We start from the raw sequence: 72,089 nt of genomic DNA, 5'->3' as shown, positions 1-72,089 counted from the left end.
TTTGATTTTATTTATGCCTTCGGTTTCACCTGTGAAAAGTTTCAATGACATATTCGTCTTATGAATGACTCGACCAATTCAGCAATTTTTTTTTTGTATCGTCTTTAAGGCCCACGGAAGGTTTTAATACAAAAAAAAAAAAAAAAATTATTAATACTATTAACTTTTGATAGAACGAACTCTGTTCGGGCAGCTAGTAATAATATGTTTATTCAAATAAGATTAGTTAAGCTAATTCCTAAGTTTGGTTGATTCAGCTTTATTTTACGTACTTACACACACAGGTACACCGGACACGGATGCTTTGGTAATTACCTGCATCAGATCGCAGGTAGGAAGGCCACCCCTGCCGGTCACGCGTGTGGTGAGTCAAGTGATACGGCGCGTCACACTCTCGAGGACTGTGTCGCTTGGGGGCCCCAGCGCTGCGCCCTGGTGGCCGTAATAGGCGAAGATCTGTCACTGCGGAGCGTGGTCCGCAGCATGCTCGGCAGCGAAAGGTGCTGGTCGGGCTGCTAACCTGTTCCACAGGAGACTACCAGGGGGAAGAAGACGCCGTTATGCGCTCCTTCACCCTTCGCAATAGAGTGGGAGAAGGGCATCACTATTCCTCCCACTCGCCGCCGGGGTGATAGAGCACTCACAGTGCCCGTGGACACTCTATGGATGAAGGCGGCCAGCACGTGGCGGGTCAACCGTCGGGGCATCGCAATAGCATACGAAAGCGATCCCGTGGCGCCTCGCTATGGCAATGAGGGCACCGCTGGGTTTTGGTGGGTAGTCTGGGTTGGCCAGGAGTCCCATACTCCCGCCAGCATCGTTGGCGGGGTGCGTAAATGCATTTCCCTGCGAAAAAAAAGCTTTATTTTACGTCTCACTTCGTGTTTATAGTCTTTGTTGCGTTTTTATACACTGCGGTTTAGATTTTAAGTCTATTCTTTAAAGAATTACTATTATTTAAGAAATAGGCCTTTTAAGTTGCGCAGATATTTTGTGATGAGATAAATACATTCTATTATATCGAAGACAATCAAACTCTTTAATATTGGTGTCCAATTTAAACAGTTACGAGTATATGAAAGGAGGTATGCTAATATTGGCCTATCTTTTCTTTTAAATAAAACTAGTCCGGCATACAAGCTTACGGCTTGTCTGATGGTAAGCGATTACCGTAGGTTATAGACGCCTGCAACACCAGAACTATCACAAGCGCGTTGTCAATCCTACTCCCAATTCCCCCAGGAGCTCTGGTTACCTTACTAACTACAGGAACACAACACAGCTTGCATCTTCATCAGCACATCTTCCCCAAGGTCGAGGTACTTGCAGTCGGTCTAATTAAGATTTCGAACAAGAAAATTTCTGCTGTGCCCTATCTCAGCTATATCTAAAAGCTAGTTCTTAAACTGTGTTAATAATATTTTTAATTTAATGCATAGATCATAGTGACATTACAAACACACACTACATTTATTTACATCTTTACATCTATTTCATTTCTATTCTATTTCATTACATCAGCTTACTACTTTCATTCATTTATTCAGATCAATGTCTTCCAACAATGGTAATGTGCCATAGGCTTATTAATTAAAATTAATAATGATTATTAAAACTTTTTGTTCTGTATTAATGATACGTCATACTAATTTTGTTCTAAAGATATAATATAAAAGATGAGAAACGTTGCATTATTCAAGAGGAATTGAGATTGCTACGCCTAATAACTGAAGTTTACCTCAAACTTTGACAGTTTGACAAGCGTCACTTTGACATTATGACACTTGTAAGAACTTTACGCGTTAAAGAAAATCTATTCTTAGATTTGAGATAATTTATAAATTACATTTTCGATATTACTGTGATAATGATATTGAGATAAATGTATAAATATGTTGATGAGTTGCTGGTTCGATCGCAGTTTATATTTAAAAAAAAAAATGTGTAGGCCATAGATACGTTTGTTGATACTGAGTCTGTGAATTTTCGGATTATCGACATTTTTTATTCCGGTTCTTCTTTTGAATTATTTGCTAATCTACAGTAGAATAACACAGTGGAATATCTCCAAGCCATTAAAATAAAGCATTGTACGACACATAGAAAAGATCAGTTGGTTTCAGTTTTGTTCAAATCATTTTATAAGTTCTAAAAATCGATAACGAGAACTAAGTAAATTATATATTCAAGGCGACACATCCTCTTCGATCGAGGTGGATTACTTAAATCGGAAGATTACTTTCCCTCCATTTACACCGTATCCCCACTTATCCGGATCAGCGCTGAGCCTAAATCAAAAATCCCCTTCGAAAGTATGTGCTAAGGTTTTTATTAACTTCAAACGACACTGCTTTTATAATAATGAATGGAATGGTAATTATGGTAATTTGTTGGATTAATTGAATTGTATGCATTTATTTATAAGACGTTTTTTATAAATTGAAATTTTTAGGTCGATCAATTAAGAATAAATAAGCTTAAGATATTTTCTGTAAATTTGACTGATTTGTTTAATTTTTCTCAATATCTGTATCAGGACAAATCTTATTTTTAATGCGAAATATTCTATTGATAGAATTTTTTGCACTTATGTAACCCAGTAATTGATACTACTATTATTTTATTACTACCTTTATTTTATGTTTTATTTGCTTTTTATTATTTATTTGATTTTCATTTTATTTATTATCATTTTTCAGTTGTTAAGTTTCTCAATTTTGTATTTTAATTTATTTTGATTAAAATTTTAATTTGATTTTAATCTGATTTTAATTTTAATTTAATTTTAATTTTTTATTTGTATTGTGTTTCTTGTTTTAGATATTTTATTTCTAATTGTAAACTTTTTTGTTTTAATACTTGCGCTCTGCTTATTATATGTGTTAGTTGTTAGTGGAGACTGGTTTATGTACTACTTGTTGTTGTTTTTCTTTACTTTGTGTTATATTGTACTGTTTGTTTCCGAAATGAAAATAAATAAATAAATAAAACTGAACTATTATTCGTTTCAAAAATATAAAATAAAATACACAAAAAGAACATCAAAGATTGGAGTGACTGCCACACTAGGATTCCCTGTATTGTGGAAATCACTTCCTTTCCAATTGAAATACTGAAAATAGTTACAATATTTTATTTTCTCCTAAAATGCGGAACTAGAAGTTATCCAAATGATAACAAAAAAACAGTAATACGAGTATAGTCATAGTTTTATGTTTTATTGTTTGTCCAAAAAACGAACATAAAATAGATTTTTCGTACGTTTTCGTTGTACGTTTGTGACTATAATATGTTCATATGTATGTTATATAACATTTTTGCGCCCCATCCCACACTTCTTATTCAGTCCTCTGCCCAAAGGTTGCCTGGAAGAGATCACTGTATTAGCGATAAGGCCGCCTGTTGCAACTGATGCAAATTCTATTTTTTTTATATCATTTTTTATGCTGTTAAAACCTTGTATTAGTGTGCGAAAGTGTAAATAAATAAATAAATAAAAAAAATTCTTTTCTGTAAATCAGACTTTATTGTGTTTTATACTAGCGATAATTAGCGATGTCAAAACAATATTACAGAGCAGAGTTTGAACGTTAATACGATTTTAATATTAAACAAGGATAACGAGTCAATTAAAATATCAAACAAGGCGCGCTCATGTAACGTATATTAATCACGCGATAAGATCTGGGATGGTAATACGCTAAGCGAACAGATATCGTCAGATCAAGACGAGGGAAAACTGTATACAGTTTCAGAATTTTTATGTAGGGTCACGGCCTTTGAATTTTAATAGCGGTACATTAGGTTCCCTCTAAAACAAGTTGGAGGCACCCTTGGAATAAATAATTTTTGTTGACAGACCCATAAATAAGTTTTAAAAGGAAATCTTGAATGATGACCTCTGTAGAGGTCGTTTTGATAATGAATGGTCGGTCATGAATGCGATGATTCAGTTTTAACGACCATTTAGAACTCTGATAAGTTCGTTACGAGGGTATTAAACAGTTATAATTTATACGACAATAACACTGTCATTTTTGTGTTCATACATTATGTATTACTTTTTCTAGGCATCAGATACCAACAGTTTGTAAAGTAATGCAGTAGTATAAAGTTTTCTTAATATTTGAGTGAATTAATTGCAGTTATAATTTAGTAAACAATTTGAGAAAACGGTAACAAAATTATTTTTAACCGACTTCAAAAAAAGGAGGAGGTTACTCAATTCGACCGTATATGTATGTTCGGGGATAACTCCGTCGTTTTGTTGAAAAGTAGATATCCCTAATTTGGTACCATGATAAGGAAACCAGGATCTGATGATGGGATCCCAGAGAAATCGAGGAAAACTCTCGAAAATCCGCATAACTTTTTACTGGGTGTACCGATTTTGATGATTTTTAATTTAATCGAATGCCGATGTTTATCATGTGGTCACATTTAAATTTCATCGAGATCTGATTACAAATTTTGGAGTAATCTTTGATAATGCGTATTTACTTGAGAATTTTTTCGTCTACCTACGTTGTATTACTCGATGTAATTGAAGTCGGTTTTTCTCGTTTGCCTGCAAACACTATTATACGTAATAAATTAACACCACACATTCACTTTTAAAAATGATAGCCACTAACTAACGTGCTTATATGATTGTGTTTGCTTGCAAATAAAAAAAAACAACTTCAGGTACCTCATATACATAGATATACAACGTAGGTAGAAAAAATAGTCAAGTAAATACGCGTTATCAAAGATTACTCAAACAGTAATCATCAGCTCACGATCAAATTTAATATGACCACAAAACAAGTATCAACTTCCGAATAAAACAAGAATCATCAAAATCGGTATAACCATTAAAATCTATGAGCTATACAATACAAGTTAACGAGAAAATAGTCAAGTAAATACGTAATATTAGATATAACTCGAAAATTAATTGCCAGATCTCAATTATAGATAAATGGGACCACATATCAAGCACCATCCATCGATTAAAATAAAATAATCATCGAAATCAGTCAACCCAGTAAAAAGTTCTGTGTTCTGAGGTAACACAAAAAAAAATAACTACAGTCGAATTGAGAACCTTCTCCTTATTTTGAAGTTGGTTAAAAAGATGATAATTTGACACTAAATATGCTAAATGTAGTAATGATTATAACAAAAGAACGATAACAACAAAATAAATCTATCTCGATTTATTTACAATTGTACATATTATCCCATGCGTGTCTATACAAATTCTAAAGGCTACTGCCATCACACGTCCTGCACTGTCTTCCCTTTGATACTATGCGGCCCTGTAACCAAACAAACATTTTTAAACCTCATTATAATACAGCAAAAATAATTTCAAAACAATAGGGATTAACTGATAATGAATATTTTGCTTATACAGGAGGTCACATAAAAGTACCTGAGAAAATTAATAATTAACTTGCCATAATTTATCATACCTTTTGAAATGATCCTTACGGTAAAGTAGAGGTATGGGAAAGGGCAGAAATTATTCAACAATGCGATGCGAAACACGCCCCTCGTTAAAGTTCACCCTGACCGGGATAATATCAACATTATTCCGTCCCACCGGTGTCCGGAAAAAAAGGGATATCCCGCTGTAGGTGGGTAATAAAAAAATGTAGCCCTGAAAATGTTTTAATAAAATATTAAACATAACTGTGCTCTGGTTCGCGATATTCCTTTATTGAGTTGAAATTTAACTTGCACGTGCGTTCTATTATCGTGGAAATGGGCTTCGGGAGGATTCGTTGAGATTGGAGAAACATTTCTGAGGCGAGAGGACAATATCACTAAGTTTACATGTTTATTGGTTCAATTAGTTTTAAGAGGTTTTTCGAAATATTTTTTAATAAACATAGATCAGTGAACTAATATATCTCTATAGATCCGTCAATACTTCATTTAAGCTGGATGACTTGGCCATCATCATAAAAAAAAAAAAATTCAATCTAATTGAAAACCTCTTCTTTTTGAAGTCGGTTAACAATATATCTTCCAATTCAAAATACTAATTCAACTTAAAGTATTGTGTCATCGTAATTATAAGTCTATACCATATTTGAAACTAATATTGAATTTAATACTGTACATGTAATCGATATACACACCAAGATCTGAGAAGTTCACATAAAACTGTCTACCGAAAAGCTGGATGCAGTGAAAAATTTCCTAACTCGTAAAATCTTAAAATGTTATCTAAGAAGAGCATTCCAAGTTACAATAATAGTATAACGTTTCGAAATTCCGTAACAGGAATGAGACAGAAATAACTAAGATGACACAGCAAAAATGACCTGCAACGTTTACTCCGTGGAGTGCATACCTGCCCGAACGCTGAGAGCAGGATACGTGATAGCAATTACAACGATCTCTGCGGTCAGATGCTGCGTACTTCGAGATGCTACGAAAAATATTAATGTTATGATCACATTGGACGGATACAGGCGCCTTTTCGAGATTTTAAGTTATGAAAAAGTTAAAGATATTTTTATTTATTTATTTCCTTTTAAAATATCCAATTGATAATTTATTTTTGTGTGTAATTATTTTTTTATTGATAAAAGTTTCAACCAAGGTAGGAACAGTACAAAAATCAATTGATTTTATGAATCATTCAATACTTTGGAATATATGGAGCAGCTATATTAGGAACTTGTGCCAAAATTATATATTGTAGCATAGGGGAGGTTGGCTGATCATCCTCAACACAGATTATATCTATAATCCATATAAGATGATCAGTCTGAACTCAAAAATTTTGTGAATTTAACCTTATGCATAAGTGAAATTTTGTAATTGTTAACATTTGTTTAAAATGTTTATATATATAAAAAAAAATATTATATAAAAAAAAATTAAATTGTACCTTACAGAACCCTTACAGAAGATCACAGCCAAATAAATTGCTCCCAAGTAGTCCAGTATTCGTATAGTAACAGAGTTGCTGCAGAGGGTCGAGGCTAGATAGGGTACGGTAATCGCTCACCACCTAGCGAGCCGTACTGCTGTGCCACCTTGATGGCTTACAAATAGAAATAGGAAAGCTGGCTACAAAATATCACGTTAAAACGCAGTCGTAATTACACACACCAAATATAACAATTCATTTAATTTTATTTCACATTCGAAAAAGTTATCTAGGTATTAATATTCTTGTAATCAAAAACATACATCGGATAATTAAAAATAAACAACGATTTCGAAATACAAGTGATTATAGAAAACGAATCCACGTTATTATCTCTCGACAATAGCTTAATGTTTATTTAACGGCTTACTTTGACGAGAATCAAGATGGCCGCCTATTAATTTTAAATGACTATCTTTCCATTAAAACGGGAAGGACACGGAACATTCAAAATAATTAATTACACCTCGGAGACTTCGAGATCGTTGATATTTTAAAATATAACTATATACATACAAATTCCAAAGATTTTGCTGTCGTAATTATGTCATCTCATAAACGATTCCAGGAGACAGTTATTGTTGTAAGATATACCATCTTTTTGAATGTTATTTCGTTTGAAATGAATATCCCACTACTGGGCATAGGCCTCTTAGGCCTCTTTCCCCATGTAGGAGAAGGATCAGAGCTTAATCCACCACGCTGCTCCAATGCGGGTTGGCGGATATATTCCCTACTACGAGTAACGATCGCTATTAGGTGTACATGATAACAACCGGGACCGACGGCTTAACGTGCTCTCCAAGGCACGGTGGGGAGACCTACAGAGACTGCACATACACCCAGACCACGGCGAACACCTGTATGGCCAATACAAATGTTTGTCATGTGCGGGGATCAAACCCGCAACCGCCAGCGCAACAAGTACAATCCATGGCTGTAACCGTTGCGCCAACGCGGCGTCACCATAGCTTAACATAAATGACAAATCAATGTTTTTTACATAAAATATGTCGGTACAAAGTTCGATCGGCTTGTATTACATAACAACTTATTTAAGAGTATGTAAAATAATCACCGAATCGTTCATTTAATATTAAAATAAAAACGTAATTCCCTTTTTAAGTATTACAGTACTTTTATCACTGAAACGACGGTATTTAAATTTCGTTTGTGTCTTTGAGTAGACGAGATTGCCGCTACAATATTAATTAGCCTGTTCGTTATTAAACATTGTTCCAGACTGTCCTTTGTTTGAATTGAGGGAATACTCGCTAAATAAACAATATCCTTTATGACGTATTTCCATAAAAAGTTTAGCTTCGGAGGAAATGGTTAAGTAAATTCGGAATAATGTTAGAATGACTATATTCTTTAAGAAGTAAATGAAATAATCATTTTTTCATGATGGACTAGTATGTGGTGTTAGTGAATGTTTTGGGACAAAAAATGATCATACAAAACGTGATGAAAGATACTTAGACAACCACGTTGAACATACGTTGGTAGGGGACAGTAGGATATAGTCCCGGATTAAAATGTTTATTGTACTTAAAGGATAGCCTAAGTGTTGCTTCACAACCTCCCCTATCTTCCAGTGAAAGTCTCATAAAAATCGCTTCACCCTTTCCAGAGAACAAAAAGAAAAACAGACAAACAGACAGACCGACAAATTTTTTAGAATAGTTTGTGTTTTAGTATCGCGTAAGTAAAGTAAGTGGATATCCACTTGAAACAAAACAGATACTTCGAAATCGCAGACAGACATTTTCATTTTATTTATATGTATTGATATATAGATAAGTAATTTTTCTATTTTGATTGTATTTTACCATAAAGATAACATTTATGGTTTTGATAAATAAATGGGGCACACAGTATAACTACATAGTACAGAGTTCATTACTAGCTAGTGATAAGTCTATTAGTTTTTCTCTTGTACAAAATGTTGAATGATAGATGACATCACAAGAAAAATAATTGATTCGAAAGGGATGGTTTTTTGATTTCAATCTGTACTCCGGCGAATTTTATCAATAGAATTTTTTCACTTCTGTTGTCAACTTTATGCAGTTCAGCGGGCCTATATTCAGACTGGGTGAGAGTTTATTGTTTTTTAATCATAGATTAAAATCATACACTTTTTTTAATATTAAAAAAAAAACTGGGCTCGTCCGGGATTTGAACCCGGGACCTCTCGCACCCTAAGCGAAAATCATACCCCTAGACCAACGAGCCGCTTGAGATTCATTTCGAAATAAAGTATCTAAATTTGTGTGTATTATTATCTCTTCGAGAACTAATAGAAGGTACAATTAAGTAGAATGATTCTTATTATTTATCTTAATGTGATAAAACAGCAAATATTACAACGCAGTTTTGCAATAAAAAAAATTTTTTTGATCACACATAAAACTCGCAGTAGAACAGCGCGGTGGATTAAGCTCCGACCTTTCTTGTACATAAAGAAATAGGCCTATTCCCAGTTGTTACTGTTCCCAACTGTTAGTCGGTGTGACCTGTGTCATCAAATAATAAATAATCAATCAACACAAAATGTGTACACATGTATATATGTGAACGATAAAATAAGACATTGTGTCGGAGAACCGGAATTATACACACATAGAATTACACACAGACGCACTAACGCACACGCACTGACAAATACGTAATACACTCACACTGGCTACTACAAAAGTTTGCATGGACTGTACAAATATTGTTTTGAATGGTGTGTGATATGCAAACGCGTCTAAAATTAAAACTTCAAAAGTAATACAGAAAAAAATGTTCACACTACCGATATGATGAACGCCGCGTACGAAAGTCCCATTACGCCAGTTTCAACAGCATCATATTATCTGAAAATATTCCCGAACGTATCGTAACACTGATAAGAATATTTATTGTTAAAATCCAATAGCAGTGAATATCGTATTTCATGTAAAATCTTACCGACAGCGACCTTTATAAATATAACGCTTTATTTAATAAATGAAAAGTATGTTTGATACGTAATCCTGTGATTAACTTTTGTATTCGAAGTATATTGTCCTGGTAGTTTAATACGTGTTTTTCGTCATTATACTATTTATAGTAAGTGTATAACTTATTTTTAGATGTTCCCTGTTAGGGAATTTCCTGCTCGAAATATGGAGCATCTCGACTGGGGATAATGTTTTCAAGCAGTGTTGTGTTCATCTTGGTGAGTAAGGTGACCAGAGCTTTTGGGAAAAATTGAAGATAGAGTTGGCAACGCGTTTGCGATGCTTATGGTGTTGCAAACGTCTATAATCTACAGTAATCGCTTAACATCAGGTGAGCCGTGCACTTGTTTGCCGACCTAGTTACATAAAAAAAATCTTGTTATATTGTCTTAAGGTGTTGTCAATTTTAAATGTCTTAAAGTTTTATTATATATATATATATATATATATATATATATATATATATATATATATATATATATATATATAAAATCAATGTATATTATTTCATTATAATCATATATTATTAATCATCACGTCGTTGAAGTTAATAGTGTGGTTCAGGCGTGAAAGCATAACAAACATATAGTGCTATTTCCAAATATATCTTTGGAAAATGTAATCCATGAAAACTACAGCCACCAAAAACTCAAACACGATATAGACAATTTCGAAATATTTTCAGTTATTACATCAGTCAATAGTATTTACTAAAAGTGAAACCAACCATCAATCCGCCTGCACAGCGTGGTGACTATGGGCAACACACATGAGTTCACGCTATTTTTGGCGCGAACTTGTGGAGGCCTATGTCCAGCAGTGGACTGCAATAGGCTGTAGTGATGATGGTGAAAACTATTAATAACAATCTAAAACATATATAAGCTATACAAAAAATAAGCAGTATCGAAGTGTAGATTGGAAGTATTCTCAAAGTTATTTCATAGTTTAGTCTATAGTTTGAAGTGTTTATAAAGGATTAAGGCCAAATCTTCGCACAAAGATAGTTTAGTAAAGAATTTACAATTGCCCCTCAGTCGAATTTCAGCTGAAAAGCGAAAGATATAAAATAATTCCACAAAATTTTCGTTTCAAATTTATTATGATACAGAATATAAAATATAATTTAGAAAATATTAAATAAAACACCGTTATATTTAGGAAGCCGTCACACCATGCGAGATCTCAAGATGAATAGATGTCATAGCTCTTTTATACGGATTCCGGACCGTTTTTGCAACGTCAAGTTCGGATGGTATGATAAAATATGACGCGACAAAAACTGAATTAATGGACGTCGACGACTGTTATATTAATTACGCTTACTTCTGAAACTAGATGGGTTTTTTCGTTTAATTGTTTTACAGTACGTTTCAGAAACGGAACTCGTAAGCGACGCTCTAATTTTACCAGCAGATTTTAAAAGCTTTTCTTTCGTTACAATTTTTTTTGGACGTGGATTAAAAGATTTCTCTATTCCGTTTACAAATAGTATTTTAATATTTTTAAAAGGTGTGAGTGATGGTTTCCTTTTTCTTAAATTTTAAAATTTGTTTTTAATTATTATTGACGAAATCATCGAAAATCGGCGATAAATGAGTTTTTTTTTTCTTTTAATCTTTTATTATTTTTATTTTTGGTCATTAATTGTGAACATGTACTAATGTTTTAAATATTATTTTATTGACTATTGTATGATTGTGTATATCTATTGAAATATGGAGGAGTTCTTTTGATTTTGTAATATATTATAGTTGATTTTGAGATTTAAGATATTTGTTTTTGTAGTTTATTGTTTGTTGTTACTAATCAAATCAACTACAACTGTCCATTTATTGACTATGTTACACTTTTGATCTTTTCTGAGTTCTGTGTCTGTCCCTATTTGTTATATTTATTATTACAATTTCTTTTAAATCATTGTCTTAAGGACCTAAGAAATTTTTAAATTGTTAAGTTAGCCCAGTCCAACTGTTAATTTTTTTTAATCTAGAATAATTTTATTTTACTAAAATAAAAACAAACGCGACGTTTTGAAAATTTGCTAACATTATTGTACAATCATATTTAAATGTGAATAATTGTAAAAATATGTAGATATTGCTATTTGATTGATTATCCGAGCGTTTCTTCAATTAAAAAATAAAAAAATAAATATTATTACATTATTCTTTTTTATTATTATTCTCTCTATCTAGTCTATGAAAATGTTTCAAAAAAATTACTATCCACGAAACACTATTTTAATAAAAAAAATAGTACTGTGAGCAAAATGACACATCTCTTTACAAAGCATAATATAGCAAAAAATAGAAACAGGATTCTGTTCAAAGTTAGTTCAAAAAATATAAATATCAACACATGCACTTTACTCACAAGAAACAGCTGGAACAAATAGCAATTCCGTAATATTAATAACTGGGGCTAATGGGAATGGGGGCTAATAGGGAAACGTCAAAAACCGTAGGACATTAATTTAACGGGACATTAACTTGGCCACAGATTTCTATTGCGTATTATTTTTAACAGAATTCAATTAATAACTGTGTTAGTTAAGATAAATTAGAAATGTCTTGTATTAAGGGAAAAACAGAAATATATGTACATTATGTATTAATGACGGTAATTTTTACCTTCAAAAAAGGAGGAGTTTCTCAATTCGAATGTATTTTTTTGTGTGTGTTACGTCATAAATTTTTACAGGGTGGAGCGTATTTCGATAATTTTTTTTATCGAACGCTGATGTTTGTTTCGTTGTACTATTTTAATTTTGATTGACATTTGACATGTACTTTATGGGTTATCTCTAATAATAGGTATTTACTTGTGCTGTGTGGTTACGGTACCAAATAATATAGCCACCCCCTCTCTTGCCGTGGGTGTCGTAAGAGGCGACTAAGGGATAACACAGTTCCACTTTTACCTTGGAATTTAAAAAGCCGACCGATGGCGGGATAACCATCTAACTGCTGGCTTTGAAATACACAGGCCGTAGACGCGCAGCAGCGTCTTCGGTGCGACAAAGCCAGCCCTGCGGTTACCAACCCGCCTGCCCAGCGTGGTAACTATGGGCAAAACACATGAGTTCACGCCATTTTTGGTGTGAACTTGTGGAGGCCTATGTTCAGTAGTGGACTGCGAAAGGCTGATGTGAACTTGACTATTTCTTCGTCTACATACGAGTATTACTGACCGATGTAATTGAAGTCAGTTTTGTTTTCGTTTGCGAGCAAACGCAATCATGAATTTATTCATTTGAAAATAAAACAATTGTGTCTTGACAGAGTCAGGAAAACTGAGTTGGAGCTCTAATTCGAGGTTGAATTGATTTACATATTGTTATTGTTATAATCATTAAAATTATCTTAAATCAGCCATAAACTGTTTAAAATCAGAAAATTGTAATGATAATTGGTTGTTGCCTGTAGGAAATTGCTATTTAGCAAAAAATCACCAATTTATCGTAGTTAAGACTCGTTTTTACGTATACGTCAATATACTATGATATAAATTATATTAATTATTAAAATAATTTCATATAATATTTCTTGATATACGACACTACATTTACATTCATTTTTATAAATTCCTTCGCTTATTTAAAAAGCAAAACTTATAAAATTAACATTAAATTAATACATGATATAATCTACTGTCAGAATATTTTTTCGCTAAATAGTAATTCTTATTCCCTGGACGATACATTAATCCTCACGTTCCTTAATAGTTTTTGAGTTTTCATATATCTAAATACAAGAAAATTGTTTCTTTATACGTAGATAAAGTCTACAAATGGGTTTAATGTAATTATAGACGTGTTTTGATCGATGTGTTTTTGACCGGAACTTGATTGAACTTGATAACAGTCTTAAATTTTATCACTTTATTAATTGGAGTTCTTAATTTTTTTCTCAAAACTTTTAAAAACTAAACCACACCATTAACAGGAAGTGCGTTTAGAAATTTTAAATTTATAAATAAAATAATTTTAATTGTGTTAAATTGTCATCTCTTGTATGGTATAAGATGGTGGCGTCATCTTGAACTATCATAACAAACTGACTCCAGAAGTAATTAATTACGTCCAAAAAGTACGAGTGGACTGTGAAAATTTTACGAGAGAGATGCTTGTCTAGAGCGTTTTAATTAGGTTTAATCTAGATAGGAAATTAAAAACAAGAAGCCTTTATTTTTACTCGACTACCAAGAATAGCATTCAATTGGATATAATAATTTTATTCTAGTTTATTTAATGGGTTCCGACTATTGTAGTCAGTATGTTCCGTAATATTTTCACTTTATTTTATTTTAATTTTGCTGTAATTAAATTGCTTTCTAATTTTTATATAAACCTCTTTTAAGAAGTCCGGCTTTTAGACTTTTTAAAATAATTTTCTGTTATAATTTCGTAGTTATATTTTTGTAGATATAAAGTATACTGTAAATTAAGAAGTAAGACATAAAATTCGTGAAGAGGTCTGTTGACTATTTGAAAAGCATTGATTTTTGGGATTCCTTATTCAGGTGTTCGTATTTGGACAATTATGTATTCAATTGACTCAAAGTTCCACAAAAAAATACTTTTAATATTACCGTAAAAATTGTAAATTTATAGTAAAATTATTAATATACGATAAAAAATAAGCATCGTTATTTTAAAAATAGCGTTTTTTGATTACTAAATAAAAGAGCACAAACACAACACAATTATTTTCATGAGTTTTACTACGAGGCTCGTAGTGTTAAATGCTTAATCTTAGTTGTACTTAGCGATTTTTATATATGACTTGAATCATCATTACGAAGAGTATTTATTGACGTCCATTATTGTAAAAAAAACTCCATTTTGATTGAGCCTTTAATATCCCACCGCTGGGCATAGGCCTCTGCTCCAATGCAGGTTAGCTTATATATTTTTGAATATCATATCAAAAATTGACCGCTCCAGCGGGGTTCGAACCCGCGTCTCCAACTGACCCTGTCGGCGCTCTAGCCAATTAAGCTAGATGCTTAGCTGATGATTTTTATATTCGGTTTAACCACGGTTCGCTTAAACTGAATATAAAAATCATCGTATCAAAAACTTCGATCTAGCGGGTACATCGTTCCCATAGCTTAATAGGCTAGAGCACCGACACGGTCAGTCGGAGACGCGGGTTCGAACCCCGCTGGAGCGGTCAATTTTTGATATGATATTCAAAAATGTTTAGAATTCCTAATGTGTAACACAAAAATAAAATCGTAGATAGCTTATATATTCTCAACTATGAGTAACGATTGCTTTCAGGTGTACATTGTAACAACCGGGACCGACCGTGCTCTTCGAGGCATGGTAGGGGGTACGGTACGGGTCGTAAAGAACTCAACGTCAGTTAACCTGATAATTCACTATTTGTAGTACTTTTAATCAATCATTTTCAAAATAGTTCGAGAAAAAATATCTTAACATGCTTGAAAATATTTTAAAATAATCCATTGTACCTAATATCGATTGATGTCCCTGTAAATTAATAAGTTCAACAGAATGCTCGTTTGTCATTTCTTGGCGGAGGCCTCAGCTGTGCCATTAAAACACTTATAAAGGTCAGATATACAAACCAAATAGATTGATATTCGTTGTGTTAATAGTAAATTTTAGGTATTTTAGAGTATAATAAAGAATTTGCAGCGTATTTCAATGGAAAATGTTAAAGATATTGTACAAACAAAGTAAAGTTCCCGAGCTATTTTTAAATTTGGAAATAAGTTAAAACAGATGAGTATGAGTTAAAACAGATCCTTTCAGCTTCAAAATTGGTTATTTCAATGTTAGAGGAGGTGTTAGCGCAATAGTAGCGGCACTATCTTATGACTCTTGCGCTGTCGGTCGCGGGTTCGATCCTCGTATATGGCATACATTTCGGGACGTTTGTGCTTGTGTATTGTGTGTTTCTGGACCTGATACAGCAGTAAATTCTAGTAGAGGCCTTTGAATGTGACGCGTTTTCTTTACAAGGTTATATCTTATTTACTTTTCTTCATTTATGTATATTTATAAAATAAGAGAAATAGTAAAAGATATTGCTTTGATACAAGAAGTATATTTGTAACTACAAGTAGATACTCGTTAAAATGGTGTATGGTTAATAGTTTGCAAATTGAAATGCCAAAAGTACTTGGGCCTAAATTTGAATTTACTGTAAAAATTACATAAAAGACTTAAATTTTAGTGTTTCATAGCACCATATTTTAAGACTGAATTGTAATTTATGAAACACTAAAGAGGTCACAACAATGTAAGAAACAATAATAACTCGTTTTTTAAACGTCAACATCTTGATTGCTTAACAAGGAGCTAAATATAGGGTACGTCGGAGCTACTTACGAATAAGTTGACATGGAACTGTTGACTGTTTATGTAGTACTAGCTGTCCGGACAGACTTAGTTCTTTCAAAAGTTGGCCTTAAAGAATATACAAAGAAATAAATTAACCGAACTGGTCGAACCATTTTTGAGTTATGCGCTTAGCTACATTCCTTTTTATTTATATATATATATATATATATATATATATATAGATTACTGTTCCTAATCTGTAGTTGTTACTTACTAATATCAAAGTACCAAAACAAATTCTGTACACGAGAGCATATCTCGTAATTGTTATATTAAATAACGGGTATAAAATTCTAACTCCATTCACGTTCAAGTAGTTGCTCAACTATCTCTTGCCGGAAAACTAGTGACAAGACAAACAGTCCTAAACAATCAAACTCCGAACACACATTCGTATCCGGAAATTGTATTCGGAATAATGTACACTCGCTAATATTGCATTTACACGTCCAAAGTTTGTGCAGTTATGGAAAAATTTATACTAATATCATAAACCCGGAGTGTTCGCGTACACCGGGAGTGCTAGTTCGATTTGAATATATCTTTACGTGTTTGCAACTTGTTTATTTATAAAGGATGAAGTTTGTATTACATAACACTACTTATAGAGCATACTCATAGAAAAGGCAAATTAACATGAATGTAATATCTACGATTTTATTTTTTGTGTTACCCACACGAACCGCGGCGCCGTCTATAGTGAGCTCTTTACAGAAACCCGTAACTATTCAAAGTTTCATATTACAATGAAAATCTTTGACAGGAGACGACACCGTGCTATTTTGTAATATCTACGATTTTATTTTTGTGTTACCCACACATTAGGAATTCGTAAACCGTGGCGGACCCGGTCAGTCGGAGACGCGGGTTCGAAGCCCGCTGGAGCGGTCAATTTTTGATGTGATATTCAAAAATGTTTAACATGAATGTGTTAACAGATATGTTGAGAAATGATGGTGTGAAATAACCAAATTATTCAGTCACAGTTTGGTGTTTACTTGCTTACTTTATTTCTGAATGCGAATAATCTTTTGACAAGTCAAATGTTTGTGATTGTCACCTATTTCTTACTAGTGATATAACGATAATTGGATTAAAAACTATCTGTAAATATTTTGTTCGTAAGTTGTGAATTGTAAATATGTATAATATTTTGTATAAATAAATTTTATATTCTTTTTAGTAAAAAAAAAAAAAAAAAAATTGGATTATAAATACTTATAAAATATAGTCAATAATAATAATTGTGTTTGCTCGCAAACGAAAAAAAAAACCGACTTCAATTACATCGACAAGTAATACAACGTAGATCGACAAAAAAATAGTCAAGCAACTACGCGTTATCAAAGATTACTCAAAAAGTAGTTATCAGATCTCAATAAAATTTATATGTGACCATATGATAAACATCAGCTTTCGATTAAATTAAAAATTATCAAAATCGGTACACCCAGTAAAAAGTTATTACGGATTTTCGAGAGTTTCCCTCGATTTCTGTGGAATCCCATCATCAGATCCTGGTTTCCTTATCACGGTACCAAACTAGGGATATCCCCTTTCCAACAAAAAAAGAATTATCAAAATCGGTACATCCACTATAAAGTTATGCGGTATAATACAACGTAGGTCGACGAAAAAAGGGTCAAGTAAAAACGCATTATTAGATATAACTCGAAAAGTAGTTGTTAGATCTCAAATAAATTTAAATGGGACCAATTGGCACACACCACCTTTCGATTAAAATAAAATTTGTCGAAATCGGTCTACCCGGTCAAAAGTTCTGATGTAACATACATAAAAAAAAAAAAAAAAAAAAAAAAAATACAGTCGAATTGAGAACCTCCTCCTTTTTTGGAAGTCGGTTAAAAAATATACTACTACATCGTACGAATATTTTTATTCGTATTAGTATAATATATATAAAATATTATGAAGTTGTATAAAAATTATTTTTAACCAAGCAAACCTTGTTTTTTTAATAAATTGATAAAATTAAATACATACGCTTCAGCCTGTAATATCCTACTGCTGGGCATAGACCTCTTTCCCAAGTAGGGGAAGGATCAGAGCTTAATAAACCACGCTGCTCCAATACGGGTTGGCGGATATATTCCCTACTACGAGTAACGATCGCTATCAGGTGTACATGATAACAACCGGGACCGACGGCTTAACGTGCTCTCCGAGGCACGGTGGGGAGATCCACAAGGACTGCACAAACACCCAGACCACGGCAAACACCTGTATAGCCAATACAAATGTTTGTCATGTGCGGGGATCGAATAAGATTAAATATATATAATTTGAATTAATACAAAATATTTCATTTAAAGACAACGAAAACGCGATATTTGTATATCTAGTAAATTAAATCCAAATAACATAGTTTCGAATCAAACTAAAACTTCAATAGTGTAAAGACACAAAATTTAAATTTCGAAACGAATCGTCATTAGAATTCACGTCACGGCTTGATGATACAGTTATTAGTGGAGCATTACTTTAATGGTACGATGTTTGTTTAAACAAACAAGATATGAAATAGCCTCTGAACTAAAACGGCTGAGTAATTAAAGCGAAGAGGAAAAATATATATTTTCATTATCCCCCGGGACAATATTGTCGGGGATCACTTTGTTGGCTTCGTTTGTCGTCCGAGAAAAATAAGGTGATTCATATTCATAATTGTCCGGGAAAATAATAAGTTTTCATTATTCAAGCCTTCGTCTTCGAGATAACGGTACGAACGTCAATATTGAAACGACATTTTAAAGAGTATTGAAGATGATTTTTTTAATGTATTTTGATAGGAATGCAGTTGTATTTTATAGAAATGTTCAATGGGTTTGAATAGCTGGAGATTTATTGTGAATGGAATCCAATGGAGTTGAAAAGTGATTTTCGTTTAACACTTAAAAGGCTGTGATGTTTTTACATCCAGGTCATTTGATTTTGTTATTATTATACTATTGTTTTTATTTATTGCTTGAGATTTTTTTTATGTATATAATGTCTTAATTTATAATAATCCTTTGGATATTAAGGTGAACAATAAAAATGTAATTGAGTTGGTCGGAAAAGAGAAGTATTTTATCATATAAACTAGTTTTAAAAAAATATATTTAATATTAAATTAATTACAATCTCACTTGAAAAGAGAAACAATATTTTAAGCTAATGTTTCACCAGTTATAATCAATCACTCTTATTTAAATATTTGAATAAACTTTTCATGAAAAAAAAAAGAATATCAAACATAGTTTAGGACACTTAAACAAAATATAAGATATTTTTTCAAGACCACATTTATATATAGAGTTTTCACATGCTCCATTTTTCTTTAGAAGAAACATAAATACATAATTCTATACAAGAAAAAAAAAACTAATACGTCGCTCCCCTAACATAAGGTAAGAATAAATCAAATATCACTGTCCAATATCAAACTGGGTTAATATCTCTAATTAAATGGTACTGTCATCATTTGTCAAGTGCACTTTGACCCGTACTATTGAATTTATACAGCGGTATTAAACTGACGTGGACGATTTACGATCTTAATATAACCGTTACAGTGGCATAATTGTATTTGGTTGGTGTGCTTACTGAGATATTTTAGGAAATCGTTAGTCTGACGTGACGTTTATAAGCACTTTGTAGTGTCATTGTACCACGAGCTACTTGCTTCTGGTTAAACCGTAAGATGTTGACGGTAAAATGGTAAAGGGAAATGGAAATGGGTGTACTTCGAACGAATAAATTAAAATAAATAATAAATATCTATAACATAGTCTTACGACCCTATCAAGTGGAAATCGAAATAAAATCACAAACTAAAATTACAAACTAATTAATGTCAGTAAAATAATAATATGCGTACTAATGAGCAGACTACTCCACGCTATGGCATTGACTTTGCAAAAATACGTAAGGAAAAGTTTTTAGTATAAATGAATGCTAGTTCTAATAAAATATTAGACGCCAATAATGAGAATATTGACTATCTCTCATGAGGGGAAATTTTGGTCAGACCAAAAGAAATATACACGCGTAAAGAATAAGCACGAATGAGATTTAACTGAGGTAAGGCACAGAAGGAAATCTTCTACCCAAAATATGAAACAGCTCGACTGAGGTACCTCGATCTTACAAGATCACAGCTAAATAATACTGCTTTCAAGCAGTGTTGTTTTCTGTTGTGAATAAGATGATCAGATTGGAGGGAATTGGGGATAGGATTGGCAACGCGCTTGCAAAGCTTCTGGTGTTGCAGATATCTATTAATACCTAAGCCACAATAATCACTTACCATAAGATGAGCCGTACACTTGTTTACCGATCTACTTATATAAAAAAAGCGAAAAAACGCGAAAAGACGTACGTGACAATTGATAGGTCATTGTGTCCTACCATACAAATGCTCCTCGTTTCTTTAAAAGAATCTATCAAACGTCGTCCTCTAACATTATAGCCCCTTTGAATCTAGTCTAGGATATCATATTTAATTGTGTTCAAAATTCATAACCAACATTTAGTTTTAATATAAGTTGATCTAAGCTCTTAACCAATTTACGTAAACGAGGTTATGCAAAGTGAATCACGTGAAACCGCTGAAGTGCTTTATTGTTGAAAATTATCGGTTATACCTTAATAGTCGGTCCAGGTTTTAAGCATTCCATAAATTAATAGGGACTGTTCAGGTGGTTCCGAAGTTGTTCCAACAAGCATTTGTTATAAAGGATTTTAGACTTATTGTCCTCGCAAATTAGTTGCGTTTACTTTTTGTTTCTTATTAGGTCCAAAATTCAGATTTATGTCACGGATTTATTATTCTCGATTTATGACCGCCATTACGGCTTATGAGTTCGTTTGATGATGTTTTGAATAAGTTGGGCTTTTTTACTGAAACGTTAATGTTGTTAATTGCTTCGATTTTTTTATATTAATATTTTCCTTTTTCAAATGAGCTAAATACGTGAAGTTTTTTTTGTATATAATTTTTGTTTTTGTTAATTTTATTTCATACAATTTTGTAAATAATATATTACAATATTAACATTAAATTATATTTTAAGTATTGTTAATTGTTTATATGTAAGATGGCTTGAAAAATTTATAACTACTAGCTGACTCGGCATTGTCTTGCCGCTAAACGCTATTTAAAAATAGGGGTAGGTGGTAGAAGGGTGAAAATTTAGGGTTGTATATATTTTTCAACGCTAAATTATAATAAAATAAAGAATTAATAATTTATCTAAAACTTAAAAAAAAAAATTTGGGGTGGACTACTCTTAACATTTAGGGGGATGAAAAATAGATGTTGTTTGATTCTCAGACCTACCCAATATGCACACAAAATTTCATGAAAATCTGTCAAGCCGTTTCGGAGGAGTTTAACTACAAACACCGCGACACGAGTATTTTATTACTCGACTGCCAAGGAAGGGTTATGTTTTTCGCGCGTATCTTGTATGTATGTATGTAATATTCTTTACTACCTCATATTTCCAGAACCACTGAACGGATTTACATAATTGAGGTATCGTTAGGTTCGTCTTAGCTGCCCAAGTGTTTTTAGATAGGTGACATTAAAATAAATCAAACATGGCGGCTGCGCGAAGCCATTGTAATTAATGAAAAAAGAAAATTTTCTCGGATACTACAATATGGGTATCAAATTGAAGGGCACAATACAAGGATTTTAAAAAGGTATATCATGATTATTATAACCGTAATACTAATAAAGAAATACAATATTAAAGTTTAAAAATGTGGACTTTGCTCTTTCCCACGCCTATGCCATGCCAAACTCGCATCCTAGGCATGAAATTGAAGGATAAGTCAAATCATTCTCTCTTTGTGCATGTCTCCGACTGCATGTTATGTACGACGTTGCATAAAGTTTCAAAGGAATACCGTATTAATATATTTTAAATGTACAGCACAAAATGTTTGATATTGTTTCTATTTATTTCGCTGACTTGGTGTGCATATTGAATTTTTATCTTGTTCCAGCTTTTTCAGTTGATTTTCTAATAGTTGTTCTTCACGCAGGCGGTTTTTTTTTTTTTTTTTTTTTTTTTTAATTATTATTTTATATATTAGATATCGTTTTATTTTACGTAAAATAAATCTTGTTCTTAATATATTATTCAAATCATAAGTTAACATTTTATAAGTTTAAATAATTGCCTTTTTATCGATTGCCTACTTCTATATTTAAAGGCAATTACTATATCTTAATATATATAAATCTCGTGTCACAATGTTTGTCCTCAATGGACTCCTAAACTACTTAACCGATTTTAGTCAAATTTGCACACCGTGTGCAGTTTGATCCAACTTAAAAGATAGGCTATATTTTATTTTGATATATTATGTTATTATTATATTTCAGAAAAAAATAAGGCGATACGAAGTTCGCCAGGTCAGCTAGTAATACTATATAGATCCTATTTCAAATAAAAATATCAGAAAATACAAGCTGTTTTGTTTGCATAAGCACTCTTGTTTAAATAATCCAAGTGAAGAAAAAAATACAAAGCTCGTTATAAATGGCTTGACACCTAATTAGTATGTAAGTTTAAAGTTTCAAGATTGTAACAGCAGGTCCGTTATACGAAGCTGTCTCGTAAAACTAACTGATAGTATTAAATTAAGAAATTACGTTTATCGCGTGTTATTGCACCATTAATAAGATTTTACAAAGAATTATATAAATTGAGTTAATAACACTTTAATTTTATTTGTTTTGTGCATGTAATAATTTGATTTAAAACAATATTTTACTTTAAAACCATTTTTATAAGGAAATTCACCAAGGCAAAGTTTACCAGGCAGTTTAAAACTATCTAACGGATAATGGTATTCGACTGATATGATGATTTTGTGATATCTTTTTCTTTTATACCATCAAACTCCACTTTGGTTTCTGCTGGTAAGGCATATCAGTAACTGATAAAACATACCAGTTACAATTATAATATCACGATATCCTCATTTTTTTTTCCGCCATGTATAAGAACGTGATCTCTACAAGAAGTATGTAGAACTATAAAAACGATAAATTCTTAACATTTAACTGAAATACAAAATCAAGTTGATTGTCAATGAAACGGCGTAATAAACGTTTATTAGTGACATAAATATAAACTTGTTGAAATTGCCGCTGTAAACAATTCCTGATGACGTTAGGGCGACCAGGATTGAGGGACGGTATGAAATTTAATTATAAAACTTTTTATTTCCGATTTAAGTCGTATATGAAACATTTTTAGCAACCACTCTGATGTGTAGTAGCCTAATCACTGGCGATGTGTGGGTTCGATTCCCGCTCAGGATGGATATTTGTATTTATAAAAATATTTATTTCCAGTTTGATCAAGTGTCAAGTCCTTGTTTCAGAGACCATGTTAAGTTGTCGGTCCCAGTTGTTATCACATACGCCTGTCAGCGATCGTTATTCATAGTATTAAGTCCATCAACCCGCAATGGAAGCAGCGTGGTGAATACTTCGTAGAATTTAACGTGGATATTTTCTTTGAACAATACAAATTAAAGTACTTAGATAGTATTTGGTATGATATATTTTCAGTTGGTATCAGTGGAATAAAGTACCGTAGTAATAAATGGGTCGTACCGTAATCAGTGACGTTCAAAATATCTCTCATATATTCAAATCTTTACCTATATAACCTGGCATTTTGTGATTATATGCCTAGTTTTCTTTAAAGAATTTGTAGGGATAGAGATAAGACTCAGCTAGTTATAGCTCACGCGATACATTCAATTTTAATATCACGCCGAGAAATCTAAAAATACTAGTTATATTCGGTGTCATGAAAATCTAAAAAAGATATGCTACATATATTTATTGATAAAACCTTCATTTTACTAAACTCTTTAGTGATCACTTAACTGTGAAAAATATATTCGTTTGAACTGATACGTTATCGAGGCGAATTTATCACATCGAGTATTTTGAAATGTATTGTAATCTTAAAAACAATAATTAAATCTCTAATGTATAAAATTCTCGTATCATGGTGTTAAATATTGAACTCCTCCGAAACGGCTCGACCGATTTTAATAAAATTTTATGGGCATATCGGGTAGGTCTGAGAATCGGCCAACATCTATTTTTCATATCCCTAAGTTATAAGGGGAGGGGGATTAAGGGGGTAAATAACATTTATGGCAAAACAACGTTTGCGGGGTCAGCTAGTAAATCATATAGACTTTTCAATTGATGTATTTCTCATATAAGTGAATTGTGTATCTCTTATGAGAAGAAATATCTTTGACCTTAATCGATCGAGTTTTAATCACAAAACTTCTAAAGATATATTTACCTATTGTTATTGGAGTTTTCCCCTTAAGAATCGATTTTCATATTTACCTATTAAATGTTAACCGCTATTAAAAAATATGAGGAGTGAAATCTACTGAACGGATGACCTCGTTAGTTTCTCGTAACGCCCTCTATCGGAACTTAGATCGGTATCGCCGATAGATGACGTTATTAGATACGTTTGTTATAAGGAAACCAGGATCTGATGATGGGATCTCAGAGAAATCGAGGGAAACTCTCGAAAATCCGCATAAATTTTTACTGGGTGTACCGATTTTAATGATTTTTTAATTTAATCGAAAGCCGATGTTTATCATGTGGTCACATTTAAATTTCATCGAGATCTGATTACAAATTTTTGAGTAATCTTAGTAATAATAAGATATAAGTGAAGTCGGTTTTTCTTCGTTTGCCTGCAAACACAAATATTAAATAACTCTTAAGATCTTATTTTAGTATATTCGTCATTATCTACTGAAAAATAGATTTATTAAACGATTAGCTCGGCCTCCGAAAATTTATATAATCTGCAATAGTAATAAAAAATATCCACGAAAATACAGTCCCATGGTCGATGTACTAGTAAATAATAGCGTGAATTTCCTCGCGCGAAATAATAATTAGATAAACGACTCGAAGCGATAAACCGCGGGGGATAAAGAGCAATTAATTTAAGAGCCTTCAGATACTAACTTAATTATATTTTAAAGGTGTCGTCTCTTATTGTCAAAACACCTTACAAAAGGGTTTTATTTATTTGTTTATCAAATACTTAATGGAAATATTTATTATAAGTTTTGTTTTTCTTAGAAGTAAATTGGTGTGATTAATTGGTAAACTGATGGTGACCAGGTGGGTTGTACGCTTACTGTAGCGGTTACTGTAGCCTTAAGACGCTAGCCACATTAGAGGCATCGTAAACGCGTTGCCATACCTGAAGATGTATTGGTATCTAAAATTGCTAGAACATGCTTAACCTTTTGTGAAATACACTTCATTAATTTCATTTGAACACTTCAAATATGATCAACAAGTTTAAGCAATTAAAAAAAAAGTGACGATTGACATTATTCATCGAATATGAGGTGTACTTTCAGAATACAATTAATTTTTGGCACTTATTTTTTACTAAAATATTTTTATTACTACAAAAATACACGAAAAAAATATCCAAGACGAAAATGAAACGTATTTCGTATCAGACATTAGCATAAGGTCTTTTACAAAAATAATAGAACAGTCGAAAGGGTTCGGTACACCGTACATGTAGGTTGTAATAACAATAAATCTTATTTTACCGTCTCTGCCGTCCTAAGTACACATCTCATGAAAAAAATATATACGGCCATACACGACGCTCTGAATAACATGGCAAGGGATGAATTGTTTCAAATTGTTTTCTCTTGTTACAATGATATCTTTTATTTTTTATAGCTATTTGCTCGTTTTTTTTTTTATTAATAATTTATTTAATCATCATGAAAATTCTAACCAATATTATAAATGTGAATGTAAGTATGTTTGTTATGCTTTCACGCGAATACTACATAACCGATCATCACGAAACTTTGTATACATATTATTGGATGCATTAGAAGTACCATGGGATACTTTTTATTAAAAAAATTCAATGCGAGTGAAACCACTGGTAAAAGTTAGTAATAGATATATTACATACTTTGTTATCAATAAATCTTATAGAGGATTAGCTTAGAGTAAGACAATCTTCATTTGATCTACTGTTTAATAAAATTGTTACTAACGTAATGAAAATGATTGATACTATTTTTAAGTATTCATATAATGTTAAAAGTTTTAATACAAAATATAAGATTTTTTCTAAAATTTATTTAATCAGTGTAGCTTAATGTAGAACTATGTAAATGTTTTATAAAACCATATTAAATTCTATTACTGCTCATTGTAACAAAATGTTTATTTTAATGAAGAGTTTGATACATAAACCAAACTGTTACTGTAGGTCTAGAGGGATTAATTCAAGCAAGCCTTCGGTCCGTGTAAACCCTTTGAAATACACATCAGGGCCGCACTTGCTTAGGTCAGGGGTAAGTTGCTGACTAAATCTAAGGGAAGCTCATATTTCACGGTCATTACACGATGCTTCGTAAACGAAAGACGAAAAACTATTCCTTATTAGACGACGTATGACGGTGTTTGCGTTTTTCTTAAGATGTTGATATAGAAATATTTTGAATTGGATTGTGATAGAAATATTAGCGATATTTATATAAAATGAAAAATAGAATTGTGATATTTGTGGATTCAGATTTGGTCCGAACGAATGACCTCGTTACGTTTTTATTATTTGATTCGTTTATTTACCATTTGATAGGGTATTAATCTTTTTCTTAGACTAGTAAGCTTTTTTGTGCCTATTTAGACAGTCCATCTGAAAGTCAAGTCGTGCATCGGAGCTGAAACGCACACACTTTTTTATTTTTATTTTAATGACATAATAATGATAACAAAATGACAGTTGCTAAGATGTTTGTTAAAATAGTAACAAAATCTTTCTATGTCAGATGATACTTTGAGTCGTATATCATCACAATGTAAGCACATAGGCTTCAAATGGTGCTTTTGTATGTTTGCTCAAACAGGGATCTACCAAAGTTAATATTTTTGCATGGAATATCTATTCTTTCTATCTGAAGTCAGTTTTTTATTTGTTTATACGTCAATACGACTCTTTGCAATGGTTTATGATGTGAAGCTAATATAACAAGTATCGATACCTGGATCAAGCAGGTGGGGCATATTAATATCGTCCCATTATCTAGATGTCTAGTATGGTTCTTAAATAATCAAGGAGAGTGCCTGTTATAGTATAATTCACTAATTCGACAAGAGATGGCGCCATAAGTTAAATGTTTCAATATTACGAGTTAAACTCGTATTGCATTTTATAGTAATTACTTCACGTTCAAAATGTTATATAGTAAATAAAATTTATGGAGGAATAAACGCATTGTTTTTTTTTTCTTAGCTATAAGTAGGACGTCCAAGATTAGAGTCTTTATGGATTAAATTCTTCACCTTTATAAATATTACGTAGATCTATCGATTGATTCGACCTCTAACATCCCACTGCTGGGCTAGGCCTCTTTCATCATGTAGTAGAAGGAGTTTAATCCACGGCGCTTCGACAATACAGACGCACACACAACTTAACAAAGACAAGCTTAATGTACTCTACGAAGCACGGCGGGAAGAGTCACAGAATACAAATATTCATGCCAAACGGGAATGGAACTCGAAAACCGTTGCTGCTCAGGTAACAAACACACACGGCACGCTCACCACTACAACAAAGCGGTTGTAATATTAGGTTAAAAAAAATTCTTTCTCATTTGTGTTTCTAGTTACTTTCAACAAAACACACGTTTCTGTTGGTTCAGGTGAAGCGGGTAGCCGAGGGACTGACGGCTGGACGGGATCCCTGCTACATCATCCATCTTCTTGAGAGGTGCTCAGTAATACATTTTCTTTGTACTTCCTAAATTAGATCCTTAATATTGCCTTTTTACGTTTCCCTTGTTCGACTACACCTTTTCGTTTAGCGTTTTAAAGTTATATTTCGATCTGAATAGCTTGTACAATTCTTTATATACTTACTGACTTTATATACTTAAAAATTGATAAATATTTTATGATGTAATGTATAGTAAATAGTTCGTACATTAAACGTATAAAAATATTGATATCGATTAAAAAAAACCGTATGGTGTCGTGGGACACCAGATAGTAACAAAGTTCTTTATTATAAAATGTTAATTTTAAGTTCTATTCGATGTATAAAGAAAAAAATATTCGGGTTTACATGTTTTTATTATGATTTTTTATGGATTTTATATTGGCCTTTATTTTATTTACAATGATTTATAAAAAAAAAAATATAATAATTATCGAATGAAATTAATAATAAGAGCAAACTGCAATAATAATAATAATCATCACGAAGACTAAAAATTAGACACTGTATAGCCATCATACATGACTATACATAAGGATCTTACGCTTTTTTAACGTTACGGACGTTTTTTGCCGGCTAGGGTACCTCTCCGCAACGCCCCATAAGGAACTTCGTTCCAAAAACCCGCTTTACACTTAACGGGGTCTCTAGTAGAACGTAAATCATTACCGTCACCACCACTATCAAAGCAACCTTCATCATCATCATCATCATCATCATTCCAGCCTATTGCAGTCCACTGCTGGACATAGGCCTCCACAAGTTCGCGCCAAAAATAGCGTGAACTCATATGTGTTGCCCATAGTCATCACGCTGGGCAGGCGGGTTGGTGACCGCAACCCGTCTAAGCAACCTTAACTTACTCATAATATTTATTTAACATTAAGTAACATTCGTAACAGATAAATTTAAGATAGTATTTTTAGAGTCTATTCATTAAAAAACAACGTAAAGCTTATTATATAAAAATATGAAGAATGAAATTATATTTATGTTGGATATTCCATTACCAAAGGAAGGCTATACGCTACAATATTTAAGTAGGTTTTTTTTTCTGTAACGAATGCGGAGAAAACCGTCGGGCACAGCTGGTATAGTTTATCTTAATAAGGTCGTCCTATTAAACAAAATATTTTTCACGCTATTTAGAAACGTACATCTGATAAAAATTCGTGAAATGGAAATATAAAAAATATATAATATATTTTTATTCAATTCGACGGAGTTAAGTAATTATTTTAAAAGCATTCTCCGTACAACATTTCGCAACGCTTTGACGCTAAAACAGAATAGAGCGGATTTGTAGCGAGCATCACTGTATGGTTTTTGAGAGAGCTTATTTTTTGTCTACACACAAAGATTCATACTAAAAGGGTTCTAAATTGTTGTAAATTATTTTTTGTATAATGAACGGTTTTTTTTTTGTATATATATTTAACTGAATTAAAAAGAAGAATGTGTTTTTACAACTAACACGGCAAACACACGTACGGCTAACTTGATGGTGAGCGATTACCGTAGCTTATATACGCCTGCATTATCAGAAGCATCGCAAGCGCGTTGCTAAGCCTACCCTCAATCCTCCTAGGCGCTCTGGTCACCTTACTCGCAACATTAATACAAAACTGTTTGAAAGAAATATTATTGAGCTGTGATAAGGTCGAGATATTTTCCCAGTCGGGCTACTCCAGATTTTTTTACTGTATCCTGCGCGCGTTGCTACCCTTTTTTTTGTTGTACCAACTCAAAAACCTTTGTGGGATCATGTACAAAACTTTGTTGAAGATCATGACATGATCAAATACATAGTTTATGATTCTATAAAGAACAAACACATAAAGATGCATTTATATATATATATAGTCATATTTTGGTCTGTATGTATTTTTAATATGCTTGCTAATATGACATTGTAAGTAGGCCGTTATTAATGTAAATTTTAAATTGATTTAAATTAATTTTTTTGGTTCGAGATTTCTTACAGTATTTTCAAAAAAGTGAAATTAAAGTACAATGATAGAACTTCAATGAAACTAAGAAATTATAAAGCTTTGGCAATACGCCTCTCTATTTATTACAACAATTGTGTTTGCTCGCAAACGAAAAAAAATCAAACTTCAATTACATCGACAAGTAATACAACGTAAGTAGATGAAATATATTAACAAACACACTAGTCGTCACTACAATTTTCGAGGATTTTCCTCGATTTCTCTGGGAATCCATCATCAGATCCTGGTTCCCTTATCATGGTATTAAACTAGGGATATCTTCTTTCCAACAAAACAAGAATTATCAAAATCGGTTTATTAACGACGAAGTTATCCCTGAAAATAAAATATAATATATATATATATACGGTCAAATTATGTAACCTCCTTCTTTTTTGAAGATGGTCAAAATAATATTACACAACAATATCGCCAAATTTGATGTCACATTCTTCAATAAATATTTGCCACTAGCGACCCGCTCCGACCACGCCTTTGCATGGGTGCAAAAACTATCAGTGTTCCTCTACAATATTATGCATGTATTATACATATAAACCTTCCTCTGGAATCACTCTATTTACTAAAGAAAATCTCTACAAATTCAGTTGCTTAGATTTAAAGATCTAAGCATACAGAAAATGTCAAGCTACTTTGTTTTATACTATGTAATGATATAAAAAAAACCATAAGCTTTTCCAACCTTTTTCGATTTTTACAGTGCCATTTCAATTATATTTTTTTCATAAATTACTACGCTTTCATATGTATTTACATGTAAATATATTTATTATGTTAATATGAATAAATTCATTTCGATTATTCAAATTTCGTTATTAAAGATAATCCCATTGCGTCTATATGTCATCGAACGAAATTATAACACGGTCGTTTATTAAAACACGAGTGTAACAAGGTCCCGGAGCGACTGACGTGGGAGTGGAGTTGAACCCTTGTCACTCTAACAATCAATATCCCAACCGCAAACATACAACGATTCACACGAAAGGTGGTCCCAATATGTTACTTGTGATACAAGTAGATATATTGTATCTTATATATAAAATTCTCGTGTCACAATGTTAGTTAAAATACTCCTCCGAAACGGCTGGACTGATTTTCATAAAATTTTGTGTGCATATCGGGTAGGTCTGAGAATCGGCCAACATCTATTTTTTATACCCCTAAGTTCGAGGAGGAGGGGTTCAGAGGGTTAATATATATATAATATGGCAAAACAACGTTTGCGGGGTCAGCTAGTCCTAATATATATTTATAAATGTTAAGGATTCGGCTGATTATTAATGATTTCGTAGCTAATTTTTTTATAGTTTATAGTTTTCCATCATTTATATCTATTTTTAGATGGTATGGATGATATCGCACGATTAAAAGTCAGCCCAGAGGCCCGTGCCCAGGTTTGTCCGGTAATTAAGTATAATAGATGTTAATTAAGAAAAGTTAAAAACACGAGTATTAAAACAAAAGAGAAATATTAGCGAGAGTAAAAGTGTGAATTATTCCTTTATGATAATTAAACATCTTTGTCTAATTGCGATCAAGGGGAATGGAGTATGGATAACTGCATTTTACAGCCATAAAGATTCTTTTCCTTATGGAAAGTCTATAAAAGCGGTCGCAAGTACAGAGCGATGAGGCTTTTACGGACAAGTGGCGGTAGATGGCAGACGTCCATTAGAAACAGATCGCCTTGAGTTATTCTTAAATGGTTAGTTTTCCTCGATCACGATTCATCTGTACTAATGTTATAAAGAAATTTTTTATATATGTATTTCATGCTGAAAATGTCTTTAAAATGTTGATTTTCTGGAAATAATGTAACATTTTGCAATTTATATTTAATTTTAATATCAAAATCCATGAAAACGAACACATATTATATTTCTAATGTTTATTGATGGTAATCATAAATATATCAAAGAAAGAGTTTTTTCAAACGAGTCAATAAAATAATTTTATTTGCTCGCAAACGAAAAAAAAACTGACTTCAATTTCATCGACAAGCAATACAATGTAAGTAGACGAAAAATAGTCAAGTAAATACGCGTTGTCAAAGATTAATTAAAAAGTAACTATCAGATCTCGATCAAGTTTAAGTTGGATTACGTAACAAGCACAACTTTCGATTAAAATAAAATCATCAAAATCGGTACACCCAGTAAAAGTTATGCGGCATAATACAACGTAGGTCGACGAAAAAATAGTCAAGTAAAAAGGCATTATTAAATAAAACTCTAAAAGTACTTGTTAGATCTAAAATAAATTTAAATGGAAACAAATGACACACACCACCTTTTGATAAAAAAATCATCATAAAAAACTACAACAGAATTTAGAAACTCCTCCTTTTTTGGAAGTCAGAAAAAACGAAAGAGACAACAACGTCACAAAAAATAAAAATACATATTAAAATATGTAAATATGAAAGCATATATAGACAAAATAACAGCAAATTCGTTAGAAAAGAGGCTGTCAATTTTTTTTATTATTTAAAAATAAATTACGTTGCATATGTCAATTTTCTTTTTTTCCAATTTTAAAAATACGAATAGCTGTCTATAGTGATGTACACCAGAATGTGTAGTTATATTTTAATTGAATGAAGTCGCGTTAAAAACTGACACGTGTTCCTCGGACGACGTTGACACTGACACACATCGAAATTGACTATTTTAAAAGACAAAGTTTTTATTTAAAATGAGAATTTAGTTATATCTAAAATATTACATAAAATACACACATAAGGTATTAACTTTTATTGTAAAGCCATAATTGAATTTAAAAGATTCTTTTGGGGAAAAAATATTATCAGAACTGATAAAGATATCCAATGAGATACCTAATAATAATCAACTTGCGAAGCCTTATGCCCAGCCGTAGACTTCGATAGGCTTTAGTAAGTGTAGGTACATATTATATAATATATACACATATGTACTACATAGTTGTTATATGTACAAATTTAAATTAATTTGTCATAACACAATTAAACGTTCAATTAGCACTCACAGAAGTCCGAAAGGGCTGCATAATCGTGAGTGCCTTGATTCAATATACCTGATATTACGTCGGGTCTCCATTTGCGTCTGAGAGTACCTTGAGCAATACCCGACGATCCGACGGGATTCAATTATGCACTAATGTGAGTGCAGATGAAGATCGTACACTTCGAATGCGCTAACATTATTCTGAAGGCTTTTATCGGTAAGACATTTGAATTACCTATTAATTATTATATACTTTATTACACTTAAAAAGACATATAGAAAAATAAAATAATAGTAAGGTTTATGGCAAAGGTGGACTTATCTCTGCAAGAGATTTCTTCCAGTCAACCCATGGTCATGAGTAAGTGTTTCATATAGCGAAGCAAACAGTGCAAGAAGTATTTATTAAGAAGAAAAATAAAGTACACAAAAAAAAAAGATAATAAAATCTTTATACATTTAAAAATATAACATTTGTTGTAATTATTTTTTATATTAAAAGATAACAACCGCTCTGGTGTAGTGGTCTATATAATAGCCTAAAACATCGATTGTTTGCGGGTTCGATTCTCGCTCGGGATGGATCGGGTATTTGTAAAAATATTTCTTTACGGTTTGGACGTCTGTCCTTGTGGGTCTTGCCATCGTGACTTGGAGAGCTCGCTAAGCCATCGGTCCCGGTTGTTATCATAAATACCTGATAGCGATCGTTTCTTATAGTAGGGAACATATTCGCCAACCCGCGCGGAGCAGCGTGGTGGATTAAGGTGGTTACATCCAATTCTTCTCCTACACGGAAAAAGAGGCACATGCCTAGCAGTGGGATATTCAGGCTGAATTAGTATATTGAAAGATTATATCTATGTTAGTCTATTTGCTTAATGTCTAGCACAAAATGATTTTCATACAATTTTAATATTGTAATTCACAGAAATAATAATTAATCAATAAACTCGAAAATGAAGTTTTGTAAATGATTTTTTACGAAATAGAAAGTTATATAATTGTGTTTCCTCGCAAACGAAAAAAAAAAACCGACTTCAATTACATCGACGAGTAATACTACGTGGATCGACGAAAAAAAGTCAAGTAACTATGCGTTATCAAAGATTACTCATAAAGTAGTTATCAGATCTCAATAAAATTTATATGTGACCACATGACAAACATCAGCTTTCGATTAAAAATTATTAAAATCGGTACACCCAGTAAAAAGTTATTGCGGATTTTCAAGAGTTTCCCTCGATTTCTCTGGGATCCCATCATCAGATCCTAGTTTCCTTATCATGGTACTAAACTAGGGATATCGTCTTTTCAACAAAAAAAAGAAATATCAAAATCGGTACATCCATCCAGTAGAAAGTTATGCGGTATAATACAACGTAGGTCGACGAAAAAAGCGTCAAGTAAAAACGCATTATTAGATATAACTCGAAAAGTAGTTGTTAGATCTCAAATAAATTTAAATGGGACCAATTGACACACACCACCTTTCAATTAAAACAAAATTTGTCGAAATCGGTCCACCCGGTCAAAAGTTCTGATGTAACATACATAAAAATAATTGTGTTTGCTCGTAAACGAAAAAAAAACCGACTTCAATTACATCGACGAGTTATACAACATGGATCGACGAAAAAATAGTCAAGTAACTACGCGTTATCAAAGATTACTCAAAAAGTAGTTATCAGATCTCAATAAAATTTATATGTGACCACATGACAAACATCGTCTTTCGATTAAATTAAAAATTATTAAAATCGGTACACCCAGTAAAAAGTTATTATGGATTTTCAAGAGTTTCCCTCGATTTCTCTGGGACTCCATCATCAGATCCTGGTTTCCTTATCATGGTACTAAACTAGGGATATCTTCTTTCCAACAAAAAAAAATATCAAAATCGATACACCCAGTAAAAAGTTATTGCGGATTTTCAAGAGTTTCCCTCGATTTCTGTGAGATCCCATCATCAGATCCTGGTTTCCTTATCATGGTACCAAACTAGGGATATCCCCTTTCCAACAAAAAAAGAATTATCAAAATCGGTACTTCCAGTAGAAAGTTATGTGGTATAATACAACGTAGGTCGACGAAAAAAGCGTCAAGTAAAAACGCATTATTAGATATAATTCGAAAAGTAGTTGTTAGATCTCAAATAAATTTAAATGGGACCAATTGGCATACACCACCTTTCGATTAAAACAAAATTTGTCGAAATCGGTCTACCTGGTCAAAAGTTCTGATGTAACATACATAAAAAAAAAAAAAAAAAAAAAATACAGTCGAATTGAGAACCTCCTCCTTTTTTGGAAGTCGGTTAAAAAAGTACAGTCGAATTGAGAACCTCCTCCTTTTTGGAAGTCGGTTAAAAATTAAATAAACATGGCAATTATTTAAATTTTACACACTTGTCAATTTGTAAGACAGAATAATGTCTTCAGAATCAGCTGGTTAAATATAAAAATGGTTTGTAATGTGCTTTCTTGAATCAGTATATTTGCTTTTCACTGTTGATGGCGGGTTGGTATTCCAGTTGTAGCAACTATCCCCACAGAGATTGTTGGTTTCATTTCCAGTGATGATATGTTACATTGGTAATATGTTTTAGTGGTCTGGTCTGAATTTTCAGTAATTATTAAGTTTCTTTTGGAACAGATATTAAGGGAAATACAATTTGCGTCTGATCTATCGTTATATTATTATTACGTTTCGTAATTATCTTAACCAAACGATTTTTTATTGGAATTAATTCAACAATCAAAGGAAATGTCACCAGTAGTTCTCCAATCAATATGTAATTTAGTCTATAAAGAGCGTATTGTAAGAATTCAGAACGTGTCTGCACCTGAACAAAACAAAACACTCGCGACGGAATCCAATTTTAATTCCATTACGAGAATCGCACTGAATCGGGTCCAATGTAATTGATTTCTAAAAGTTTCAATTAAATTGAAAACCAGAATTTATTCGTACATTTCGATCGCAATTATTTACAATTTGCGGCGAACAACGGAATCATCGACGCCATGAATGAAACCATTACGATAATGTTTTATTACGACATTTAGAATCGATTTATGGAATCGAATGACATAATGACGATTCGAGTGATTGGTTATGGGAGCGGTTATGATGTCCAATAATGCGGTGCTGGAATCGAAGCTTTATAGGATAACAGTAGTAACATTTTTATAGCGTGCCGTATATCTTTATGTTGTCTAGAGATGTTATGACCGATTTATCAACATCATTATTTGGAAATATCGAGATAATTATCTGCTGTCATTAGCGAAAGTAGCAGACGGAATAATTTATGAGATGTGAGGGTTGTCAATATCGTTAATTTATGTGAAATTCTATTGAGAAATTCTATCAGCGACAATTGGTTATTTGTATGTTTATTCAATTATCGATTAGGTTTTGATTTTCCACATTATATGTAGAAAAGTTGAATTAAGTTTCAATTAAGCTTGTCCTACATTAAGATAGGCAGCCGTGTGGTATCACAAGTTTGTGCATGTTAGAAAAAAAATATTATAAGATTAAAAGTTATGGTAAAATAAACATTTTCATTCACTTACAGAAACAAAGATAACACATGACAAAAAAACTGAGTTGTTGTTGTAATTTGCGATACATTTTTATACCCTAAACTGATAGAGTTTAAATTCCTCTAAAAATGTATGTGAAACAAAGCATGCACGAGATTTGTACAAATACATCAGGAATCAGGAAACGATTATTTAGGAAAACAGGCGGACAGTCTGTGTTTGTGTTCCTCTAGATACCTGCGGAGACTTGTTTGTGTTACAGATGATTCACGTTGTTGATTCTGTTAAGTTGTTTTCATTTAGTATTTATAGATATATAACTGGAAGTGTCGTTTATGTATTTTTAAATGATCGTTAATAAATTCTATTGAGGTCGGGTAGAGTAGGAATTATCTTAATCACAAATTTAAGAGATAATCGACTAGGTACGTAGATCTCCTGGGGAATGCTTTGGGTTAATAGCAAAGGATTGGGTTAGCAATAAATAATAAATAAATAAATATCTACATAAAACACACACTGTCGTCTGTTCCTAAAGTAAGCAACTTAATGCTTGTGTTATAAGTAACAGCCTACTGGTATAGCTGCATATTTTATTTTAAAAAAACATACACAATATATATAAATAATACATATATAAATTTATAAATAAATATTTATATTACACCCAGACTTGGAGCAGAAAGCAGTGTCACTACAAACTGCGCCAACGGGCTAGTTAAAGCAATGTTTATTATATTATATTAGCAATATTCTTATAATGCTTCTAATGTAATAGGCGTTCGTAAGTTATACGAATACATTTATATATGTCTATTATCTATGATAAGCAGATAATACTTTTGTTTGTCAACCTTATAATAAAGGTGACTGTCTGAATAAGATAAATACATCTATAGAAGTGACTACATATTACAAAATCGATTCGATAATCCAATATCTTCGAAATAGTCGAAATATTTCATGTATAATAAAATCACCAGCTGAAGAAGACAGCGAGGAGGCGCTGGCGCTGGATTTAGAGGGCACAGGTCCTGAAGCGGTGGACTTTTAAAGGTTATATGTATTTTATTGAAACATATTTTAACTCGCACCCCAATCATTTGTTTACTTTCTAACACAATTTCTATTTCGTGTCCTATACCAAAAGGATGTCTGGAGGAGATCGCTCTTTCAGCGATAAGGCTGCCTTTGTACATCTTTCATCTTATGTTATTATTTTGTTGCTTCTTTTAATGGTGTACAATAAAGAGTATTATTATTATTATTAAAGGCTGATATATGTTATCACACAGTTTAGCTTCCGGTTTTAGTTTTTAGTTTATTTGATGCACAATTCTACGAAAGAATTGTTTTACATTGAGAATACTGTGAGAGCCGTTGTACTATAATGGTACAACAGATCCAATTAACTGCTCTCAGGTTCGATTTCCGCTTGAATTTAGATATCGTTAATCTTTTTCCATTGCTCGTGCTTGGCCTGTGCGTTTAATTAATAAGACTTGGAAAGCATTGGAGAATAAGTCACGACAGAGTTAAACGAAATTAATTTTGTCTGTCCTACTAATATTATAGCTAGAGCTCGGTTCGTGTAACATAGGTGCTCGGTTCGTGTGGTAGGGCACAGCAGGAATTTTCTGCTCAAAATATGGAACAGCCCGACTGGGGTAGTACCTCGACCTTACAGAAGATCACAGCTAAATATTACTGTTTTCAAGCAGTATTGTGTTCCTGTTGGTGAGTAAGGTGACCAGAGCTCCTGGGGGATTGGGGATTGGGTCGGCAACGCGCTTGCGATGCTTCTGGTGATGCAGACGTCCATAAGCTACGGTAATCGCTTACCATCAGGTGAGCCGTACGCTTGTTTGCCGACCTAGTGACATAAAAAAAAAACATTGTGACACGAGAATTTTATATATATGACGAGTATGTACTGGTTTATGGCGTACAACTTATATTTAATCAAAATCAAAATAAATAACTACTGTATTCACGTAGGCTTTAAAAGCACTTATGATTCGTCATTTTTCAAATTAAAATTATATACGTTTTAATTAAATGATTATAGTTAAAAGCAAAGCTTCCACCAATTCGGAGTTTAGATTCTGTAGAGAAGAATTGGAAAGAAAATTTGCTGACGGCAGTGATTATAAAAAAATCGTTAAATAAAATTTTTTATATAGAAAATGAATGAAAAATTCACCGTAAAGTTCTCAAGCCCCCCCCTTATAACTTAGGGGTATGAAAAATAGATGTTATTCGATTCTCAGACATACCCGATATGCACACAAAATTTCATGAAAATAGGTCAAGCCGTTTCGGAGGAGTTTAAGTACAAACACCGCGACACGAGAATTTTATATATCAGAAGATTTTTGTCATTATAAAGGAACCGTCTTGAAAGTCCTTATCGCGCATGATCATAATTTTGACAAGACTATAGATACGTAATTTTATGAGACAAGAGATTTAATTGTTAATAGCTAAATAGTTGTTTAATAGCTAAATAATTAAACTTGGTACTTAGATAGCTTGAGATTCAGATTAACATATATACTTCTTTTAATCCCGAAATTTTCAAGGGGTTGGAAATTATGCGCATGAAACTGTGAAGTGTAGCTACTTCAAATAGAAATAGTAGAATCATGTAGGATAAGGACATTTCATTCGTCAGTTGAAAATGTCATAAAAGTTATGAAGTAATCAACTTAGTTCAACGGACTCAATCAAAACAGACAAAAATCAACAATATCATCCATATTGTCAGACTGGGAGGTGAATAACCTAATCCTGTTCATTAGTCAATTCTGACTGCGTTCCATATTTAAAAATGTTTTTTTTTTTTACTTTTTTTCAAGCCATGAACGAGACTAACGAATTTTTTTTATTAAAACCTTTTTAGGCATATTTTCCTATTCTTTGCGTATATAAATATATTATTTAAGGTAATTAAATTTATTATTAATAATTTAGTTATTTAATATATTTGTAAATATATTCATTTGTTCCATATGTATTTTTTTAATTTTACAAAACTTTGTTATATTCTTATTGTTTATTCACTTGATACCGGAACAGTACAAAGATCTGTTTTGTAGGGCAGTTACCCAATAAATACTTTTATCATTAAATTTGTTTCCAATAATTTTATAAGATTGTATTGAATTTAATTTTACCAGATTGTATCGTTATTATTGTGATTATTATTTGTTGAAGTACCGAAAGAGCATAAAGATGATGACACCATCTTCTGGATAGTTAAAACTAATTTTCTGATTGGTCAGTCTCCATCTTTGTCATGTATTGGCGGGATTGTTGTCCTATAAATATGATAATTTGTAAGTGAAGAGGCAGTTATTATTTAATTATTGTGCGGCTAATGTCGCTGCTGTATTGTGAATGAATAACTATAGATTTGAAGTGAGAAATAATTGTTCAATTGAGTGTTTTCAGTCGTGTTCTATAATTTAATGAAAATAAATTTACATACTATGAAATATAAAAATAATAATACAAAAAAGAATTATTTGATAAATATAACGCCCTCCAAGTTATCTTCCTAAACATACATAACATATGTAACCTCTTTTGAGTACTACTTTTTTTTCAATAAAAAAATAGATAAAAAGAGGTCGAATATAAAAGATATTTAATTCATAGAGGTGTCAAACTGTTGAACACTACGTTCCTTGGTTTTAGCGAGCAATGTTAAATTCAATTACTTTTCCAATTTGCAGCGCGGATGCAGATCTCGCGGATTTTTTGCCGATAAATGTAGTCGGATTGCTGTTTTATGCAAAGCTCGCGAATAATAAAACACATTTGACTGTCGGATATTGAAAATCAAATATGATTCGATTTTAGGACCGTGAACGAATAGATACTTTTTTTTTTAAATTAGTGTCTGTATTTGATTAATTGATAAAGTATAAATTTGTTATGAGCTATATATATTTAAAAAAAATAGTTTCCACGAAAATTGATAAATTAATGTGTAAAACATACATAATCAGCTTGTGAAGTACTTAATATTATATTTTTTATGAAAAATATTATATAAATACTAACAATTACATAATAAGTACATATGTATTTTTTGCATGTGATTTAATAAAATTTAAAATTGTAAACTTATCCTTTCGAAACACAATTTTATTGTATTAAGGAGGAATCGAAGCCGTTGTACCCTACAAAATGGTACATACTTTCGATCTTGTACTATTCCATAGAGTCACTATGCATGTACTTGAAGAGTAATTCTATTCTTTAGAGTATATACAATTTTATAATTTTTGTTATTATTTTATGCTTTAGCCTGTTATATTCCACCGCTGGGCATAGGCCTCTTTCCCCATGTAGGAGAAGGATCAAAGCTTAATTCACCACGCAGCTGTAATGCGAGTTGGCGGATATATACTATGAGTAATAATCGCTATCAGGTGTACATGATAACAACCGGGACCGACGGCTTGCGTGCTCTCTAAGGCACGGTGGGGAGACCCACAAGTACTAACGATCAGACTGGGAATAATTATTTGTATAAACACAAATATCCACTCCAAGCGGGAATCGAATCCGCGACCGTCGGTGTTTAGGCGCCGCCGACATGGCCCGCGTATCTTTATACCAGAGCGGTCGTCAATTATTAGTTTAATATTTAATTATTATTATTATAAGTAAAACTTATGTATTTATTTCATATTATGTGTTACATTACTAAATACTGTTTGTAATCGAAGTAAATAAAAATTAAAACCTCCTTCGTATCAATTTTTTTTGAGGCAAAGAGGTGGTATATTTTAATATCTGTACCGGAGATAGCGCTGGCTGGCACAGCGTGTTCAAAACGCGAACCCCAGTCGAGTCGGCTCAGTCTGTCAGTCATGGCAAGCAAAACGGTTAGCGATAAAGCGAAATGGCGTAGAAGAAAATGTTCTAAAAATGTTTACGAAGATAACGACTGCGCGAGCTTAGCCTGGCTCCTGAACTTCAGGCTGGATGAGATCGTCAACGTAAAAGTTCCTGATGATGAGCCAGATGAGCAGAAAGTTCCAGATAGTCCCCCAACTGCAAAGAAACCGCCGTACACTTATCCGGAGTTGATCGAAAGGGCTTTGAGAGAGAACGGAGAATTGACTGTGTCAGCTATTTATCAGTGGATATCGTGAGTGTGTTTTGTTGCTTATTTTTTTTTTCTTAATTATGTTAATAAGAACGAAATTTCTATATTATTAGTCACATTTTTTTATAACGTTAAGAGATTTTATTTTACATACGAAAATAAGACATGGCGTGAAAGCGTGACTAGCGTCAGTAGTTGACAGTGATCCTGTTTATTGTTCTGGGGTTATTGGTTCGGTTTCCACCTTGTGTGTTGTTTTACTTTTGTATTTAGTACATGTATATATATATATATATATATATATATTATTGTTCACCGAAAGACAGACACATATAGAAAGTAGAACAAGATGTACACAGTCGGGCGATCTTATCACTAAAGAGCGATTTCGACATACAAAATGAAATAAAAATATTACATAAACCAAAAAGTCTTCACAATTTACTACTACTTAATTTAATTTTCTTATTTTTAAAAAATAGAGAAATAATGGCGATTGTGATATTCCTAGAATATGTAAATTATACTTAGTAATTTAAAATTTAATTCTTACATTAAATAATATTTTATTCTACCGCTGTCCGCACCTGATAGGAAGACTACTTGTTGATTTTTTAGTCTAGTTTTATTACTAAAATATATAGTCTTAATCAATAAATATAAAAATGTCGTGTCACGATGTTCATCCGGGCTCCGAAACTGGACCAATTTTAATTAAATTTTACATAGATGTGTAGCTTTGTCCAACTTAATATAGGCTGTATTTTATTTCGAAATATACAATTATTATATTCACGAAAAAAAAGAGTTAAATGGTATATTTGGAAATATTTTATCGATCAGATTTGTAACAAATTAGTATCATTTTATAAAACTACGATGGAAGACGACGAGGTCTATGTTCTCTTGGCATTTTGAAGCATAGTATAATTTTGCTTTCGATATCCGTGATGTTTATCCCAATATATTATATATAAAACTATGTACATATTATATTGCAACGCGTATAAAGTACAATCAGCTATTGCTAAATAAAAATATATAGAAGGGTCTCGATTAATTAGTTTATAATGTTTAATACGATTGTTCAGTTTTCTGCATTGCAGTAAGCGTAAAGAGCAGTTTAGTGCAGTACTCTATACTCTTAGTTAAGACTTTCAAATGTCTTTAAATGTAGCGCGATATCATTTCCAGAAATGTATTTATTACGTCCGTGTGTATCTGTTACGTAATATACTAACTACATTTTTAAATGGCGTTCAATTTGTTTGATGGCGTAGTAACGGTTACACTACATTTTTTATCTAAAGAAATGTCTTTTAATATCGATAAAATCGTGATTTACCGAATAAATGTATCCCCAACTATATCTTACCAAAGTAATGAGAAGTAATGATAAATTTTTGTCCGATTTTGGCAGAGTTTGTAAAGGGAATTTTTTATGGTATACTTTTATAATTATTTTTATAATGAAGGATATTATTATTAATTAGTTTTTATTATTTTTTTTTAATTATTTGATGTTAAAACTATGTCTTCTTATTTTTTTTTAATATTCATCGTAAAAATAAGGATTTACGTAACATGAAAATTGCGTAAACAATTTAGTGTATATACAAATCTTACTCGAAGTATTCGTTTATTTACAAAGACTTCTTAGACTTTAAAGTATCAGATAGTTTCTTGGGGTAAGATATTATTCACAAACGCAAAGGATTAGTGTGATGGATTGTGCATATGGAGAAAGATACATTCGTAAGTATATGAGACGTTACAGACTGATTCAGTGTTTGTATATTTGTAAAATAGTCGTTGACTTTGGCTAACTATGGGACATAACAGACTAATTTAGTGTGTTCGCTTGCGTGTGTGTGAAGGGGGGGGGGGGGGGGGGGTGTAAAAAAGTGTAAAACTTTTTATTTTATTTTTTTAAATCAAACATACGCATACTATGTCGCACATTGATACAACTACGTTCGAATGATTTATCATATCGCGTTTTCATACGTTGCGTTGCTCTCACGTTGACACATTTACTGCGCCCCGGGGAAATGTAGCGACAGAATAACTTATCTGGATAAAAATTAGCCAATTGCATATATATTTTAAGTGTATTCCACGTTTGTTGGTCCCTAGAGTTTTGTTGCATGTTTCTCTTTGTCAACTTTTATTAATTTGTCATTCCTTGAATGACGTTTGGGATGCAGTAGGCACTTCTTTATACTACAAGGTTGGCAAATAAGCGTACAGCTCTTCCAATGGTAAGCGATTACCGCGGCTTATAGATGCCTACAATACAGAAGCTTCGCCTCCACGTTGCCGACCCTAGATCTAATCTCCCGCCAGGAGATCTGGTCACCCTACTCACCAACAGTAACACAACACTGCTTGAAATCAATATTATTTTGCTGTTATCTTCTGTAAGGTACTTCCCTAGTTGGGTTGCTCCAAATTTTGAGCAGGGTGTTTTCTGCTGATCCCTACCTCAGTTACGCGTAGTCGAAATTGTTTGGTGTCTCGCTAATTCATATATATAATCAATAGTTGTTACATTTACTTACATTTAAAAAAAAATTCTATCAGTAGTAAAACTTGTGTCTAGATTGACAGGAATATATTTATTGCATTTAGTTAGTTTCATTAAAAAATAGATGCGAGTTATTAAGCAAATAACAAACAACGTCTCGATATGTTTTAAAAGCACATTGCGTTACTATCACTTTAGTCTACATTTTAGGTAAATTTATTTGATAATTTATTTGAAAGTTTCTTGTTTCATCGTTTCGTGTTTTTATTAGATGTTGGAAGAAATTGGCATATACACTTTTGTTGTTTTGAATAATATATTGCGTCAGTTCAATATGACGTGAATGCACGGCCGAATGAAACAGCCCACACGATTGCCCTGTCTAGACACGGATGATGAAAATTGTATGAATTTTGGTACACAGAGCTCAATAATACTCATCTCGAGTAATGTTTTTGGTTAGCGCGTAAGGTAGTCACAACTTCTGAAGGGACGCTTTGTTAGATAGCCGGGTAAGGGTTCCATCTAATAGTAACTTTTGTATATTTCGCTTTGCTATATAGCTCCTATTCCTGAACTTTTCTTATCGGTAAGATTACAAAAATAAATTAAATTAATTTAGTTTTTAACATAAGTTGATATTTAAACACAGCATAATTATTTATTTGCATTATCTACCAATTTACCCGAATCCTTCTGAACCGATTTCGGAAGCGACGCCTAGTTTTGGAAGTACGCGCCGAATGCCATTCAAAATTTATCGTCTCATAATATAAAATAAAAGTGTCGTAATAATTTCAAAAACTTCTTTAATTATTTAAGAAAGTTATTATTAAAACCATTAAACTAGTGTAATGAAGACTCACAAAGCCAATTTTATTTGAAAGCCATCGCATTGCATTAAGGCTGTTGAAATTTGTCATAGAATTAAGCTGATTCATTTCTCATATCGAATTACGTTGACACAATGCGGAGCCGTTGTGTTACATTAGTGATTCTCCTTTGTAATTCTTTGTTCGCTTTGTTCAACAATTTGAAAACGGGAACATAAATAATAAGTCATTTTATATAATTTAAGTTACATTAAAAATCAAGACTTTTATTGAAGGTATTTTGTTCAAAATCTGAAGCATACCGAATGGGGACTTATTTCAACCATACATAACCTAAGTAATACTAATCTCGAGTTGGAAAGAGAGTTGTGTCAGTTGGTGGTCGTTCGGGGATAGGTTCGGTAACTCGCGTCTAATGCTGACTTTGCAGGCATCCTCGGTCTCTTTGTCAACCTAGTCGTATGATAATACAAATTTCATTAAGTTTGTTTATACCTTTATGATGAGTCGCTTAGGGTGATTTCTTGAAATATTTGAATAGGCAAATTGAAATATCAAATAATATTTGCCGTGTCCGCCCGTTAGTTATTCTGCGTTTCCGATATGACGGCACTGTTGTAGGCTTCAAGGTCATGTCATGGTATGTTAAGTGTCATGGTAATGCTTAAGTGACTGTTAAAGTTTGAAAAGTAATACCAAGTTGTTGGGTGAATAGTGATAAAATTAAAAATCTAAGAGAAAAAAATAAAGAGGACAATTCTAAATGAATTTTCTAAGTAGCCGTTGTTTTCTTTTTCAACTATTATGCATATTTTCTCATCGTAGGTAAGGAATATAAACTTTTGTTGTAATAGCTTTAATATTGCTTTACGTATTGCCCTTTCCGTTTGTAATTGCCTGTTAACTGCGCGATGAGATTTTGCGATTTGCAATATGAAAAGTACAATTTCAAGTTATAACTTTTATTTTATAAGAAACTCAAAGAAATGTTTTTCTTAAAGTATATTTTTTGGAAAATTGTGCGTTAGTAGAATAACATATCGATGTATATATTTGTGTCCAAATAATAAGGTTTTAACTAAAGTATTTAGAATGACAATAATTGGGTTTGCTCACAAACAAAACAAATGGCTTATATTATCAAGACATCATCGACAAGTATACAACGAAGACAGTCGATAAAATAGTCAAATACAAATGCATTTATATAAAAAAGGTCCTCGACAGATTTTGATCAAATTAACAGGATCGCACTAAGTACCAGCTAGCTTTCGATTAAAAAAAGAACAATCCAAATCAGTAGATACATCCAGTAAATACTTATGAGGTTACTCACTTAAGAAAATACAGCCGAAATTAAGGACTCTCAAAACAAAAATAAAAAACATGGTAACTATCCCGTTTTAAGTGATTTTAATATTGAAAATAACCACGTTAATTTAAAATCTTATATAAATACAGCCGAATTAAGAATCCTCCTTTTAAGAAGTTGTTTAAAAATATAGTTATATTGACAAAAATAAATAAACAAACAGGGATCTTAATGGTTATCCCTAAAAGGTACTTTTAGCTGTTAAACAATTTATTATATTAGTTTATTATGCATCCGAAGACAAAATGTAATAGTAACATAAAAACGCCAATCTTTAATATTATAGAGGTGTAAAAACTTAAGTCGAACGATCAATAAATACCTGCCCCCTATATATTCCCATGAATAGTCCCCCTTTGTACCGTAATAACACGATTACAATCCCCTCATAACAATTACAGTTGTAATCAGAGCGATAGTCTTATCGATGTCATAGTTAAGGGATTTAAATGCTTATCGAGGTGTATCGTGATATTTAATATAGATAAGTGTTGAACAAACAGCTACTACTAATACTGGCTTAATTTAAGCTGTGCATTTATATGACGCCTTTTTATATGTTTGTATGTCTTTGAGTATATGTCTTTTTAATAAAACATGGTCGGCAAACAAGCGTACGGCTCACTTGATGGTAAGCGATTACCGAAGTCTATAAGACGCCTACAACACCCGAAGCATCGCAAGCGCGTTGCCGACCCTACCACCAATCCTCCCCAGGAGATCTGGTCACATTACTCACCACAGGAACACCACACTGCTTGAAATTAGTGTTATATAGCTGTGATCTTCTGCAAGGTCGAGGTACTTCTTCAGTTGGACTGTTCCAGCTTTGAGCAGGACCTTGCAGAGTACCCTGCCTCAGTTGAATGTATATTTCTCTTCCGTGACAGAAATTTAAGATAGTTTAAATACAAAAAAAAAAGTGTGAACAGACTGCAACTGTCAACCATTCTTATTGTGTGTCCGAATCCCGTTTGGAGTAGATATTCGTATTTGTACTAATATTAAATATGGAAAGTATTTTGCAAAATGGTGGGATGTTTACAAATTGATTCGATTGTTTGATGGCAATTTTGTTACAACGGCTACGGTGCATTATTGATAAACTTATTTTATTAAAATTTTAGTTTATAGAATATAAAATTCTATTTAAATTTTAATATCTGCAATTATATTGTTTTCATTTTATTTTTATTTTCACGTAGTTATTGTAGATTATTTAGTTAGTAGTAATATTGTAAAGTTGGGAATGTCGTTCAATTTTGGAAAAAATAATCAAACAATATTGTGGTATTGTCGCGATTGTTATATTGTCGCGATTGTGATATTGTCGCGAAAGTACCTAAAAAGACTTTTAGTTTCCAGAAACGTTGATTAAATTTTCTGAATGTCTTTTGATAGGCATTGACATTATAAACAATAATTATTATTTTTGATATGGGCCAAGTGTCTCAAAATAGGAAATACGACTTAGGCATCATTCAGCAGTCGTTCGAAATGCACGCTCAACGTCCGAACCCTTTAAATTTTATTTATATTGATGTAATTACGTCAATAAAATTTAACCCTCGACAATAGCGTTTAACAAAATGAAACGTCCCAGAACAGGTGCGTTACACCCCAGCGGGAGCGCAGTGTTAATAGCATTTCACGCTAATGTTACGATCAACCCTCACGGTTTGATCGGGTCTCATCGACCCGGCCGTTTCGGTCGACTGCCGTGCCAGGCGGCGACCGCACGCTCGCTTGACATACAAACTCGGAAACAGGTTGATGATGTGGGGTGACGTGATTTAAAATATGGATTCTAATAAATCATTTATGAAAATGATCCTGAAGTGTTTTTTGAATTTCGAATGTTAAAAGTGTTTGTTTAGGTATTCTTAATTATTAATTTGTATCATCACTCTGAAGTACTTTTGAATTCTTGTATATTAATTTTTGATTTGATTAACTTTAAATACACAGTCAAAAATAACTACTTTAGTGTATATGTTACCTACGTTTTTGTCCAATCTCTGATTTTTAATACTTGTTAATTTGATACTTAATAAAAATTACGCGCGGCTTGGTAAAAAAACTGGTTACTTTTGTATAACAACTAAGTCATTGTATAAATGTTGTAACATAACTCAAATTGCAAAAATAAAGATAAAATCGGTAATTTATAGAGAAAAAATAAATCGAAAACGATGTTTAGTAAACGTAAACTAATTTGTTACAGTGACCGTTTCCCATTTTACAAAGCGAATGATGAGCGCTGGAAAAATTCAGTACGACACAACCTCTCAATCAACCCACATTTTCGGAAAGGAGCACGAGCGTCGCAAGGCGCCGGTCACCTCTGGTCGCTGGCAGCCAATGCCATCGACTTGCTACCTCTGCGAAACCAGACCTATGTGGACATGGAGAAGACGGAAGAGGTACAGGAGGCGCAACTTATCGAATGTCCAAAAGTTAGTATAATTCTATTAGCACGTGTAGTTCCTTGTTTAATTTTTTTTTACAAGATCCACGGGTTCTTAGTTGCCCATGCCGTTTGAAGTACATACAATATTTGTTTTATTATCGGCGTTTTTTAAAATAGTTTAACTTCAGACCAGTAGATCTAAGACTGTCTAGAATCACTGCTTCCTATTATAAATACCTATATAAAATATATACTCGTATTATATACGGTACATATTACATGTCTATCCACTTATATATTTATAAACGTACATATCTCAGTACTTACTTGTAGTACACTAGTTAGTGTGCTTAAGATTATTTTTTCAGTCTAAGTTTAATATTTTAGACATAGTAAAGATATTATAATTTATTCAATGTTATATTTATAAAATATTGATGGTCTAATAAGTTATTTCTATGTATTTTTATCGGAAGAAGAGAATATTTTATAATTACTTTATAATTAAAAATAATAATATTTTGTTTTATTTCGGTGAGAAATTACGCATATCACTGAGAGTGTACATTATACATGTACGTTTGAAAATGTATAGTTTTGTCTATTTGGTGATTTACGATAAATCTTTTTAATAAACAACGACAATATATACTAACAATATAGACTTCTGAATAATATCAGTCTAGAATATTACATAAAATTTATTTAATTTTACAATATAATGTTGTATTAATAATAATTTACATCAAAATGCATTAAAATTTACTATTAACGCTTAATTCTATTTGTTTATATAAACTAAACTTAACGCGAATTCAAGTTATTAAATTTTAGTTTAAAACATGTTTTTTTTTTCAATTTTAAGTATTTTAAAACTGGGTCAATTTGCAATCAAAGTTTAACTTTCGAATTGTTTACGTCATTGTTTTGAAGTTTTTCTGGTTTTTATTTTATTGTGAAAAAAAATGAAAGTTTTAATTGTACGACCTCTCGTTTTCAGGTCATAGTTTTAGACGAAGCCGCAATAGCGGCGGCCAGTATCATTCCAGACCAAGATCTATTCACAGGTAACACAAGTAAGTATATATGCATGGTGTTGTGTAAAAATGTATGACACATACAAGTCTGGGAAGTGTATTAATTCGTAGTAGAAGAAATAATAGTGTCTATCATATTACGAGAAAAATATTCTTCAGCGTTGAAACTAATGTTAAAATTACAAATATTTTGGTCTGGGCATTGTGTGGCGTCTCTTCTTGCCTCTGAGGTAGATTTGACACCGTTCTGCATACATTTATTATTTATAATGTCTTCGTAATTATATATTGTATATATGATTTAATTGTTCCAGTGTTTCTAAATCCAGTGTCAACAGAGCAAGTGGTCCGCGAGTGTGGCCTCATCACTATGTGATTTTAAGTAAAATCCTAGCGTTATTGAAATGTACTGAAAAACTACTACGAATTCGGCTTGTTTACTCATTTTACGTAATTTAGTGACCCACTATCGAATCGTTTAATTACTCATCTTTAATTATGTTTACTAATAACTATTATATTATTAAATATGTTCGTAAACAAACTTGAGGTGACAGAAATAATTTTGAAATACTTAACCAAGACCTCAATAGGGCGATATTTTGAAGTTGCAAAATACAGTATTAAGTATATGTGTTAAGACATGGTTCGCCCTAACAGATATAAATAATTAGATTATTAAAGGAATCCGCTAACCCTAAATAGAACACTATAATAAATTAAGCTACAACGGCTGCAGGTTACTCATCAGATAATTTGCGTGTATTATCTCTAAGCCGTCATGTGAATTTTTGTAGCCTTCTTTCATATAAAATATACTGTAAAAATTTGTAAAATATCCTGGGCAAAATTATCTTCTCCTATAAATAAGATATGTCGGAGTTTAATCTGATATACTGTTTCTTTGAACTGCGACAAAGCCTTAAAAATTGCTTAATTTGAATTGATAGATGAATAATGATAAAACAGAGCAAATTTCAATTTACTATTGTCAATTCCATATAAAGGTTTGTGTGATAACGATTGTTACTCATAGTAGCGGACATATCTATCAATCCGATGGAGCAGCGTGGTGGGTTAAGCTCTCAATCCTTCTTCTACATGAAGAAATCCTATTTATTTATTTCCATAAACCTTATATAAAAAAATTAATAAATATACGAATAAAATTTGACTTATATTCCAGCGCTGCAATATATAATATTGTCACTTACAATGCGGAGACGTTGATATTATATCTTCTATAATATAAAAATGAGTCGCTGAATGTGTCGCTAAGCGCAAAACTCGAGAACGGTTGGACCGATTTCGCTAATTCTTTTTTTAAAATATTCCTTGAAGTACGAGGATGGTTCTTACGGAGAGAAAAATTCTAAAAAAAAAAAATTAATAAAATTAAAGAATCGACTGTTAGGCGATACGAAGTTCGCCGGGTCAGCTAGTAAAGAATAAAAATAGCAATTTCTAGTTAAATGACTAAATGGTCATTGATCTTTTGCGCATTTGAAAAACCGTTGCAGTCATGTATATTGAATACCATCATTTAAAGCGAGACCTATCTATTTTTTAGCAGAACCCGCATTATAGTAGCGTGGTGGATTAAGCCCTGATCCTTCTCCTATATGGGGCACGAGGCCTATGCCCAGCAGTGGGTTGTTACAGGCTGAATTTTATCGTATCGTATATATAGAATTTTTTCTTGAATATGTTTTAAGGCTTGCTTATCACACATAAGTATCATTTTGCAAACGTATAACTTTAGTTTGTGACGAATTCTCCCAAGATAATATTAAGATAGATTAGTCACTGCCATTCCGTAAATTCTTTACAAAGTTTTATCATTAGTTTTATAACGATAACTTCCGTACGAAGTATGGCAGTTATCGATACTTGTAACACTAATGTCTGTTTCACACAACACTATGCTTAGAAAGTACCAGATGCGATTTGAGAAATATAAACTAAAAGAATATGAAAGCGATATTATCGGTAATATAACGGTTTCCTTCAGACGACATTTAGACATTCGACATTGTATTAGCGTTTTGATATTACACAACGAAGGATATCAGAATTCTTTGAATTTAACAGATGATTTGTTACATGTCAATATATTACAAAGAAGTATTTCAGAGTTTTCATAATTTCAGTTAAACTTTGTGAAATTTCAAACTTAATTAATTTCTAGTTGAACTGACAGACGTAGTTCTGTCTCACGAACTGTACAACTGATAAATATTAAAAGACCGTTACGTACTTTTTGAAATTTCACACTTTTCTGCACAATTTCCTCAATATTACACTCTATAAGAACCTACAGCAAAATTTAGACTAAAAAACGTACATAAAAAAAAAAGTTTAGCGTTTCGTAGAGACATGGCATGACCATGGGAAATAGGGATTCGTGGTTTATTATATCATTGTCATTATGGAATTTCAAATTTGTTTGAGAAAAGCCTCGCTACGCTTCAGACTGTAATGTCTCATAACTTGGCATAGGTCTCATTATCCATGTACGAGTAGGATCAGAGCTTAATCCACCACGCTGCTTCACTGCCAGTTGGCGGATATATTCCCTACTACGAGTAACGATCGCTATCAGGTGTACATGATAGCAACCGGGACCGACAGCTTAACGTGCTCGCTGAGGCACGATGGAGAGTACCACAAGGACTAACAACCAGACCGTAAATAAATATTTCTGTAAACACAAATATCCACTTCGAGTAGGAATCGAACCCACAACCGTCGGGATTTAGGTGACGCCGACACGGCACACACACCATTACACCATAGCGGTCGTCAGCAGAGAAAAGTCTCGCTTGTCGTTATTGTTCACTTTGCAGCTCAACTCCATGCTGTCATGCTGTCGAGACAATCTCGTAGCGTTTGAGTTAATTTATTTAAAGTAGGATATAGCATTATTGTGTCATACACATAATTATAAATAAGTCATTGCTTGTAATTTTGGAATTAAATTTGAATTTGGAATACAAAATTTCAAAATAATAGATTGGGGTCTAGTCTAGCCACGTATTAAATTTAATTTAATTAGAATGACTTTCTGAATGACTTACTTCAACTGATCAATTTGAACACGGAATCAATATTTTATAAACGCGAATAAATAATAGTTTTTTTTCTGTTATCATTAATAGATTCATAAATAGGAAACTTATTGTTGAAGAACAATAAGCGACGGCTAAGTAACTCTTACTGTTAAAACAAATATTTGTCATTTGATGTCATATAAGAGACATCTTTAATATGTCATAATTTAGTAAAAAGTTTGTAGCTCCTTGAAAAATAGTTTCTATTTAAATGATAAAAGTAAAATTTTAGTAAATTTTTGCGTACATGTCATAATAGTATGTATATGGAATATTGTAGTGATCTCATTATTTAGTTGTTATAGGTTAAGCGTATTTGATAATAAATAATTTACAAAAACCGACTTTCTTTCAATTTAATACATCATCCACCTTCACTGTACGTTTAAGAAATTTCAGTAAGACTTAAAATACGCTACATTATTTAGTTTCGCTTCTAACCCTCACCACAAGTCAGAATAAAACTATCTACAATTTGAAAGGTCTGGTACAGAATATTATATCTGCAAAGCGTTTGTTTTTTGGGTCGTATTAGAATTTTCCTAGCAGAAGTTTCTAGTCTCGGTGACCTCGTACATATGGGGCTTGAGCCTCATTTTATACTATTTACGCATCAAATGACAGTCTTATTGTTATGTCTAGTTCTCCAACTACAGAAAGATTTCGAATTTCAAACATAAAGAATTTTTATTTTATTAGGATTCAAGTAGCATGAAAACTTTTTGATGAGGAATTTTTCGTTAGTTTTAAAAATAAATACCATGTTGCATATTAAAATTTAAGAGTTTTTTTGATTACAGGCGTTACACATAATTCAGGCGAAATAAAAATTATTTACTGAAAATTAGAATTACATGTACATCTTCTTTTCAAACAATACTAATTTCAAATTTTTATTTAATTCGATTTTTTTTAAATATCGTAAAGAAAGAAGAAGTCTTATATAACAGCTTAGATAATGAGCTTTGAGTAAGATAAAAACACGATAATTAAGTATGATTACTTAGCTAAAAACAATAACGCTATATAACTTATTCGTTTTTTTATGAATGCAATTCTTAATAATAATAACTAGCTATATCCGTGCGAATAATTCACACTAAATAAGTATAATAATTATCACTTAACAAAATTACAAAAAAGGATTTACACGTGAGTTGATTTGAAAGTGGTCAAAAAATTACCGACCGTCAATCATGTCGACGTTGTTTCAAAATTAAAGCCGTCATATTTATAATTCTAATAATTAATTAATTTACAAAAACAAAAACAATAATAAATTTTTTAGTTGTTGATGCTGGTAGAGTAAGCAATTATGTATAAAATGACATATAATTTACTACATTTTTATATTAATTTATTTTTATTAGTCTACACTAATTGTGAGGTTTTTTTCTAAAAAGGGAGGCAAACCTTAGCGTATAAGATAATCTTCATTCCTTCAAACATTAGTACATTACATAAACACATTACATCAGTTATACTTAGTCACTAAAAGAACAATTTATATCTCCACACAAGGATTCCCTGTGTGGTGGGGAATAAATTAAAAGTTGAAATTCTAATTCAATATTCACTACCTTCAAACTATAGTCAACTCGCTAGGCACTTAATTTAAAAGGGTGCGAATTCAGGTAAATTTAATTTCAGCTTCTTTAGTTCATAGTCTTCGCAAATATTTGTATACATAATTATCATCATCATAATCATCATCATTTCAACCTATCACAGTCCACTGATGGACATAGGCCTCCAAAAGTTTAAGCCAAAAATAGCGTGAATTCATGTGTTTCGCCCATAGTCACCACGCTGTGCAGGCGGGTTGGTGACCGCAGGACTGGCTTTGTCGCACCGAAGACGCTGCTGCCCGTCTTCGGCCTGTGTATTTCAAAACCAGCGGTAGCTAGTATAGTAGATGGCTATCCCGCCATCCCGCCTTTTTAAGTTCCAAGGTAGTAGTGGAACTGTGTTATCCCTTAGTCGCCTCTTACGACACCCACGGGAAAAGAGGCTATATTTTTTAATGCCGTAGCCACACAGCATTCGTAGCCATACAGCATACATAATTATACATTAATTATACATATTTTTTGACGAAGCGTTGGCGCAGCGATCACTACACTGGCTGTTGCGCTAGCGGGTGTGGATTCGAACCCGACTCCCACAGAATCATATAGATGTTTGTCGTGGTCTGAGTGCTTGTGCTTGTCTACTGTGTGTGTTTCCAGACACCCAAGACAGTAGAAAAACCTACTGGTAGCAGTTAAGAGTGAAGCGGAAAAAAAATAAGAAAGTTTATTTCATTATCGGCCGAACCCAATATTCAATCTAAAGATAGAGATAGGTAGTTATCATCGACTGCTAATAACTAACTATCTATCCTTTGTAGTTGTCCCAATAATTCGCATAGGGGACTACTATCTCCAGTTAGCTGTAGATAGACCGGCTACCTGAGCTCTTCCTTACATTCCAGTATACGCAGCGTCACAGACGGCCTCAGTTATGTTACACAGATGTTTTGTAGTATTTAAATTTGTCATACAAATTTTATTCATATTAAAGTAATCTTGTTTTATAAAAATATGGACAAATTAATTTTTACACAGACTTTTTAATTTTATAATAAATGATATTATTTTAATATGGAATCCATGGTAAATCTAGTAACGGAACGTTTTAACACGACACGAAAACACGCTACGACGCCATTACGCTTTATTGAATCGTTGTTTCGTTTGAATTTGTATAATTTTTTTACAAATCAAAATTCAAATTATACAAATCATTGCAAATTATAGGTACAATCATTCACCAAATTGTTTGTTTTATTCACAAGATGAGTAAAGTAAGTATTATTTCACAAGAAACATATTATTTTTATTCAATTAATTGTTGCAAAAGAGCAATATCACTTGAACTGCTACTTGAACTTGAGTCTGCCATTATTTTTCACTCGAAATTAATTTTATTTTAAACAAAGAAAATACTTTTTCAATTAATAAATCTTAGTTATCCCCCGAAAACTATAGATCGGATATTGTTGTTACTAAAGATAACCAACATTACTGACAGATAGAACTCTATTATTATTGGGACGCTTACACTGTCATTTTCATACGAACTGTTATCTCTAGTAAGCTATCCTCCCTCTCGTCGATAGACAGCTTTGAAGGATAAGATTGCCTATCGTCGACAAGTTTATTGGGTCAGTAAAATGAATGATAGATAGATATTTCTGTCTCTAGTAGGACATAACCAGAGATAGATTGAATATTGGGTTCGGCCATATATGGACTTACGATTCCGAGTTAATTTCAATGTTTTTTAATGATAATTATTGCACTTTAACAGTATACAGTCAGTTATACATGGTTACAAAGCATAAATATACGACTGCTATACTACGTTCCTCGTCAAAGCGTTACAGCGTTTAAACCTACTAAATACTAAAATTACCTATTCTCTGAGGTGACCTAGATTAGGCTCGAGACTGACGCGTCGAGGCGTTCATTCCCACAATAGTAATACGTCAGCGAGACCACCTACTGTCTTGCGGTTAGATGGAATTGTGTTGCACTATACATATGTGAAGGCTTCTTGTGATTCCAAGAACAAATTGGGCAACACATGTGAGTGGTGCACCGTCAGTTTCAGAGTTATTTGAATGATAATAGCTGATAATAAACAAATAACATTTCACACTTTATAATACAGCTAAAGTTATGGTAAATAACGTTACAGACTGATTATTAGACAAGAATAACTTCGTAATAGGTACAAGGTAAAATACGCAAAATACGTAATGAGATCTTCAGTGGGTTCCACTTGTAAAAACTGACATATATAATATTTATGATAGATTTATTGAAACATAGTAACTGGTTCGAAAATTTCATAAAGCATCTTTATTGGTAGGCAACGAAAAAAATAATACAAATGTTATAAATCGGAAAATATGTAATAGGCATGAATGTCTAGTTGTGTCGTTTTATGTGAGTAGTAAATACTTTAACTTGAAAGAGACTACACGATATAAAAAAATATGTTAACATTTTTACTATATAACGGACTCTGTATTTGCGTTATTTACGCAAATTTGATGGAAATTTAAATTGTTGTGTCAACTTTAAGCGAGAAAATTTCATAGTACCGAATTCTTAACAGCTTTAATATGTAAATCCAGTATTTTAAAGCTTTTAACAAATTAACCGTGTATTTAGATTTTTCGGAATGTATTCGTCTCACGTTTTCTGATGTTTAAGTAAGTATAGCCTTTCTGACAATTACAACACAGATACATAATACTGAATAGCGTCTGGAATACTAAATACCTAACGATGAAACAGCCTTCAATTTCATTAGGAGCAATTTAAGAACGATTCCATTCGTTCTAATTGTACAGAGATCGTTGAATGAAAAACCAATAAACGTGATTAATTTCATTCTTATTTTCGAAATTTTGTTTTTGTTAATTTAAGTCTAACCCGCCTGCCCAGCGTAGTGATTATGGGTAAAACATATGAGTTATTTTTGGCGTAAACTTGTGGAGGCCTATGTCCACCAGTGAACTGTATAAGCTGTAATGATGATGATGATGATGATGATGATGAAGTCTAAAAATGGGGATTCTATTAGATTTTAAGGCTGAAAACTACGTTAATCATTCGATACTTCACTAGCTATATTTCAATATATGTTTTAATATAATACTTTACTTCATCATTACAGCCTTTACAGTCCATTACTGGACATAGGCCTCCACAAGTTTACGCTAAAAATAGCGTGAACTCATGTGTTTTGCCCATAGTCACCACGCTGGGCAGGCGGGTTGGTGACCGCAGGCTGGCTTTGTCGCACCGAAGACGCTGTTGCCCGTCTTCGGCCTGTGTATTTCAAAGCCAGCAGTTGGATGGTTATCCCGCCATCGGTCGGCTTTTCAAGTTCCAAGGTGGTAGTGGAACTATATTATCCCTTAGTCGCCTCTTACGACACCCACGGGAAGAGAGGGGGTGGCTATATTCTTTAGTACCGTAGCCACACAGTACTTTACTTAATCTGGTTAAACTTTTTATTCCGTTTGAAATATCGTTCTGTACAATTATCTTCCCTAATTTTCCGAGTTTCGCCGAAATCTAAATAGACACTATATATCTCAACTTTTCAAATTGAACCTCATCCAAACTTTTAAATTAAAGTCAATCCCATGAATCCCGAAAGAATCACTACGAATTTAAAACCGGAAAGATCTTCAAATACCCATGTATCGTCTTGCATCCGTAATGCTGGGTGTGGTCGTAGAACCATCTATTATCACAAGTTGGGTCAAGTGTACTAAATTTACCTCTCAACCCTTGGGGTCGAGACCGCCCACAGACGAGGATTATGGTGGATTTACTTCAGCTTTGTTTATAATGGCCGTGGAAATTGATTTAGATGCTCTGAAGACTTAATTTTAAGAACTTTACTCTGAGAATCCTTTGTACTATAGCTAGATTAGTCGCGTAAATTAAAGGATCTCGGGGTAACCTTTCTCATTTATAGATTAAGTAGGTGAGGCTTGTTTTGTTTGTGGCTGCGCGTATGTTGTAATGAAGTACACCACCGTCATAATTTAACTGCTAAAAGTTTTAGCTGATTATGAACGAGTCTTTTGTTTATCTCGAAGTAGGCCCTAATTGTTAAATGTGAATTCTGGGTGTATTTGTAAGATCTTTTCATTTTAAATATTTATCAAATTGTAATTGTGAACATTTTACTAGGAATTGACTAAGCCTTGTGTAGTACTTAATTTTGTATTTATAGGTAAGTAATTATCTAAGTAATATTGTAAGTTTAAGTTGCATAAAAATTTAAGCTATTTTGTACGATTAGGTCGGCAAACAAGCGTACGGGCCACTTGATCGTGGTAAGCGATTACCTTAACCTATACACGTACACCAGAAGCATCGCAAGCGCGTTGCCGAGCTTACCCACGCCCCTTTCCAGGAGCCCTCGCCACCTTATCTTTTATGACCATTTGTAAATTTTAGATTTAATTTTTTTGACATTTTTTTGGTGTTTTTGATATTATTATTTTTTTACTTAATTGTTCTTACTATTTATATTTTGTGTAAAAAATGTCTGCAATATGCGATATGCCCGGAATAAACTTTTTTCTTTCTGTCTGTCTTATTCATCACAGGAACATAATACTAACTAACTCTCGTAAAACTCTACTTAGCTGTGATCTTCTGTAAGGTTGAGGTACTTCCCAGTCGAGCTGCTCCAGATTTTGTGCAGGATATCTTCCCTTTCTCAATACTAGTAAATTATTTTGAATATCATGCATTTTGTATCAAAAATATAAATGCATTTATTATCGGATCACTTTTCGAATACGATATTGAATCGAATGATGTGAAAGCACTCCACGACCTACAAATATAATGGGAGGTATAACAAAAAAAAAAAAATACAATCAATAATTTGTTGTAATTTAACAACGCAATAACGAGGTTTTATGTCCATTACACGAGTTAAATTTTGAACAAAGCATTTTCTTATTTGCCACTTATTGCTCCAACTTTCTCGAACCGGAGCCGCTATTGTGGTAATAAAAACTTTTTTCATTACAAGAGCTTATTGAAAATAACAATGTCACAGGAGAGCATATTTTGTGGTATTTCTCTTAAGTCGAGCGATTCGAGAGAAATATTCGCATTTTCTTCTTGAATAAAAGTGTATGACATGCAAAATTATACAAAGGCGACAGAATTTTCAATTTGTATAGACAATCAGTTTTGATACGTTCTTTTTTAGCGGATAAATTATGACATCTACTGAAATAAACATTTAAAAGTAAATACAGGCATAAATATTTACCTAAACGCATGTATTATGGCAGTAATAATGAAACTTCGCAAATACAAATTCGCTTCGTAACGTGATATTAAAATGTTATTCTTGATATTTTTACTGCATATAATGAAGTGTTTCCATATTCCAAAGTTTTTAGATACGTAATTTAGAATAAATATATTATAAATTTGTCATAATTATTAATTTTTCATACGATATGTTTGAGCCTACGATATGACTGATCCCATTGCTGGCCATAGGCCTCTTTCTCCGTGTAGGAGATTAATCAACTCATTCCACCACGCTGCTCCACTGCGGGTTGGCGGATATGTTCCCTACTATGATTAACGATAGCTATTGGGTATTTGTGATAGTAACCGGGACGTGCTCTCCGAGGTGCGGTGGGGAGACCCACAAGTACAGACATTCAAACAGGAAAGAAATATTTGTACAAATAATCCATCGCAAACCGTCGATGTTTTAGGCGACTGCACCAGAGCGGGGTGTTCGCTTAGAAGTAAAAGGCTTAGGAAAACATAACACATTTTTTTTATATAAATATAATCACGTTATTGCGACATTGGCTGCATGAGTAGTTCTTCTTCGAGTTAGTGTTTTTGTATCGTCCAACGATGAAGGTAATTCAGTATCTTTAGTTTCAGGTAGCAAATAACAAAAAACTGTTCCGCTCAAAGCAAATACTCCAAACACAGCACCAGATATATTTTCAGGTAAAGAATTTATAAGAGGAGCTATGATTTGACCCACTCTTGATGAAACTGATAAAAAACCGAGTACAGAATTTCTAACAGGTGTAGGGAACAATTCAACAGCAAAAAGAAAACCTATCAAAAATGACATAAAGAAAAAACAATTACATATACACGCAATCACAACTCTGATTAAGTTTAAATGGAACGGTACACAAATCGTTACAATCATAAACACACCAGATAAAAAGATAGTCGATATCAAAAATGTCCTTCTGTTTAAGAGTTTAAGTAAAAATATTGCTGCTATTGTTCCTGGCAGTAACAAGGCACCAGAAATCGCTACGTTTGCATGAATATCTCCACTCATTTTGCCAATATATTGAGACACACCATAATAGCCCATACCGCAAAGGAAATATATCACGGACATATAAAAAAGATTCATGGCTATTTTTTTGTGTTTGAATATCTGCCAAAACTTAATCTGCCGCCGCGCTTTTGTTGAACGTTGGGTGTGATACTCTTCGATTTGTGCTCTGATGTTTTCACAAGATATTCCGTTGCTAGAAATATAAATAAGTTATTGGAATTTTATTTACGTAAACAAAAGTAAAATTTATTTTCTTAAATATTAAATTTCTTTAATATTATAAGTTTTAAAAGTAGCTAAAATAATTAAAAATCAACATTATTTGGTCTACTTACAATGACGCAAATTTTTCCATAACTCTAACCGCTTCATCAATGTGGTCGTTGTCCATTAACCATTTCGGTGATTCCATTATCAACCATCTCAAACTAACATAAAATACAACAGGAATCGATATTGCCAGTTGAAACGCATCGCAGTTGCGTAATGAATATGATATTCCAGGTAAAGTCATATGGCTGATGTTAATTGGTACATGAAAGAATGCCGTTACAATTTCTCGGTACCTCAAGCCGCAATATTCGATACAAAGAACATAAGCTGTGATTATGGCACCTCCTGCACCAATGCCTTCAATACTGCGCATAAAAGTATGAGAAGATAAAGTAGGCATGAAACTGACTAAGCATCCAGATACAGATAAAATGAGACAGCTTAAAGTGAACATAGATAGGCGACCGTACCTGGAAAAAAAATATATTTAACTTAATTAGAAATAATTTCGTCTGTGTTTTGAAAAAAAAAGTCGCCAGATTTCTTTGAAATACTGTGTGTGTTGCAATTAAAAAATATTTACTGGTAAACAATTTGCATTAAAGAGCCGCGTGAAACCAATAAATAGCTAGTAATTATTCAAACGACGCTTTCGGCGACTGTGCTGTACGTAATTATGCGACTAACCTGTCTGACAAGATTCCAAAGAGCAGAGCTCCGATCAACAAGCCAATATACATCATGCTTTGTGAAAAGCTAATTAGCCAAATGCTTTCGCAGTATAATCCGAATTTAGTTTGCGTTGTTTCAGTAAACACGCTTCTGTCCCATAGCGGGTTGTCGCAGGGGCATACATTCTTTGACGAATTCGCTCCCTCTCGCAAACAGATGAAGTCCATGGGCGGTGATAGGAAAATTAGACTCAAAACGTGCCAGAATATTGGTATTTTGCTCGAAAATATTAACAAGAACAGGTAGTAATGATATCTCGTTAATTTATTGAAATGTTTTTCAATAGGATTGTAGAGGATTATATTTTTTTCTTTTGCCATTGAGTGGTAAGTAATATTTTTTAAGATACGTTTATTACTAGCGCTTAAAATCGCGATGGTTTAGATTTAGATGACATTTGTGCATTGTGTGACGCTTCAATCAGTCGATTACATATTTTTTTTATAAATATACTAGCTGACCTGACCTTTTTTTTTCTGAAATATAATAATAACATAATATATCAAAATAAAATATAGCCTATCTTTTAAGTTGGATCAAACTGCACACGGTGTGCAAATTTGACTAAAATCGGTTAAGTAGTTTAGGAGTCCATTGAGGACAAACATTGTGACACGAGATTTATATATATTAAGATATATTTAATTTTGTTAAATTATATATTTTTTAAATAAACAGATTTCTTAGTTTGTTACGAGTAGTGTTTAAATTGTGGTATAAAAAGTAAACAAACAGCTATATAGAAAAAAATTCACATAGAAAATTTTAGACACCATAATTATTTATTATTAGTATAAACTTTTTTAGATCAGTAAATATCACCCTAAATTTATATTATAACTAGCTGCCCGGAGAGAGATCGTTCTGTCAAAATTAATAACTTTTATTTATATAGTTTTTTTTTTTAATTTTTTTTAGTATTAAAACCTTCCGTGGGTCTTAAGGAATATACAAAAAAAAAAAATTGCGAAATTGGTCGAGCCGTTCTCGAGTTATGCGCTTAGCAACATTCATTTTTATTTATATAGATTATTTTAAACTTTCCTTAGATCGTTAATGCAAAAAAAAATGTTTTCAAAGTCCATTTCCTCCAAAAGCCTCTTAAATAATTCGAAGTTCGCGGCGTAGAACTTGGATTTTCAAACTTCGAACCTTTTGTTGATAAATATCATTTGATAGAATGAACCTTAATTCATTTAACACTCGGTTACAATGTTATTGTCCCTTATGAACTTATCCGAAAAGATCTTAAAACTTTGTTACAGTAATGTTTATTTTACGATGGCTTTATATTGTGAAGCCTATTCATTAGTATCCGTGTCGCAATTTTACGTGCGGAAAACAAGTAGGAATATTAAAATAATTAGTGGATATTAAAGAATACCTACTAATTATTACTTATAATAACAAAAATGGTTGGAAATGTGAATTTGAGACTCATCATATCTTAACCAAAGCTTCATTTCAATATTTGTAGACACCTATTTTCTATACATATTTTTTCAGTCTTTTCAATATCTTTTTAATATGAGGTTTGAAGTGTAATTCGTCAAATTGGTATACCGCACGCTAGCAGGTCTAGACAAAGTCTAGAGTGTCATTATCAGATGCTTAACGTGAAAAGAAACCAACAGTTTCACATGCTGTCCAAAATACACTAGGAAAGGTATAAAATAGACTTATGTTCGTTTAGACACCGTTAGTTCCAAGCGCTTATCATTCTCCGATGCAATGATCTGCAATCATTGGAGTTTATGGGACTTTTATTTTTTTTTCTGGTGAATCGTTGTTACTACATTTTTATTTATCGAAGTTGAAACAAATAAATCAAAGTAGAAATGCATAGAATTGACTTCTAAAATTACAATAATAATTTAACGTTAGTTATTTAGCAATTTAAAGAACGAATGCAATACATAAAAAGAAATAGTAATTAAACAGTTACTTACTTCAAGAAGTTACAAAACAGATAATCAAATTACTAATATATATTATCTTATTACAATAACATTGTTGATTCAAAATGATATGAAATTGGTTACTTATCTTATAACCTGTATGAAAAAAAAATATCAAGAATCCGAATTCTTCTTCTTGGAGCATATGAAGTCGTGGTCAACATCTAGTTATAAAGGTTAAATAAAAAAATATTATTCTATTTCTATAAGAATATCAAAAAGTTTCTGTATAGATACGATATTCATACGTAAATGGAGGAACGTTTGAGGACGGCGAATACGTAATAACAAAGAATTATATTATTTTGCGCGGGCATTGGAAACATAGTTATAAAGTAGACGCCTTTTATTCTTCATTATATAGAACATAAATTATTACTATTGCCTACGCTTTTGCTTTACGAGTATTGTATAAAAAAACATACTTCTTTTTGTATTTTACGGACGGTCTTTTACGTAGCGATCGGCCTCTCGAATAAAAGGCTTTTTCTCCGTATGAAATGTAAGTTTGAATTTGGCATCGAAAGAAATGAAAGATATTTTCTTTTTTACGATATGTGACTATTTTACTACCACGGTATCGACTAGGCTGAATAAAATACCTTCACGTCAAATGTCTGAGCATTGCGTTTCGCTAAGCTCAACGGGTTTTGTAAATCTGAATACTTTGTTGCCTTTAGTGTACCATCTTCTTTCATTTATGTTATAATTCAGGCTTCATTGCAGAAGTTGTAAACTTAATCTGTTTGAGAAAGAAAAAATAAGTAAAAAAAAAACAATTTATTTAAGTAAGTATACCCTCTACATTTATAAAATTTTGGTGCACTCTTGTAATTCCAGCTGACCCAAAAAATGTCCTATCATACAAACTATTAAAAGCGTGATGTTGAAATAGTCGTTACGTTTTCTGAAATTTTAAAAAATATTTTATGCAATTTCCTAAATTCTCATTTCGTAAAAACCTCCTACAAAATACTAGAAAATTTAAAAAAAAAAATGCCGAATTGTTCAAGAATTTCTCGGGTTATTTCTCGGGTTAACAAAGTACTAAGCAATTCAAATATTATAGCTAAGTATTAGAAAACAAGAATAATAATTAATTGAGGGTTACAATTTAAGTAAGAACTTTCTCGAATATTAAAGCTAATCGTATTCAAATAACTGAATTTTCTTATGTTCAATCAATCAGAAGAAAAACCAAGGCAAGTGACCTTTATCACAATATTCAAATCCAGTACATTTAAATATTTTGACAGCAACCCATCGACCTACATTGATTACATTGGTGTAATGCCAAGATTATCAACAGATGACCGAGAGAATTTCATGAAAGGACTGCGAATATCTTTGCCAAATAACTTACATATTATTAAAATTGTTTTAATTTAATTGACCCAAAAATTATAGGGCAAATGTCTATTTGTATATTGTTTATAATATTATTAATTATATGTATCTATGTTAATTAGCAAATAAATAAGATATTATTTATTTTGTAGAGTACGATTATACATATAACGTGAAATATTTATTGACTGTGAAGCGTTTATTTATTATTTATTTATTTATTTAGTACTTTTAATCAAAAAATAAGCTACCTAGGTTTCTCATATTAGTATTTAAGTTCATTATCAATTACACTTAATTAAAAGAAAAGTTCTGTAAAAATCAGTAAAATAATTTTAAAGTACAGTATATCGAAATACCAAACGGCGAAAAATGTAACGGTACTAACTCTTTTCGAGCAATGTAATATTATATCTAGACATAAAAATTTTAAACTATATTTACTGTCGAAGCCTCTTATATTACACATAAATATTCTTCAGCTGATTAAAGACGCCGTCTTCTAATGTGAAGGTAAATGAAAGCTCAGATCGCTTTACTGTATTAACGTAGTTTATCTCTCTCTCTCTCTCTCTCTCACTCTCTCTCTCTCTCTCTTGTGTGTGTGTTTGTGTATGTGTGTGTGTGTGTGTGTGTGTGTGTGTGTGTGTGTATGTTTGTATTTGTGCGATGAATTTTCTTATAAATGATACATTCAAAAATTTGACTCTCATTGTTGTTAATAAAAACATTTACGTAAATAAAAATACATTCAGAATATAAATTATAAGTAATAATAAAATGCAATATTAAAAGGGTTTGCAACAGTCGGTTGAATAAAGACAGACCCTACAAGGTCTATAGAATTAAAAACGGGCTAGAAGTTTCAGCAAATAAAAAAAGGCTTACCACAAATAATAATTATATTTGCTATTAGCTAAAAATACAGATTACATCAGTTTTAACAAAATCTCTACAGCATGATTATTGTGTTCGTTCTCAAACAAAAAAAAAACCGACTACAAGTTGTATCACAGTAACAAAATGAAATCATCATTTAAGTCAATTAAATATACATTCTTTGGGATAACTCAAAAATAACTCGTCAGATCTCACTCAGCTCGGAACTACGTCATCTGCATCAGTTTTCAAACAAAAATAATCTTCTTAATCTGTACACAGAGTAAAAATTTATACGACTCATAAAAAAATTAAAATACCGTCGCATTGAGAACTTTTTTTTGAGGTCGGTTAACAATAGCAAATAATTTGGTTTTGTGGTTTTAGATTCCAGGGTGTTATGAAAAAGTAAAAGTCATGTCTAAAAACGTCTGTCACTACAGACTGAGGGTCAAGAGGCGAGCAATTAATTATGTAGCGTTGAGCGCACCGCCATTTCAATAGCGATAATGGCCTGTGTGCGTCGAGCTTTGCAATCACCAATAAAATAAAGTGCTACGAACGATTTACCTTCAGGACAGCTTGTTTCTTATGAATGTTTGAACATACCACAACGTTCAATAAAAGGTAACGGTAGTGGTATTACGATATTAATATTTTATTAACACTTTATATTTTATGGTAAACGATTATAAGCAAAAATGTGTCTGTGTATACAAATACTTATGTTATAAAGTGGATTAGTGTATTTATATATATTTTTGTGTTGAATGGTATGTTTATTTGCAGGATTATATGATAAAGATATATGTAGACTTAGTGACGCTGTATTTTATGCAAGATATAACTAATTTTGTAATAAAACACAATTTATATATTATTTTCAAAAGAGTTACTGCGGAGTTTCTTGCCGATTCTTCTCTGCAGAATCTACATTCCTAATCAGTGGTAGCTTTACTTTTAAAAATAATAATCACTTTAAAGTTTTAATTTGTGAAATCATGATGCGAAAGTGCTTTTTTAGTCTATTTGAATAAATTTATTTTTGATTTTGATTTTGATTGGGGTAATTTGTTAGCACATTAGTATCATAAAACCGGGTCTCAAATAACAATTGTCAGAATTTCCACCAAGACTAAGATACATATATATGTCAATAAAAAAAAAAAACAAAAAACAAAATGACAGATTGCACTGCTAGAATTAAAAGTTATGTTGCTAGTTTTTTGATTAGTTTGTCAGTGAGAAAAACCTTATTCGTTATACTTTAAATTCAACTTCTAAATATCGTTCTATATAACAATGAGTGAATGTCAGAGAAGTTTAATTGTACTTAATATATTTTGCTTGAGCACGTCTCTCCTTTGACGAAATTACATTTTTTTAATCTCCTGACATAATCTACAAATGGTTTTCCAAAGATAATAGATCCAGAATCTGATTAAATGTACAAGTTTAAATCAAATTCAGCAGAACTTGCAAAACCTAGAGATTATTGCATATATTAATATAGCTGATATATGAGCCTAAAAACTATTGATATTTACGTTTTATACCTCCTAGAAAATCTCAGCTTAGCCATTGATTAGCCAATATCACCAGAATCTTTTTTATTCAATTGGTCATCTATTACTTATAATTACTTTTATACCGCCCCCATATAATAAATAACGTGAATACAATAAGTCACATATTACAAGCCAATCCACTCTAAACGTATATATGAAAACAATCTCCCAGCTTTTCCCGATAAAACTGTCGTATATATATTATCTCATGTCGACGCGTCGCATCAGCGGCGACTGAGAGTGATTTATGTGTCGTGCACGTCTGAGGAGTCACTGTGAGGGCGGTAAATTCGTCTTCTTGCAAAACGGCTTAGGCTAGTTTAAAAAACTATACCGCCATTTTTAAACGTGAATGTGAGAATATTGTATGTGTTATTTGAATAATTTCGGTTATGAGATATATTTATAGCTTTAATCGTAACACTCAACCGTAATTTAAAATTTTGTGAAGGCACCAAATTCGAATTTTCTCTTGAATCATAAGTTTTTAAGCGTCACGGTTACAGTTTTCACTTTAATGGGACTTACCGTTATTGGTATCCATCTATTAAAAATAAATTAATTACTTTTAGTATAAATCTTCTTAAATGTACATTTGTAATTTTGTTATTGTAATCATCTTTCAACATAATACCTAACAAATGAAATATATATAAATTAGCTATCCGAAGAATACGAAGTTAAAGCCGTGTCTTATACAGAGCACTACTTCATAAATTATAAAAATGGTTTACATTTTTCTCCGAAAAATTATTTATTAAAGTTTACAGCGTCCGGAGATGTCTTGTGGGCGGGCATGCGAGCGGAAATGTAGAATATTAATGAAAATTATTAAAGAAACGTGTTGAAAACTGTTTTAATTAGTTTAGTTTAAATTTAGATAATAATTGAAACAGACTGTGAAGTTGAAAGTTAAATTAATATTTATATAGTAATTAAACGCTTCAGCCTGTATTCCACTGCTGGACATAGGCCTCTTTTCCTATGTAGGAGAAGGATTAAAGCTTAATCCACCACGCTGCTCTAATGCAGGTTGGCGGATATATTTCCAGCTATGAGTATTAGGTGCACATGATAACGACCGGGACCGACGGCTTAACCTACTCTCCGAAGCCCTGTGGAGAGACCCACAAGGACTGCACAAACACCCACACCGCGTAAAACATCTGTATGGCCAATATAAATGTTTGTCAACCCGCAACCACCAGCGCAACAGACACCAACCAGTGCTGTGAACGTTGCGTCTACACGTCATAAAATATTACTATAATAGTATCTAAAAGCTTTGTATATAGTAACTAATAAAAAATGTCATTGGTTTATTCTTTTGGATTAATAGTTTTCAATAGAGCCAAAATAGTACGGACGATTTCGCCAATGTTACGTAGAAAGGAGATTAACCGGTTCGACCAAGCTTAAAAACACAATACAAATGCCTATTATATTCAGAAATCTATAATATATATGTATATTATAATATACAGGGTGTCTCAGAACTCAACGTCAACGTCATAATGGGAAAAATCAGAAAAAAAATCTATCCCATGCAGTTTGAAAATTATGGACATTTAAGAGAAACCTAGGAATTTGGTCAAACTGTAACCATTTTTCGGTTATTGTGGATAACTTTTATTATTTTTGTTCATTTAAACTTTGGAACCGTAACCTTAAATAACATTTCTAGAATGACAGTCAAAAATAATGATATAATTTCCCTAAATTTTTTAGAATTAAGCCTATTTGTTAAATTATGAATTTAAAATTTTCAAAATTTGTCAACTTTGAAAAGCCCTCCTTTAAAAAAATTACTAAAGTGCCTTGGCAAGTGCCATTAAAAGTTTGCGCATTTAATCAAGATTGTAAAATGGTACAATACTTGTTAGTTACATACTAAAAAAAAAAACGAGTAAGAAAATAAAAATCTCAAGTAACCCGATTTTTGCTAATCCATTTTAGTCGATTCAAATGTTCAAATGCTTTAGACCACACGACTGAAGTAGAACTTACGAAACGTAGCTCTTTCTTTCTACTTTCACTAACTTATATCTCCCTCCCAACTTCTGTTCACCTCGCCCGATCACACTTACCGTAATGCTCCCATCACGCATTCATCAGCTTACTCCCCAAATCAAGCGTCCGTAAAGAAGTTTTGCTTCAAAAGAATAAAGAAATAATTTCTTATTTTGAACGCGAAATCTAATCTCTAAACGAGGATTTTTTTTTTCATAATAATGTAAATCTATTGCCACACCTGTGTGACCATGCGAGATAACCGTGACAAAGAGACTTCCACATTCGCTTTGTCACAGATGTAGCCTCGGCTATAGCAATGATCCCGCGCTGCGGTCGTTGCTCGGTCATTCAGCTATTACATGAAATGGAACGTGTTATTATGAATATTTCTATCATCTTTCAGCATAGTACTATTAAAAGAAGTGCGACAGAGACGAAAAATATATGGAACTTATTAGAATGTGTTTGTGAATATTGTATTTCTTTTTCGCGCTGTTACCATGTCAAAGGGATTTTTAAAGTTGCTTTGTATGAATCTAGAGCTACTAGTAATTCTGGGCTAGGGTCGTTCTTATTCGGAATAACAAAATCGTGGAATCAAAAATTAAACACAAATTTCTTGTTTCACATATATTTTTTAACATTTTTTTTTTTAAATCAAATTGATCCAATGATTAAAAACAAAATAGAATATATATACGATTGGAAGTATTTATGACACTTCATTCATTTTCGATAATTTGTAATGCTACATTAGTATCGCGATATTATCTGGCTAGCAACAAAAATAGTTAAGACGTTGAATAGAACAAGTCATAAGTTGTAAGCTTAAATACTATCTTTGAACACTCTTTTTTTCTTATTTTAATGACCATATTAATAAAATTATCTACTAATCTCCACAGTAGTCATTTTTAGGATAACGTATGAATTTTCGATACAAGTTATCACCACAGGCTTCGAGCACATGACTTCCTTTTTTCATAGACAACAAAGCAAAAACGCCAAATATAATATTGAATACACAATACTACTGTCAGTTATTGTTATGTGACATTAATATTAACATTCCATCAAAGAACTTCATAATGCATCGTCAAGAGACATAATTAACGCAGTCCTGACGCACCTGTATAATCATCCACATTGAATGTCACGGAGCCAAAAAAAAATGATGCCTAATGAATATTACTTTTTATTAATTCTTGCAGCTTGTAACATCCCACTGCTGGACATATTCTTTGTTCTTCATGTAGGAGAAGTTTTAGTTGAATCCACCGCAAAGTTATACTAAAGATTTGCAAATGCTCTGATGAGTAACAACTTGGACTGACATCTTAACCTGCTTTTCAAGACACGGTGGGGAGATCCACAAAGACAGACAGACCAGAAACGAATATTTATATAAATACAAATATCCACCTTGAGCGAGTATCGAAATCGTAATCACTAGTCTTTAGGCTTCTACAACGACCACCAGAACATTTGTCAGTGAACAGCTTAGACAGCATTATCATCTTACAATTATTACTATCATTTCCGTAGCAAATATTTCCAACTCAGATTGTTGTTATTGTGTTGAACTATCGGCTGCGGTGAGTGACGATTTCCGCTATCACGTTATGTATGGCTAATGCCCTGGTTTATATTAATAAGCGGGACGGAGATTAAATTACGGAATTAATCAGTTTTGTTGAGATGAAATGGCTAATTAGCCATAAGTGCGCTCACTGCCTACTATTAACCAAAATATTTTATGGTATATACGATTCAGTCCGTAAAATCCCATTGTTGGACATAGGCCTTTTTCAATGTAGGTAAAGTTCGGAACTTAATCCACCACGTTGCTTTACTGCGGGTTAGGGGATATATTCTTTGCTATGGGAAACGAGTGTTTATAATACCAACTGTGACCGATTCCGAGGTACAGTGGGAATTCCATACAAAGACAGACTGGAAACAAAATAAGCACAAATTCAATTATATTTCCCGAGGGGAAATCAAACCCGCAATTGCATGTGTGTTTAGGTGTCGAAAATAATAATAATAAAAAAATGTACAGCAATGATAATTTGAAAAAAAAAAATGTTATAAATAAAAAAAAATATCGTAAAACTTGTTAACTTTTTATTTTGTTCTTTATTTAAACTTCACTTAATCGCTACGTCTAACACCGCTCTCATCCGCTCATTACATGTAATATAACCACACGCCACCATTTCATTGTCGTGGCTGCGGAAACTTAATATCCTTCTAGAGATCGAGGGCCTATTGTGTCAGCCTCATCATAGGGATATT

The 72,089-nt window shown here is 32.3% G+C and overlaps 2 protein-coding genes and 1 non-coding gene across 3 annotated transcripts; 1 reads left to right on the top strand and 2 right to left on the bottom strand.

Annotated features, from left to right (window-relative positions):
- Window positions 1–9,097: 9,097 nt before the first annotated feature.
- On the bottom strand, window positions 9,098–9,169 carry Trnap-agg. Its single transcript has one exon. It is a non-coding gene; the product is annotated as a tRNA-Pro (tRNA).
- Window positions 9,170–41,573: 32,404 nt separating this feature from the next.
- LOC123669975 (hepatocyte nuclear factor 3-beta-like) lies at window positions 41,574–50,367 on the top strand. Its single transcript, XM_045603484.1, has 4 exons — window positions 41,574–41,854; window positions 48,769–49,000; window positions 49,955–50,030; window positions 50,306–50,367. The coding sequence occupies exons 1-4, from the start codon at window positions 41,574–41,576 to the stop codon at window positions 50,365–50,367; spliced, it is 651 nt and encodes a 216-aa protein (XP_045459440.1).
- A 10,110-nt stretch (window positions 50,368–60,477) lies between these two features.
- Window positions 60,478–62,208, bottom strand: LOC123669970 (organic cation transporter protein-like). The gene is made up of 3 exons (XM_045603477.1): window positions 61,982–62,208; window positions 61,357–61,764; window positions 60,478–61,214 (listed from the first exon to the last, which is right to left on the bottom strand). Exons 1-3 carry the CDS (start codon window positions 62,191–62,193, stop codon window positions 60,503–60,505), a joined length of 1,332 nt encoding a protein of 443 aa, XP_045459433.1. The 5' UTR covers window positions 62,194–62,208; the 3' UTR covers window positions 60,478–60,502.
- Window positions 62,209–72,089: the final 9,881 nt, after the last annotated feature.

This window comes from Melitaea cinxia, chromosome 4 (assembly GCF_905220565.1).
Source record: "Melitaea cinxia chromosome 4, ilMelCinx1.1, whole genome shotgun sequence".
NCBI lineage: Eukaryota > Metazoa > Arthropoda > Insecta > Lepidoptera > Nymphalidae > Melitaea > Melitaea cinxia.
This window is presented reverse-complemented; position numbering and strand designations above follow the sequence as displayed.

Bases quoted from the DNA above. Each gene is read 5' to 3' on its own strand.
- LOC123669975 (XM_045603484.1), top strand. From the start codon at position 41,574: ATGGCAAGCAAAACGGTTAGCGATAAAGCGAAATGGCGTAGAAGAAAA. The intron at 41,855-48,768 runs GTGAGTGTGTTT...AATTTGTTACAG, and splicing joins GCTATTTATCAGTGGATATC to TGACCGTTTCCCATTTTACA. The intron at 50,031-50,305 runs GTAAGTATATAT...TAATTGTTCCAG, and splicing joins TCTATTCACAGGTAACACAA to TGTTTCTAAATCCAGTGTCA.
- LOC123669970 (XM_045603477.1), bottom strand. From the start codon at position 62,193: ATGGACTTCATCTGTTTGCGAGAGGGAGCGAATTCGTCAAAGAATGTA. The intron at 61,765-61,981 runs GTTAGTCGCATA...TTTTTTTTCCAG, and splicing joins TTTGGAATCTTGTCAGACAG to GTACGGTCGCCTATCTATGT. The intron at 61,215-61,356 runs GTAAGTAGACCA...TTATATTTCTAG, and splicing joins ATGGAAAAATTTGCGTCATT to CAACGGAATATCTTGTGAAA.